We start from the raw sequence: 72089 nt of genomic DNA on the forward strand, positions 1-72089 counted from the left end.
TTTCCTGGAGTATATTAGGGATGGTTTTCCAGACCAATATGTCGAGGAACCACCGAGAGAGCTGGTCATCGTAGACTAGGCGACGTGTAATGAGATGGGACTAATTGGGAATCTTGTTGTGCGAGGCCCCTTGGTGAAGAGTGACCATAACATGGTATAATTCTTTAGAAGATGGAGAGTGACACAGTTAATTCAGAAACTAGGGACCTGAAATTTAGGAAAGGTAATTTCATGGATGAGGCGTGAATTGGCTAGAATAGACTCGCAAATGATACTTAAAAGGTTGACGGTGGATAGGCAATGGCAAACATTTAAAGACCACATGGATGAACTTCAACAATTGTACATCCCTGTCTGGAGTCAAAATACAACGGGGAAGATGGCTCAACCGTGGCTAACAAGGGAAATTAAGGATAGTATTAATCCAAAGTAGAGTTATATAAATTGGCCAGAAAAATCAGGAAACCTGAGGACTGGGAGAAATTTAGAATTCAGCCAAGGAGGACTAAGGGTTTCGTTTAGAGGGGGAAAAAAGAGTACGAGACGAAGCGTACCCGAAGCATAAAAAATGACTGCAAAAGCTTTTATAGATATGTGAAGAGAAAAAGATGAGTGAAGACAAACGTAGGTCCCTTACAGTCGGATTCAGGTGAATTTATAATGGGGAACAAAGGAAAGGCAGACTAATTGAACAAATAGTTTGGTTCTGTCTTCACGACGGAAGACACACATAACCTTATGGATGTACTAGGGGACCGAGGGTCGAGTGTGAAGTAGGAACTGAAGGATATGCTGATTAGGTGGGAAATTGTGTTGGGGAAATTGATGGGATTGAAGGGCGATAAATCCCCGGGGCCTGATAGTCTGCATTCCAGAGTACTAAAGGAAGTGTCCCGAGAAATAGTGGATGCATTCTTGATCATTTTCCAACAGTCAATCGACTCTGGATCAGTTCCCATGGACTGGAGGGTAGGTAATAAAACACCACTTTTTAAAAACGGAGGGAGAGAGAAAATGGGTAATTATAGATCGGTTAGCCTGACATCAGTCGTGGGGAAAATGTTGGAATCAATTATTAAAGATGAAATCACAGCGCATTTGGAAAGCAGTGACAGGGTCAGTCCAAGTCTGCATAGATTTATGAAGGGAAAATAAAGCTTGACGAATCTTCCAGAATTTTAAGAATATGTAACTTGCAGAGTGGACAAGGGAGAACAAATGGATGTGGTGTATTTGGACTTTCAAAAGGCTTTAGATAAGGTCCCACACAAGAGATTTGTGTGCATAATAAAAGCACCTGGTATTGGGGGTAATCTACTTCCGTGGATAGAAACATAGAAACAAAGAAAATAGGTGCAGGAGCAGGCCATTCGGCCGTTCGAGCCTACACCGGCATTCGATCAGATCATGGCTGACCATTCCTTCAGTACCGTTGTCCTGCTGTCTCTCCATACCCCTTGATCCCCTTAACCGTAAGGGCCATATCTAACTCCCTCTTTAATATATCCAATGAACTGGCATCAACAACTCTCTGCGGCAGGGAATTCCACAGATGAACAACTCTCTGAGTGAAGAAGTTTCTCCTCACATCAGTCGTAAATGGCCTGCCCCTTATCCTAAGACTATCTCCCCTTGTTCTGGACTTCCCCAATATCGAGAACATTCTTCCCGCATCTAACCTGTCCAATCCCCTCAGAATCTTAAATGTTTCGATGAGATCCCCTCTCATCCTTATAAACACCAGTGAATAAAAGCCTAGTTGATCCAATCTCTCCTCATATGACAGCCCAGCCATCCCTGGAATCAGTCTGGTGAACCTTCGCTGCACTCCCTCAATAGCAAGAACATCCTTCCTCAGACTAGGAGAACAAAACTGAACACAATATTCCAGGTGAGGCCTCATTAAGGCCCTGTACAAATGCAGTAAGACTTCCCAGCTCCTATATTCAAATCCCCTAGCTACGAAGGCCAACATACCATTTGCCTTCTTTACCACCTGCTGTACCTGCGTAACCACTTTCAGTGACTGATGAACCATGACATCAGGTCTCGCTGCACCTCCCCTTTTTCTAGTCTGACAACATTCAGATAATATTCTGCCTTCGTGTTTTTGCCTCCAAAATGGATAACCTCACATTAATCCACATTATACTGCATCTGCCATGTATTTGCCCAATCACCTAATCTGTCCACGTCACCCTGTAACCTCTTAGCGTCCTCCACACAGCTCACACCTCCACCTAGTTTAGTGTCATCCACAAACTTGGAGATATTACACTCTATCCCTTTATCCAAATCGTTAATGTATATTGTAAAGAGCTGGGGTCCCAGCACTGAGCCCTGCGGCACTCCACTAATCACTGCCTGCCATTCTGAAAAGGAACCGTTTATCCCGACTCTCTACTTCCTGTCTGCCAACCAGATCTCTATCCACGTCAGGACATTACCACCAATACCATGCGCTTTGATTTTGTATAACAATCTCTTGTGCGGGACCTCGTCAAAAGCCTTTTGAAAGCTCAAGAACACCACATCCATTAGTTCTCCTTGTGCACTCCACTAATTATATCCTCAAAAAATTCCAGATGATTCGTCAAGCACGATTTCCCTTTCATAAATCGATGCTGACTCGTTCCGATCCTGTCACTGCTTTCCAAATGGGCGCCTTAATGATTGATTCCAACATTTTCCCCATTACGGATGTCAGGCTAACCGGTCTATAAACCCGCTTTATCTCTCTCTCCATTTTTAAAAAGTGGCGTTATATTAGCTACCCTCCAGTCCATAGGAACTGATCCAGAGTCGATAGATTGTTGGAAAATGATCACCAATGCATCCACTATTTCTCGGGCCACTTCCTTAAGTACTCTGACATGCAGACTATCAGGACCCGGGGATTATCGGCCTTTAATTCCATCAACATCCCGAACACAATTTCCCACCTAATAAAGATAACTTTCAGTTCTTCATTCTCACTAGACCCACTTTTCCCTAGTACATTCGGAAGGTGATCGGTATCTTCCTTTGTGAAGACAGAACCGAAGTGTCGAGAACTGGTTGGCAGACAGGAAGCAGAGAGTCGGGATAAACGGGTCCTTTTCAGAGTGGCCGGCAGTGACTAGTGGAGTACCTCAGGGCTCAGTGCTGGGACCCCAGCTCTTCACAGAATACATTAATGATTCAGATGAAGGAATTGAGTGTAATATCTCCAGGTTTGCAGGTAAAACTAAATTAGCTGGCGGTGTGAGCCGTGAGGAGGACGCTAAGTGGCTGCAGGTTGACTTGGAAAGGTTGGGTGAGTGGGCAAATACATGGCAGATGCAGTATAATGTTGATAAATGTGCGGTTATCCACTTTGATGGCAAAATAACGCAGGCAGAATATTATTTGCATGGCGGTAGATTAGGAAAAGGTGAGGTATAACGAGACCTGGGTGTCATGGTTCATCAGTCATTGAAAGTTGGCATGCATGTGCAGCAGGCTGCGAAGAAGGCAAATGGTATGTTGGCCTTCATAGCTAGGTGATTTGAGTATAGGAGCAGGGTCATCTTACTGCAGTTGTCAAGGGCATTGGTGAGACCTCACCTGGAATATTGTGTTCAGTTTTGGTCTCCTAATCTGAGGAAGGAAGTTCTTGCTATTGAGGGTGTGCAGCGAAGGTTCACCAGACTGATTCCCGGGATGGCTAGACTGACATATGAAAAGAGAGTGGATCAACTGGGCCTTTATACACTGGAGTTTAGAAGGATGAGAGGGGATCTCGTAGAAACATGTAAGATTCCGACGCGACTGGACAGGTTAGATGCGGGAAGAATGTTCAAAATGTTGGGAAAGTCCAGTAAAGGGGATCACAGTCTTAGGATAAGGGGTAGGCCATTTAGAACGATGATGAGGAGAAACTTCTTCCATCAGAGAGTTGTTAACCTGTGTAACTCCCTGCCGCAAAGAGTTGTTGATGCCAGGTCATTGGATATGTTCAACAGTTATTGTGGCCCTTATGGCTAAAAGGATCAAGAGGTAGGGAGGAAACAGGAAAGCGGTACTGAGGGAATGATCAGCCATGATCTTATTGAGTGGTGGTGCAGCCTCGAAGTGTCGAATGGCGTACTGCTGAATCTATTTTCGATGTTTCTATGTGGAGAAGCAACACGGAATACTTGCCTTCATTAGATGAGCCATAGAATATAAGATCGGGAAGTTATGATTCAAATGTCTAAAACTCTAGTTGGGCCACAGCTAGATTATTGCATGCTTCTCTGGGCACCGCATTACACGAATGATCAGACAGCACACGTGAGCATACAGGTTAGATTTAGGCGGATGGTGAATTTAGCTCTGAGTAAATATTGCATCGGCTGGGTTTGTTTTCTTTGTAACAGAGGATGCTAAGGGGGTCCGTATTGAAGTGAATAAAATTATGAGTGGTCTAGATCGAGTGCATAGAAAGGATCTATTTCCCTTAGCAGAGTGGCCAACAACCAGGCGTCATAGATTTAAAGTAATTGGTAGGAGGTTTTCGGAATTTGAGGTACACTGTTTTCACCCAGGGGTGGTGAGAGTCTGGAACCCACTCCTGAAAGTGATTTAGAGGCAGAAGTCCTCACCACTTTTAAAAGTCCTTGAATGTGCTCTTCAATTCCAGTAACCTAAAAGGCTATGGACTAAGAGCTGGAAAGTGGCAATAGTCTGGATAGGTCGGAATTTAGTCGGAATTTAGGTCATGATCTGGTGTTTCTTCGGCAGCGCAGTGCACTTTGCTGCAAATCAATACTACAGAGATGGGAAACTTCGTTCCCTGCAATTCCTCCTACACAGGTGGCTCCAATCCTATCCACTTTTCCATTGAGTTCTCTTAGAACCTGAGTCTATTGCACAGGAACAAGAGTAAGCCATCGAACCTGTTACAGAATGACAGCAGGATTCCATTAGCCCCTCGAGCCAGTTGCAAAGGACAAGAGGAAGTAATTCAGATCCTTGGGCTTTTTATACAAGAATAGTAGAACGCCTTCGGCCGCTCGTGCCTGCTGCATAGATGACGAGGAGGCACACTTTCCTGTTACACAGAATTAGTTGAGGACATTCAGCCGCACTGCAATGTTGCACAGGGAAAGGAGGAGGCCATTAACGCCTCAAATCTGAGCCTCAGGAGAGGCAGAAGCCGATCAGTTCCTTGAGCTTGCTCTACAAGAAGAGTATAAGTCCATTTAGATCCTAGAACATAGAAACATAGAAAACGGGAGCAGTAATAGTCCATTCGGGCCTTCGAGTCTGCACCGCCATTTAATGTGATCATTCCTTATCCTCTATCTCAACACCATATTCACGCTTTCCCGCCATATCACTTGATGTCTTTTTTGTCCAGAAATCTATCTCTCTCTTAAATATATTCAGTGACTCGCCATTCGCAGCCTTCTGTGGAAGGGAATTCCATAGCTGCACCACTCTCTGAATGAAAACAAATCTCACCTTCTCCTTCCAAAATTTCCTACCCCGTATCCTGAGACTGTGACCCCTTGTTATATCCTTCCCAATCAGGTGAATCATCTTCCCCGCATCCAGTCTATTCAAACCTTTCAGAATTGTATACGTTTCAATGAGATCCTCTCTCATTCTTCTAAACTCTACAGTATACAGGCCGAGTCGATCCAATCTGTGCTCATACGACAGTCCTGCCATCCCAATAATCCATCTGGTGAACTTTCGCTGCCCTCGCTCTATGGCAAGTATATCCTTTCTTGGGTAACGAAACCAAAACTGCACACAATACTCCAGGTGCTGTCTCACCAAGGCCCTGTAGAACTGTAGTAACACATCTTTACTCATTTACTCACATCCTGTTGGAATGATGGCCAACATACCATCTGCCTTCCTAAGTGCTTGCTGCACCTGCATGTATGCTTTCAATAGACTATTTTACAAGGACACAAGGTCCCTCTGCCCATCGATCCTGTTTCCTGTCCATTAACCAATTTTCAATCCATGCTAGAAAATTACCCCCAATCATATATGCTTTAATTTTGCACACTACATCTTACGTGGGACTTTATCAGAGGCCTTCTGAAAATCCAAATACGCTATATCCACTGGCTCTCCCTTAACTTTTCTATCAGTTACATCCTCAAAAACTCGAGCAGGTTTGTCAAACATGATTTTCTTTTCATGAATTCATGTTGACTTTGTCTAATCCATTTGGTATTATTTATGTGTTCTGTTATAATATCCTTTACTATAGATTCTCGCATTTTCCCTACAACTGGTGTTCGGCTAACCGGTCTGTCGTTCCTTGTTTTCTCTCTCCCTCCATTTTTAAACAGTGGGGTTACATTTGCCACCGTGCAAACTGCAGGAACTGTTCCATAATCTAAAGATGTTTGGAAGTTGTCAACCAATGCATGCACTATTTCCATTGCAACCTCTTTTAGTACTCAGAGATGCAGATTTTCAGGCCCTGGGGATTTATCGGCCTTCATACCCATTAGTTTCCTCAGCACTATTTTCTTACAAATAATCATGTCCGTTAATTCCTCTTGCTCACTAGACCTTTGGTTCACAAGCATTTTTGGGATGTTATTTATGTCCTCCCTGAAGACAGAACCGAAGGTTTATTTAATTGTCCTGCCATTTCCTTGTTCCACATTATAAATTCCCCCGTTTCTGTCTGTGAAGGGCCTACATTTGTCTTCACTAATCTTTTCCTTTTTACGAACTTGTAGAATCTACTGCAGCGGTTTTTATGTTCCTTGCAAGTTCACTCTCATACTCTATTTCTCGCCTCTCAATCAATCTCTTGGCACATTTTTGCTGAATTCTAAATTGTTCCCCATCCTCAGGCTTGTACTTTTTCTGGCAACTTTGTATAACTCTTCTTTGAATCTAATACTATCCTTAATTTATTTTGTTAACGATGGTTGGGCCAGCATCCTTTTTTTTTACACCAGAAAGGAAAGTATAACTGCCGCAATTGATACATTCGTTCCTGAAATGTTATTCCTTGCCCATCCACCAACATGACGTTTATTGACTCTTCCCAATCTATCATACCCCATGCAATTCATTCCCCATGCATTCGTAGTTTCCTTTGCTTCGATTTAGGACCATAGATTCGGATTGAGCTACTTCACTTTCCAACTTAATAACGAGTTTAATCGAGTTATTGCCACTCTTCGCTAAAGGACCCCAGACAACTTGACTTTTAATTAACCCCTTCTTATTACACAAGACCCAATCTAGGATATTCTGTTCCCTAGTAGGCTCCGCAAAATACTGGGCTAAAAAAACAACTGGTACAAACGCCAGGAATTCATCGGCCACGTTATTATTACTTTAATTTATACGTAGTTTAAAGTCACCTTCGATGATGGTAGTACCCTTGTTACATGCAGCTCTAATTTCCTGTTCATGTTATCCTCTACAGTACCACAACTGTTTGGAGGCCTATGGACAACTCACATCAATCTTTTCTGGTCCTTCGTTCTCCTGAGAGCCATCCAACTGAATCTACATCTTGTCTTTATGAGCCGAATATCTTTCTCATTATTGCGCTGATATCATCCTTTACCAACACAATCCACTCTTCCTTTTTGCGTGTCCTTTCTAAATACCGAATATCATTTGATATTCAGTTCCCAACCCTGGTCACCGTGCAACCATATATCTGTAATTGCACCGATATTGTATCTGTTTACATCTGTTTGCGCTGTTAATTCTTCTACCTTATTACAGATGCTTCATCCATTCAGATACAATGCTTTTGGATTTGTCTTTTTAACATTATTAGAGATCATAACATTTTTTTACACTATCGCTCGATTTAGCTTATCGCTTTTTTTGTTATCAGGATCCTATTTTTTAGTGCCCGCTTTTGTTTCTATGCTCTGTCCCTTCTTAACATAATGTGGTTACATTACAACAATTACTTTCCGGCATTGCTTCATTTTCATTTCTCTTTAGCATTCTAGATTTATCTGCACCACGACCTCCGCCCAGCCCCCCCCCCCCCCCGCGGCCCCACATCCGGAACCCCATCCCGCTCTCCCCTTAATAGTACACGTTGCATAGGATTAGGACGAAGCATTTCAGACCAACCGACCTGTTATACAGAAACAGGTTGAGATTAATCAACCCCTAAAACCTGTTATCTCGGACGCGGGGGATGATATTCCATCCCTCAAGCTATTGCACAGGAACAGCCTGAGTCATTCATCCCCTCTGGCACATTACACAGCCGGAGGCCTGTGGCTCTGGACTCGTAATCCAGTGAGAGAAAATCACAGTCCACCTAGAGAGTAGGACAATTTAAATTCAATGAAATACATCTAGAAATGTAAAAGTATTAATAATGTTGACCAATAACGCAACACACCCATCTCGTTCATTAATCTCCTTGAGTGAAGGAAATCTGCAGTCCTTAATGGTCTGGGCCCAAATGTGGCTCCAGATCCAGAGCAACGTGGTTGGCTCTTTACGGCCCTCTGAAAAGGCCCAGCGAGGAACTGATTTGCATAAGGTGGCTAACCATCACCTTCACAAGGGCAATTAGGGAAGTGCAACAAAGGCTGCCCTTGCTAGCATTGTCCACATGCTAGAATGAATAAAAGAAACAATAGGATCTCTAGATTGTTACACAGGAAAAAGAAGAACCGCAAGAGAGGTCAGAGAATCTGGAGTCTGGAGACAACTAGATAAATGCACAGCTAGCTGGCTTTAAGGCAGAAAGCAGCGAGTAGGGGTAAAAGTTAGCTTTTTAGAGAGGCAGAAGTTGGGTAGTGCTGTTCCACAAGGATCGGTGCTGGGACCACTGTTGTTTTCAATTTATATTAATGATTTCTACCTGGGTTCAAAAACACAATTTCTCAATTTGCAGATGATGCCAAATTAGTTGGATATTCAATACTGAGGATGACTGCAACAAATTCGGTCGCGCAAACCTGTTGCATAGATGACGAGAAGGCAATGCCAAACCAACGAACCTGTTGCACAGAAAAAGTAGGAGGCAATTGAGCCTCTCCAGTCTGTTACACAAGAACAGGAGAAGGCCATTAACCGCTTGCTAGCGATGTCAACATGCTTGAATGAATAAAATAAAAAAATAGATTGTTACATGGTTACAACAAGAGTTGGAAAGTGGGATTAGGATTGATCGCAATTTTCGGACGGTGCGGGGCCGAAGTAGCCTCCTTCCGTGCTGAAAGGTTCTACGAGTCCATGACAAAACATCCCTTTCAAACATAATGATTCGGGTCTGACAGGGCATCCGTTTTAGACGGCGGAGGTTGATCCAGTGGCTGGGCCGCACAGTTAAATTTGCATCAAGCAACACTTCATGAAGGCTCACTGTGGTCCCTGCACTTTCTGTTGCACAAGTGGCTCCAGTCCTTCCCAAGTATCATCTGAATATTTTGCACAGTAACAGATGCAAGCAATCGAGCCTGTTACACAGGGACAGGTGCAGGTCAATGAGTCACTTAACCCCTCAAACCAATTGCAAAGGGCAGGAGGAAGCCATTCAGCTGTGTGCGCCTGTTTTATAAGAAATGTCGAACTCCATTTGGTCGCTCGAACCTTTTGCATAGTTGACCAGAAGGCAATGCCAAACCAATGATACTGTTGAGCAGAAATAGGAGGACGTAATTGAGCATCTCCAGTCTGCTGCACAAGGACAGGGGAAGGCCATTAACCCCTCGAGCCTGCGGCATAGGACTGGCGGAAGCTATTCAGCTCCTTGAGACTTATCTATAATAAAAGTAGAAGTCAATGTAGCCATTCGAAAGGCTGAGGATGAGGCATTTGCGACTCAAGAACCTGTTATACAGGAACAGGAGGAGGCTAATCAATCTCCCGATACTGTTGCGTAGGAACAGGGCACACCATTCCTTCCCTCAACCTGTTGCAAAGGAATAGGAGGTGTCATTCAGACCCTTGAGCGCATTACGCAGATGGAGGTCAATCATAGTAGCATGATGGTTATGTCACTGGACTAATAATCCAGAGAGAAGAAATCATAGCCCACCACGAGAGTGGGGAAATTTTAATTCAATTAAGTAAATCTGGAGTTTTTAAAGTATCAATAATGATGACCATTCTAACAAACTCCTCATCTGGTTCACTTGTCTCTTTTCGGGAAATAATTCTGCCGTCCTTACCGGTCTGGGCCTTTGTGTGACTGCAAACCCACAGCAATGTCGTTGGCTCTTAACTGACCTCTGAAATGGCCTGGCGAGCCAGTCAGTTGCGTAAAGTGACTCACCAAAAATTTCACAAAGGCAGAAAGAGATGGGCAACAAATCCGGCCCTTGCTAGCGATGTTGACATGCTTGAATGAATAAAATAAAAAAATAGATTGTTACATTGGTACAACAAGAGTTGGAAAGTGGGATTAGGCGGGATCGCAATTTTCGGACGGTGCGGACACGCTGGGCCGAAGTAGCCTCCTTCCGTGCTGAAATGTTCTACGAGTCCATGACAAAACATCCCTTTCAAACATAATGATTCGGGTCAGACAGGGCATCCGTTTCAGATGGCGGCGGTTGATCCAGTAGCTATGCAAGTTCATCGACCTCAAACGTTCACTCTGTTTCTATCTCTGCAGATTCTGCCTGATCTGCTGAGTGTTTCCAGATGTTTTTTTAGCTCAGATTACGCATCAACACTATTTTACTTTTATATTGATGCACAATTTGGCGACACTGTGGTGCAATGGATAGCACGTTAGATTTTTAATTCTTGGCATATTAAACATTCAAGGTTTTTGGGCTCTACTCCCACCAGAGTCAGAATTTGAGCCTGAGCCGCACAGTTAACTTTGCATCAAAGCAACACTTCAGAGAAGGCTAACTGTGGTCCCTGCACTTTCTGTTGCACAATGATTCCAGTCCTTCCCAAATATCATCTGAATATTTTGCACAGTAACAGATGCAAGCAATCGAGCCTGTTACACAGCGACAGGTGGAGGGCAATGAGTCACTTAACCCCTCAAACCAATTGCAAAGGGCAGGAGGAAGCCAGTCAGCTGTGTGCGCCTGTTTAACAAGAAATGTCGAACTCCATTCGGTCGCTCGAACCTTTCGCATAGTTGACCAGAAGGCAATGCCAAACCAATGAAACTGTTGAGCAGAAATAGGAGAATGTAATTGAGCCTCTCCAGTCTGTGGCACAAGGACAGGGGAAGGCCATTAACCCCTCGAGCCTGCGGCATAGGACAGGCGGAAGCTATTCAGCTCCTTGAGATTTATCTATAAGAAGAGTAGAAGTCAATGTAGCCATTCGAAATGCTGAGGGTGAGGCATTTGCGACTCACGAACCTGTTTTACAGGAACAGGAGGAGGCTAATCAATCTCCCGATATTGTTGCGTAGGAACAGGGCACACCATTCCTTCCCTCAACCTGTTGCAAAGGAATAGGAGGTGTCATTCAGATCCTTGAGCGCATTACACAGATGGAAGTCAATCATAGTAGCATGATGGTTATTTCTCTCGACTAATGATCCAGAGAGAAGAAATCATTGCCCACCACGAGAGTGTGGAAATTTAAATTCAATTAAGTAAATCTGGAATTTTAAAAGTATCAATAATGATGACCATTCTAACAAACTCCTCATCTGGTTCACTTGTCTCCTTTCGGGAAAGAATTCTGCCATCCTTACCGTTCTGGGCCTATATGTGACTCCAAACCCACAGCAATGTCGTTGGCTCTTAACTGACCTCTGGAATGGCCTGGCGAGCCAGTCGGTTGCGTAAAGTGACTCACCAAAAATTTCACAAAGGCAGATGGAGATGGACAACAAATCCGGAGCTTGCTAGCGATGTCGACATGCTTGAATGAATAAAATGAAAAAAATAGATTGTTACATCGGAACAAGAAGAGCTTCAAGCCAGGTCAGAGAATGCGGAGTCAGGTGACAACTAGTAGAATGGATAGCTCGCTGGCTTCAAGACAGAATTCAAGAACATAATAAATAGGAGCAGGAGTAGGCTATTTGGCCCTGCTCAGCTATTCAATAAGATGATGGCTGATCTGATAATGGAATCAGATCCATAGAAACATAGAAACATAGAAAATAGGTGCAGGAGCAGGCCATTCAGCCCTTCTAGCCTGCACCGCCATTCAATGAGTTCATGGCTGAACATGAAACTTCAGTACCCACTTCCTGCTTTCACGCCATACCCCTTGATCCCCCGAGTAGTAAGGACTTCATCAAACTCCCTTTTGAATATATTTAGTGAATTGGCCTCAACCACTTTCTGTGGTAGAGAATTCCACAGGTTCACCACTCTCTGGATGAAGACGTTTCTCCTTATCTCGGTCCTAAATGGCTTACCCCTTATCCTTAGACTGTGACCCCTGGTTATGGACTTCCCCAACATTGGGAACATTCTTCCTGCATCCAACCTGTCCAAAACCGTCAGAATTTTAAACGTTTCTATGAGGTCCCCTCTCACTCTTCTGAACTCCAGTGAATACAAGCCCAGTTGATCCAGTCTTTCTTGATAGGTCAGTCCCACCATCCCGGGAATCAGTCTGGTGAATCTTCGCTGCACTCCCTCAATAGCAAGAATGTCCTTCCTCAAGTTAGGAGACCAAAACTGTACACAATATTCCAGGTGTGGCCTCACCAAGACCCTGTACAACTGTAGCAACACCTCCCTGCCCCTGTACTCAAATCCCCTCGCTATGAAGGCCAAAATGCCATTTGCTTTCTTAACCGCCTGCTGTACCTGCATGCCAACCTTCAATGACTGATGAACCATGACACCCTGGTCTCGTTGCATCTTCCCTTTTCCTAATCTGTCACCATTCAGATAATAGTCTGTCTCTCTGTTTTTACCACCAAAGTGGATAACCTCACATTTATCCACATTATACTTCATCTGCCACGCATTTGCCCACTCACCTAACCTATCCAAATCACTCTGTAGCCTCATAGCATCCTCCTCGCAGCTCACACTGCCACCCAACTTAGTGTCATCCGCAAATTTGGAGATACTACATTCAATCCCCTCGTCTAAATCATTAATGTACAATGTAAACAGCTGGGGCCCCAGCACAGAACCCTGCGGTACCCCACTAGTCACTGCCTGCCATTCAGAAAAGTACCCATTTACTCCTACTCTTTGCTTCCTGTCTGACAACCAGTTCTCAATCCACGTCAGCACACTACCCCCAATCCCATGTGCTTTAACTTTGCACATTAATCTCCTGTGTGGGACCTTGTCGAAAGCCTTCTGAAAGTCCAAATATACCACATCAACTGGTACTCCTTTGTCCACTTTATTGGAAACATCCTCAAAAAATTCCAGAAGATTTGTCAAGCATGATCTCCCTTTCACAAATCCATGCTGACTTGGACCTATCATGTCACCATTTTCCAAATGCGCTGCTATGACATCCTTAATAATTGATTCCATAATTTTACCCACTGCTGAGGTCAGGCTGACCGGTCTATAATTCCCTGCTTTCTCTCTCCCTACATTTTTAAAAAGTGGGGTTACATTGGCTACACTCCACTCGATAGGAACTGATCCAGATTCAATGGAATGTTGGAAAATGACTGTCAATGCATCCGCTATTTCCAAGGCCACCTCCTTAAGTACTCTGGGATGCAGTCCATCAGGCCCTGGGGATTTATCGGCCTTCAATCCCATCAATTTCCCCAACACAATTTCCCGACTAATAAAGATTTCCCTCAGTTCCTCCTCCATAATAGACCCTCTGACCACATTTATATCCGGAAGGTTGTTTGTGTCCTCCTTAGTGAATACTGAACCAAAGTACTTGTTCAATTGGTCTGCCATTTCTTTGTTCCCCGTTATGACTTCCCCTGATTCTGACTGCAGGCGACCTACGTTTGTCTTTATTAACCTTTTTCTCTTTACATACCTATAGAAACTTTTGCAATCTGCCTTAATGTTCCCTGCAAGCTTCTTCTCGTACTCCATTTTCCCTGCCCTAATCAAACCCTTTGTCCTCCTCTGCTGAGTTCTGAATTTCTCCCAGTCCCCAGATTCGCTGTTATTTCTGGCCAATTTGTATGCCATTTCCTTGGCTTTAATACTATCCCTGATTTCCCGAGATAGCCACGGTTGAGCCACCTTCCCTTTTTTATTTTTACGCCAGACAGGAATGTACAATTGTTGTAATTCATCCATGCGGTCTCTAAATGTCTGCCATTGCCCAGCCACAGTAAACCCCTTAAGTATCATTAGCCAATCTATCTTAACCAATTCATGCCTCATACCTTCAAAGTTACCCTTTTTTAAGTTCTGGACCATAGTCTCTGAATTAACTGTTTCATTCTCCATCCTAATGCAGAATTCCACCATATTATGGTCACTCTTCCCCAAGGGGCCTCGCACAATGAGATTGCTAATTAATCCTCTCTCATTACACAACACCCAGTCTAAGATGGCCTCCCCCCTAGTTGGTTCCTCGACATATTGGTCGAGAAAACCATCCCTTATGCATTCCAGGAAATCCTCCTCCACCGTATTGCTTCCAGTTTGGCTAGCCCAATCTATGTGCATATTAAAGTCACCCATTATAACTGCTGCACCTTTATTGCATGCACTCCTAATTTCCTGTTTGATGCCCTCCCCAACATCACTACTACTGTTTGGAGGTCTGTACACAACTCCCACTAACGATTTTTGCCCTTTAGTGTTCTGCAGCTCTACCCATATAGATTCCACATCATCCAAGCTAATGTCTTTCATAACTATTGCATTAATCTCCTCTTTAACCAGCAATGCTACCCAACCTCCTTTTCCTTTTATTCTATCCTTCCTGAATGTTGAATACCCCTGGATGTTGAGTTCCCAGCCCTGATCATCCTGGAGCCACGTCTCCGTAATCCCAATCACATCATATTTGTTAACATCTATTTGCACAGTTAATTCATCCACCTTATTGCGGATACTCCTTGCATTAAGACACAAAGCCCTCAGACTTGCTTTTTTAAAACCCTTTGTCCTTCTAGAATTTTGCTGTACAGTTGCCCTTTTTGTTCTTTGCATGGGTTTCTTTGCCACCACTTTTCCTCATCTCCTTTCTGTCTTTTGCTTTTGCCTCATTTTTGTCTCCCTCTGTCTCCCTGTATAGGTTCCCATCCCCCTGCAATATTAGTTTAACTCCTCCCCAACAGCACTAGCAAACACTCCCCCTAGGACAATGGTTCCGGACCTGCCCAGGTGCAGACCGTCCGGTTTGTACTGGTTCCACCTCCCCCAGAACCGGTTCCAATGCCCCAAGAATTTGAATCCCTCCCTGCTTCACCACTGCTCAAGCCATGTATTCATCTGCGCTATCCTGCGATTCCTACTCTGACTAGCACGTGGCACTGGTAGCAATCCCGAGATTACTACTTTTGAGGTCCTACTTTTTAATTTAGCTCTTAGCTCCTTAAATTCTTTTCGTAGGACCTCATCCCTTTTTTTACCTATGAGGTTGGTACCAATGTGCACCACGACAACTGGCTGTTCTCCCTCCCATTTCAGAATGTCCTGCACCCGCTCCGAGACATCCTTGACCCTTGCACCAGGGAGGCAACATACCATCCTGGAGTCTCGGTTGCGTCCGCAGAAACGCCTATCTATTCCCCTCACCATCGAATCCCCTATCACTATCGCGCTCCCACACTTTTTCCTGCCCTCCTTTGCAGCAGAGCCACCTACGGTGCCATGAACTTGGTTGCTGCTGCCCTCCCCTGATGAGTCATCCTCCCCAACAGTACTCAAAGCAGTGTATCTGTTTTGCAGGGGGATGACCACAGGGGACCACTGCACTATCTTTCTTGCACTGCTTTTCCTGCTGGTCTTCCATTCCCTATCTGGCTGTGGACCCTTCTCCTGCGGTAAGACCAACTCACTACACGTGATACTCACGTCATTCTAAGCATCGTGGATGCTCCAGAGTGAATCCACCCTCAGCTCCAATTCCGCAACGCGGATCGTGAAGAGCTTTGGCGGATACACTTCCCACACACGTAGCGCCCAGGGACACAGGAAGTGTTCCCGAGCTCCCACATGGTACCGGAGGAGCATATCACATGGCCGAGCTCTCCTGCCATGTCTTAACCTTAGATACCCTTAAATTGGTAATAACAATAAAAAGAAAAGAAAAGCTACTCACCAATCACCAGCCAATCACTTACCACATTGGCTGTGACGTTACTTTTTGATTACTTTCTACTTCTATTTTGCTTTCTCTCCGGCTGTAGCTGCACCGGTACGCTGGCTCTCGATCTCCCGCTGGGCTTTTGACAGGTCGCTCCCCTCTCACCAACTGCCGCTGGCTCTCGATCTCTCGCTGGGCTTTTGACAGGTCGCTCCCCTCTCACCAACTGCCGCTGGCTCTCGATCTCCCGCTGGGCTTTTGACAGGTCGCTCCCCTCTCACCAACTGCCGCTGGCTCTCGATCTCCCGCTGGGCTTTTGACAGGTCGCTCCCCTCTCACCAACTGCTGCTGGCTCTCGATCTCCCGCTGGGCTTTTGACAGGTCGCTCCCCTCTCACCAACTGCCGCTGGCTGTCGATCTCCCGCTGGGCTTTTGATAGGTCGCTCCCCTCTCACCAACTGCCGCTGGCTCTCGATCTCCCGCTGGGCTTTTGACAGGTCGCTCCCCTCTCACCAACTGCCGCTGGCTCTCGATCTCCCGCTGGGCTTTTGACAGGTCGCTCCCCTCTCACCAACTGCCGCTGGCTCTCGATCTCCCGCTGGGCTTTTGACAGGTCGCTCCCCTCTCACCAACTGCCGCTGGCTCTCGATCTCCCGCTGGGCTTTTGACAGGTCGCTCCCCTCTCACCAACTCCCTGTCCGCACTCCATAACCCTTTACGCAATTATTGCTCAAAAAGCTTTCTATCTCCGCTTTAAATATATTCAGACCAAGCCTCCACAGCGCTCTGTGGCATTGTTTAACAAAACTCTGAGAGAGGAAATGTTTCCTCATCTCAGTTTTAAATAGGCGGCACATTATTTTAAGACTATATCCAAATGCACCACATCCACTTGTTCCCCCGTATCCATTCTGCTCGATATCTCGTCAAAGATTTGCAGGATATTTGTCAAACATGACTTCCCTTTCATAAAACCATGTTGACTCTGCTTGATTCAATCATGTTTTATCAAATGTCCTGCTACTGCTTCCTTAATAATGGACGCCAGCTTTTTCCCAACGACAGATGATAGTCTAACTGGTTTATAGTTTCCTGCTTTGCGTCTGCCTCTTTATTTAAATAAGGACTTTATGTGTGTGGTATTCCAATCCGCTGGGACGAAACCAGAATCGAGGGAATTTTGGGAGATTACAACCAAACCATCCAGTATCTCTGCTGCCTTTTCTCTTAAGACCTTGGGGTTTCAGCCATCAGATTTAGGGGACTTGTCCGCCTTCAGTCCCATTATTTTACCTCTGATTACTTCATTAGTGATAATGATAGTATTAAGTGTCTCCCTCCCTACAGCCCATGGATAATCCACTATTGGGATGTTTTTAGTGAATTCTACCGTGAGAACTGATACAAAATATTTGTTCAAAGTCTCTGCCATTTCCCTGTTCTCCATTATTAATTCCACATTCTCATCCTCCAGGAGACCAACATTCACTTTAGCCATTCTTTTCCTTTTTATACACCTGTAGAAACTCTTACTATCTAACTTTATATTTCGTGTAAGTTAACATTCATAATCTATCCAGTTTTAATCATATTTTTAGTAGTTCTTGGCTGGAATTTAAAAATGTCCCAATAATCTGGACACACACGAGTGGATGATTGGGGGAGTGTGACGTAACAGGTGGCCAGAAAATTACTGCAAAATAATTCAGCAGAATTTCAGCTGAAGTGAACTTCAATCAGAGCGGATTATGAGCAAATGCCTCCACCTACTGATTCACTATGAGTAGGGCTCGAACCTACTCGGAAACAATTCCATTAAATTCCGAAACTAACGATTTAAGCACATTACCACTGCAGATAGCACGTTACATTTTTAAACACACACCGAGTGAAGCAGCACTGACAGCACAACCATTTTAAACAGACAAAGACTAATCCGAGACTGACAGTACAACTTGATGTCGCTGTATTACGCAGTAGAAAGCGGGATAGAATGAATCACTTTTGGCGGAAAATAAACTGCACTCCCTGCTTGTCTCAGCTAATCAGCTCGGTGGTCAAGGGTATAATTGTCTCTTAGATAGGAAAATAATGAAACCCTTACTAATGGATGTTGGAGCGGATTTTTGGACATATACTTGACCAGTATACGGGACAAAAACATTTGTTTTATTTTTCCCCTTTAATTAATTTTGTAAGGGACAATACTGATGTAATATGCTTTATATAAAAAATACAGTTAGACTTCTAGGTATGCTGGCTTTGAGTTATGGAGATAGGAAAGTGAGATAATGAACGACTGGAGAGATAATTAAGTGGGATGTTTTTCTATACCGGTGCCAAAGAGTCTGCCCTTGTTTATAATGCTCTGTCACAATGCAGGCTAGTTTATATCAAAAAACCTCAGCCTTGGAGGAAAAGCTTTGTAAACCTTGTAATGCGATGATAGAGCATGTGATGTAAAGTGACGTAATTTGTAAGATAAAAGAACCTCACTGGAAATACCAAATTGAGAAGCTGGTTCAAAGACAGGGGTCTTTAACACTTCTCCCAAAGCTTTGTCTCCGATTTAATAAACCTCTCTTTATATATTATACAGTCTCGGAAATATTTTTCCACAAAAAATGGCATCACGACAGGATACTGTCCGATCAGACGTGATCACTTAAGACAGTATCAGGAATCTGGTGTTAGAGACTGAAAAGAGAGGTGTACGGGCACGACGGGATAGTGTGTAAGATACGAGTAAGTAGATAGCGGGAAGAGGCTGACTAACAGTTTGATTTTTCCCTTTGGTAAATAAGGTCGGTGCGGAAGGGAACTGATCAATCCAACCTGGAGCCGAAAAACTCCGGTGGTAAGGAAACACGGTAGCTTTGTTGCGAAGACAAAGAGTCTCCACAGAGTAGTCGTGGTCGTGAGTATTACAGGAACAAAGGGAAACTGGCGAAGATGGAAGGTAAGGAAGGAAATGTAAAACGCGGGCCGCCCGGGTCGTTAATTAATTCCTATATGACCGATCGACAGGTCTTATCAAGAAAATGTAAAAGGACGGTTCGGATGTATCCCAGACGTTAGACCAACAGCGAAGTTGGATAGTTAAACAAAAGAAAGATAAATCTAAAAAAGCCTGAGTATTATTGGTGCATCAGTTAGCTGGACTATTTGAACAGGTTAAGGAGGTTAAAGAGAAAATGGAAGAAAAAAGTAAGCAATTAAACCAGGCACAAAGGAAAAATTTAGAGTGGGAAAAGAAATGCGTGGCGCTGGAACAACAAATCCAGGATCGATCTCAATGGGGGGGATCGCTGCCCCCTTATGAGAATTATCAATGCGAAGCAACCGCCCCGGGTCAGAAAGAATTAGAATCCCTCCCGGTGGCGCCGGTAACAAGAGGGGGCACGGCCGTACATCCCACTGCGACCTATAAGCTCTTTACCCCCGGCGAAAGACAGCAGATAATGGCATCCCTGGGTAAATTACAGCCCCGATGTGCGAATATAAACAATTTTGGGCAGAGATGGATACAGTTTGGGTGGGCCACCAACTACACCTCAGAGATATCCACCAACTAGTCCGAGCGGCTTGCCCAGCAGATCGGTGGAGAGTAGTGGCGGGAGGAGCCGCGGTAGCAGCCAATGTCAACTTTTCAGGGGGACGTTGGACACACGCGGTACCTTTAACCACCGAAGTAGATGGTCAACTGGCGGCCTTTGTCCCTTTTAAAACCGAGATCCAACGCGTTTTAGGTAACGCCCCTACTAATTGGGGTAAAATTACTACAACCAAACAGCAAAAAGTCGAAGGAGCCTCAGAGTATGAGGAACGATTGTTCCAGATAAATCAAGAATGCTCTGGACAGGGAAAGCCACGCTGCGGTGACCGAGTATTTATCCAGGCATATTAATAGCCTCAGAAACCAAGGAAGGACATCAGGCAACCCTATACTTCGTATTAAGGGCTCTGGAAACGGAGGACCTTAAGGTTAACCCCAAAAAGGCCCAGGTAGGAAAATCCCAGGTCCTGTACCGAGGGTACTGCCTCTCAAAGGGGCTGAAAGAAATGCCCTCGGATAGGAAAAAGGTTGGCAAGGACATGCCTAGACTAGTAACGGTAAGGGGGGTGAGGAACTTACTGGGCCTCTTTAATTACAGCCGGAACTTTATCCCTGATTTTGCAAAAATTGCTGAGCCAATACAAAGTTTAGTGAAAGGGGGGAAACCGGCCCTAGACCTCATAGAGTGGGGCTCTGAACAAGGACAGGCGTATAGTAAACTCAAGTCAGAACTAGTCTTCGCACCTGGATTGGGACTGCCTGACATGGGTAAGGATTTCCACATCCACTGTAACAATGAAGGTGGGTTCTATATGGCCGTGGTCACCCAAGATCAAGGGGATAAAAGGAGACCTATAGCCTATTACTCTACCACCGAAAGCTCGGTGGTGATTGGCTTATCCAGATATATAGCCGCGCTAGATTGCGCAGCTTGGGCGGAAGAATTAAGCGAGCCTGTGGTGATGACTGGAAACATCATTCTCCACACTAAACACACATTGGTAGAAATGTTAAACACAGGAAAACTGAAAAGCGTATCTAATATGAGACGGGCAAAGTGGGAAGCAGTCCTCTTAACACCCAACAAAGCGGTATCCATAATTAGGGATGTTGGAAACAATCCCGCAGACGGTATGATGGGTGAAGGGGAACCCCACTTTTGCGAAGAGGTATGTGAGGATATGGAAGAGGATAGAATAAAAGACGCCCCCCTTCAAACCGCAGAACAAACCTTGTTTGTGGACGGCTCACGAAAATACGTAGAGGGATTACCTCGTACCGGATGTGCCGTAGTTAACCAGGATCCAGAGAGAGTTGAATCAGGGCGAATTAATGGGGGGTCGTCCGCTCAAGTGGCAGAACTGGTAACCCTTACCCGGGCACTGGAATTATCGGAAAATAAGATTGTAATATCTATACGGACAGTAGATATGCATTCGGGGTAGTACACGATTATATGACAGCATGATGGAGAAGGGGTTTTATCACAACTAGCGGAAATCCCATAAAGCATCAGCTGAGAATAGAAGCTCTTTTAGCAGCCAGTAATAAACCAAAACAGGTAGCGGTTATTAAAATTAAAGCCCACAGGAGGGAGTCAGACCGAACCAGTCCAGATTGGCTGAGTCACCAGGAAAATAAAGCTGCAGTCGTAGCTGCACAGAAGGCATTAAAACAGGAAGAGTGTGAGGAAGCCTCAGTCAGTGCCGCTGGGGCCCTAGACGAACAGATACGTATTGAGAAACTACACCAGGACACTTCTGAGGAGGAAATAGGTATGTGGACAAAGCAGGGCGTAACAAAAGGGAAGATAAACGTTTGGAGACGAAACGACGAGATAATGGCGCCTGAATGCATACAGAATACCTTATTGGAGTTGCAACATGGCCTGTCTCATTCAGGACGAGAGACCATGACCGGGAGTCTTGGAAGAGATTGGTGGTGGAAAGGGATCGGGAGAGATATCGCCAAATATTGCCATCGATGCGTTACGTGCGCACAATATAATCCAGGCAGGCCCATTAAAATTAAAATGGGACACCAGCCCCGTCCACGGGGGCCAAGGGAACACGTACAAATTGATTTCACATGTCCTTTGCCCCCATCCCATGGAAAAATATATTGCCGAGTGATTATAGATCAATTTACCCGGTGGGTGGAAGCTTTCCCCACACGTGATTGCACTGCCTCAACAGCGGCAAGGATATTGACCGAGAAGGTGATTCCCCGATGGGGAGTGCCTCAACAGTGGCAAAGATATTCTGACCAAGGTACCCACTTCATCGGGAAAATTGTAAAAACAATATACCAGCTGATGGGCATAAAACAAAAATTCCACATCCCCGACCACCCGCAGAGTTCTGGAATGGTAGGGCGCATGAACCATAACCTTAAGAACGCCCTGGCAAAGGCTATGAAAACGTCAGGAAAAACGTGGACAGAAGTATTACCCATTATATTGATGAAGTTAAGAGCCACGACAAACCGGACAACCGGATTAACCCCTTATGAACTAATGACAGGAAGGGCGATGCAATTACCAGATAACATCATAACAGGGGGGGCCGATGTAGGCCCAGTAAAAGACAAAATAAATCGGTATGTTTTGGAATTAAGTACTCAATTAAAACGGATGTGTAAATTAGTTCGGGACAATGAGGAAAAAAGAGATGCGGAAGCAGAGCTTACAAAGCTCCCTGAAGTCCCGTTGGCGGGAAGTCACGTTATGGTAAGGGTCCTCCCGGGAAAATCGGGGTTTGACCCAAAAATGAAATAGACCATATGAGGTTATAATCAGCAGGGATACTTGTGGCTGCATCGATGTTAAAGGGAACGGACAATGGAAGCATCGGACCCAGTTTAAGGTTTTTGAACCAGCCGTTTAGCACACGTATTAGTTGTTCTTGTTTGTCTATTTACAGATTGACAGCGAGAGATTCTTCAAGCAAGCCACACGGCCATTTTGCCTTTGACTATTTGTTAAATATCGAGTAATAAGATGAAACTATATATTGCGATCGGTGAGATTATCATAGTTCGTGTTAGGTCCGGCCTGCTAGCTGGACCAAAACGAGAGTTACATGTGAATACCTTTTTGTACATGTCTTATGTTTATGCGCAAAATGAGAACTTTTCCAGTGGCTGGGTATGTTCGCACATCCCCATACATAGCAAAGGAGGCATCCCTTTGAGGTCAATCTCCCTTAACATCTCGGAAGTAGCGGAGTGGGTAATGCGACAAAACGGTACAGGGGAAGCAAATGATACTTGGAACTAGAGTAGGGATAAAGAAACGTGGAGATCGGGGGGGTTACCTTTTGGATGAATTGAAGGATGGCACCAGCCGGAATACAATAGTCGGTACGACCCCCGTTCCTGGTTTTGACCAACACCTCAGGAGTTGGAAGGCCCACTGCTGACATTTGTTTCACTAGAACCCTGACTGGTGAGGAAACAGGTTTTGTAGCAGGATTCTTTAACCTCACCAGGTGGAACATAATAGCCAACGAAATAACAAACCAGGGGTTCTTTGAAATAGAGGGTTTGAAGAATCAGATAAGTAGCCAGGACTGGGACCCTAAGATTAGGTGGCGATAGGGGCTGAGAGAGAGATTGGGATCGAATCTAACAGCATACAATGGCACTTATTTTGTGTGCGGGCATAAGGCCTTCCCCTGGTTACCACAGGACTGGAGGGGGTCCTGTTATTTGGGATATGTGGTTCCTTTTTTCAGACGGATACATACTTTAGCAGAAGTACAGACACCAGGTCGACTAAGACGAGATTTTACCCCGGTAGAGAGGCTATTTGGGGTCATGATGCTCACATTCGGGATAGGACGCACCATAGATGAATTACATAACCTAGAGAGGGTACTGGAACAGTTAGTTAACGGCACTGCTGAAGCAATGGAGGGCATAACGGCTGAAATGGTAGCCATACGCACAATGGTAGTCCAGAACCGAATGGCCCTAGATTATGTACTAGCACAAAGTGGGGGCACATGTGCCTTAATTGGAGCTGAATGTTGCACTTACATTCCCGATAATTCAGAAAACATAACCAACCTCGCTGATCACATAAGAAGGGAGGTAAAGAAGTTATCCACGACAGCAGGAGGATCTGGCTGGTTTGACTGGCTGTTAGGGGAATCCTGTGGGTCTTATCTTATGCATGGAGTAATTAATCTGGTTGAAATAATAATTACTTGCTGCCTGATTATCGGGTGTTTTAATATCTGCTCTGAAGTTATGATGGCCCGACTGATGCCAGTAACCAGTGTAATCGCCGAAGCAGATGCACACCTGATGGAAATACCTGAAGACACAAGGATGAAGAAACAGACGATGTTGACACTGACCACTATCTTTGAAGGGTAGCCTAGAGCTACAGGCAAGGTGGACATACGGAACATCAGCGAAGTAACATACACCAAAGCACGAATATATGACACCATGCTACTATCATTGTGGTTATCTGGATTTCGTGAACATCCTCCAGGACCAAAAGGGGAAATATTGTTGGAGCAGATATTTGGACATGTACTTGACGAGTATACGGGACCAAATATTTGTTTTTATTTTCCCCTTTAATGAATTTTGTAAGGAACAATACTGATGCATTATGCTTTATAAAAAAAAACACAGTTAGACTTCAAGGTATGCTGGCCTTGAGTTATGGAGATAGGAAAGTGAGATAATGAACGACTGGAGAGATAAGTGGGGGTATGTTTGTCCATACCGGTGCCAAAAAGCCTGCACTTGTTTATAATGCCCTTTCACAATGCGAGGATGGTTTATATCAAGAGTTCAGCCTTGGATAGTAATTGTATGAACTGCTTTGTAAACCTTGTAATGCGATGATTAGACTGAAGGACTAGTGCTAAAGCATGTGATGTAAAGTGACGTAATTTGTAAGATAAAAGAACCTCACTGGAGATACCAAATTGAGAAGCTGGTTCAGAGACAGGGGTCTCTAACACTTCTCCCAAAGCTTTGTCTCCGATTTAATAAACCTCTCTTTATATATTATACAGTCTCAGAAATATTTTTCCACAACATGTCTGTTGGAAAATATTTCAGACATCAATGTGACTGGAAAAGCACACACACATCCGAGTGAGAGTGTTCCAGTGCACTGACTGTGGAAAGAGCTTCAATCAGTTACACAGCTGAAAAAATATTGCAATATTCACAGCGGGGAGAAACTACACGTGTTCCGTGTGTGGGCAAAACTTCAACTGATTAGCCAACGTGGGAGACATAAGGACACCTGCATCATGGAGAAACCGTGGGAATGTGGAGACTGTGAGAAGGGATTCAGTTCCCCGTCTGACCTAGAACTTCATGTCACATTCACACCGACGAGAGGCTGTTCACCTGCTCTGTGTGTGGGCAGGGGTTCACTCAGTCATCCAACCTGATGAAACGCCAGCGAGTTCACACTGGGGAAGTGTGGGAAGGGATTCACTCAGTCATCTGAATTGCGTGTTCACAAGTGACTGCAGGGGTTATGTTCTACTATTATTACTGCTGTTAATCGCATCCTGACTGAATCGTGTTCGTTCTGTCAGTTGGGGTTTGTTTCTGCTGATATTACTAACCCCGAAAACTGGGATGGAGCTTAATATTTTGATATTTCAAATAATACAATGTTTCGATATTTGAAATATCCATGATAAGATGAGACTAATTGATGTCATGTTATATTTTGGTCCTTTTCTCCTTTCTATCTCTAGATTCATTCAGTTTTCATGCCTTTGGTTACTCTCAGGGAGAAGTCCCAGTTCCTTATACCTTCCAGAGTGCCGCTACTTGCCTTGTTGTCCAGAGTAGGGATAGCTATCACGCCTGGGATCACTAAACACAAAACACAGTCTGTTAATCCCTTTCAGCTACAGGACTTAGCTCGTTCCTGGCAGCATCTCTCTCACCTTCGATGTGTGAATAGAGAATCGTGCAAATCTGCTTTCAATTTAAATTTGAATCCACTCAGTAAATGTATTTAAATAAAAATGTACAACTAAACCATCACATCAAGTAATTGACAAAGGTTTACAGTCAACAAGATGAAGAAGTAAAAACATCACGGCCCAATAACCCAGCTCTATATTCACAGGAGAAAGTCTGTCATCTAAGTCCTCGAATGTCAGTTGGTGAGATGAGAGACTGAATCATTTTCCACACTCAGCTGGCAAACGGTCTCTCCCTGATGTCTTTCCACCCAACGTGCATCTGCATCCATTCACACTGTCCCCACATTTACAGTGTTGAGTCAGCTGGCCACACGAGTCTCACATGCTAGACGATTGGTTGAAGGTGCATCCACACACAGAACATGTGTCCTGTTTCTCACCGCTGTGATTGGTGTTTTTCCAAAGGCTGATGATAGGGTGATCCTGATCAATCCGGTGAATCTCTCAAATCTTGCCGTGATGTTTGGTTTCAGTTTCCCAGCTGTCGACCATCACCTTCTAATACCCTGCAAATGGAGGTTACAAACGTTGTTACTTTAAGGACAGGATACACATTTCCACTGTGGTAGGCATCAGAGTCGAGTCCAGTCCTGCCCTCAAATTACAACCACACACTTCCCAGTTGAGGTAATTTCCCAGTTGAGGTCATTGGATCGGTATCAAGAGCAGAGGCACTGGCTCATTTTTAATCATATTTAGCCCACTCGTACCGAGGACAATTATAACGCCTGAACTGCTGCCTTGGCTGAGATCAACTAACAGCACAGATCAAGGAACAAACTTGGGAACTACCCAGTCAATATTGCAGAGTGTTCTAAAATTTGGGGGATGGGGGGAGGGTTAGAAATAATATTTTGAAACACATTTTACTTTTGCTTTAAACGAGACTTTCGTCACACTGCACAATTCTGAAGTCTTTCCAAATTCAAGTCAAATGGATCATCAAAAAGAGTGTGACATTTTAGAAAGGCGCAAGTCACTGAAATCGACAGCTTTTCAATCACTGCACAGTACAGAAGGGAGCGACTGTTAATGGGAGGTCGGTTCGTGAAGTCCCCCGACACTCCGAGATAAACTGCACTGTTCCTTTAAGTATAAATAGGCAGTGAAAAGGGAGTCCGAGTCCCTTTAAATATCTGCTCCATTCCCCAGGTGTGGGAGGAGCAAACGCGCGCGGTCTCCTTATATCCTCACACAGCAAGCACCGCCGGTGGGCTCCTGCAAGGTCCTAAAGGAAAAAGTAAATTACACTTCTGGTTCAGCACAACAACTGAAAAGTGCACACACAAAGTCTTTACTATATATGCGTGTGTGTGTGCGTGTGTGTAAAGAAAACACATCATTCTTAATGTTTGACAGTGAATTCCGCAGAGATAAGCTATTGACTTCGCCAGTTATTTTCCAGCATTTTATTTGCTCTTATTTACGATGTAATTGCAGAGTATTTAATCCCTTTACCATTTATTGATGACCCATTGTCTTGTGTGCTCTTGATTCGAAAGTGATGTCACACTGACCATTCCGTTACCAAGGTGACCACTTGTCCGCAGTATACTGTGGGAGAGGGGATTAAATCTAACCGAGGGTAATAAGCAGCCTCCCACCAGTCACTGCATTTTATTGCACAGTGATCACCTCACCATTACACAGAAGGTCATGAGATTTATCTCCATTGTGGATGACTTCTGTAAGTGATGTTAAAAATTAAATTATAGGTTAAAAGAGGATTTGGGTGAGGAGGGTTTGGAGAGTATGCGTAAAAGAGGAGTTGGGTTGAGGGTTTGAGAGAAATGCGGTAATAGAGGAGTTGGGGTGACGGGTTGGGGAGTTGGGTTGAAAGAGTAGTTGGGGAGGGGGAGGTGGAGAATGGGGAGGGGGAGGTGGAGAGTAGGGATGAAGAAGGTGTATGAGTGAATGGGATTTACAGCCCTTTAATTGCCTTTGTTGAACTATGATGGGTTTTATTTTTCCTTTAAAATGTTTTGTATTGTGTGTTTCACTGAATTTAGACGTGGGGTTGCAATTCCTTGCAGGCACTGGACTGTTTCTGGTGAATTTACGTGGGCAGTGATAATTGGGAATAGATTTGAGTGGGATCATTCTGTGCTGATTGCGTGGCTGAGCGGCGGGTTTGCCCTCAGTCCCAGTGACGAGGTGTTGTTGACTCCAAATCCAGGGACCACATACATTGTGACTCCAAATCCAGGGACAACTTACATTGAGGCATCAAATCCAGGGACCCCTTACACTGAGGCAACAAATACAGGGACCAGTTACAATGAGACATCAAATCCATGATGAATTACATCGTGACACCAAATTGAGGAATTACTCATACCGTTACAACAAATCAAGAGACCAATAACACTGAGGCACCAAATCCTTGGACCACTTACACTGAGACTTTAGAATTTCATCAGATATATGGGACAGAAAAGGGCCATTCGCACTAACCAGTCTGTTCCGGTGTTCATGCTCTGCTCGGTAATTAGAGAGCCTCAGTATGGGGAATGGCCATGCCGCTGAAAGCAGCTCTAGTTAGGGGGAAAGGTGGGGAATCAATGAAGATATGATGGTGGAGTCAGCCGGTGACTGGTGAGGCCTGATTACAGATTATTGTCAGAAGCCCTTTTCAAGCACGCTGATGATTAAATGTAACCAGCACAACAACTGTATCCGTCTCATATTGTCCCAAAATCCCCAAATTAATGTCACGAATTGATTTTTCTGAGAAATGTAGAGATGTAAAAGAAGGGAGGAAATGAGGCTTGCGCAGAAACGAAGGTTCCTTGAATTAACACATTGTGAGGCTGTTTTCTGACTCGTCTGTGAGAGGTTAAAAACATAAAATGGAAAAGGGCAAGTCCAGGGACACTTATATTGCTAATAGTGCTTTCTTCGTTAATCACTATATCCTAAGCCGAATATCATACTGACTATCCCAATCACTAATCCCAATCCTAACACATAGCCACAAAACACACCCACGAACCACTAAATCTACATCTAAACCCAGCCCCTAATCAATGCTAAGAACATCAGAAATAGGAGCAGAAGTAGGCCATCTGGTCCCTTGAGCCCGCTCTGCCATTCAATAATATCATGGCTGATCTGATCTTGGCCTCAATTCCACTTCTCTGCCCTCTCCGCATAATGCTTGACTTCCCTATCTTTCAAAAACCAGTCCATCTGCAACTTAAATATATTCAATGACCCAGCGTCCGTTGCTCTCTGGGGTAGAGAATTTCAAAGATTAACGACTCTTTGAGAGAAGAAATTCATCCTCATTTGCGTTTTAAATGGGCGACCCCTGATGCTCAGACTTTGCCACCTAGTTCTCGATTCCCCCCACAAGAGGAAACAGAGATCAGTGGGGAAGCTAAAGATCCGATAACGGAAGTGTTTAAACAATTATTTTGATGCAAACAATTTCTGCAAGGTATGTTCGTAACAAGTAATTATAATCAACTAACCCATCAAAATTAGCAAAGACAATTACAAAGACCAGAACATTTCAAAGGCGATCACATGCAGTATGTGTGGAGATCTATTAACGGCATTCAAAAATCGTTGAATAATATAGAAAATAAGAGAGTTCCAATCTTAAGCAAGATAGTTCTTTCAAGGAACCTCAAATGAGTGTAAAGTGAGACACGCCGGTTCAGTGTATGACATCCACAAGCCGTATGCTCAAACGAAACAAGCTTGGGATTTGATGTGGCAAAAGATGAACTGCGTGAGAAGTGAAATAATCTAGAGTAAGAAAAGGCCCAAAATGGAAGGGAAGGGAACATGAATTAATCTTCCGTGCAGCGGCATGGTCCCGGCCTGCATGACCATCAGTAGGTCGGGGCCATCAGAGGGAGCAGTGTGCGGCGGTGGCATTCCATTGTAGGATGGTGACGGCTGCAAAGTCACGTCGCTAATTGCAGTGCGGGCAGGCACAGCAGGAGGGGCGAAGGAGCAGCAAGAGATTATAGAAGGACGTGACCGGGGCCCAGGAGAGGCATGAGTCTGGGGCCCAGAAGGGGCAAGGGTCTAGGGGCTGCATGGGCCAGACCAGACTGCTATATGTGTGCTCAGTCCGTGCAGCAGAGCTGGTGTCCAGTCGTCTGGGGTAATCCTTGCCACTGGAACAAGACCGAGCTCTGTCAAGCCAGTGTGGTGGCTGGTGTGCAACGGCCACCACACGTTAAAAAAATCCAAACACAGACAGCTTCCACCCTTCAAGATGTAGCTCGGGATCTGCAATATTAGGCCCTTCATTAAAACACCTGTGAACTCACTCCTTTTTGGCGTGGAAGCAAGTCATCCTCGCTTCCAGGGACTGCCTGTGATGATGATGATGGTTATGGAGAAATGAAATATTGGACACACGGTGTTTGAAACAAGCTGATTTATTCAGTCTTGAGACAGAACATTAAACTCCAGCTCAGGTTCAGGGTTATCCAGAGCAGCAGAAACAAAGTCGAAGTGCCAGAATGAACATTGTTCAGTGCCCAATGGGGGCCCAGTAATTCCTGTCCCGTTCACTAAAGTGGTCTTGGGTATTTACCCAGCATTCACCGCGATGTAGAATGTGCCGAGCCCAGACGACAGGGGCCCAGTGCACAGGCGCGGGACCTGGCTGTATTTGGAGCATGCGAGGTGCGTGTCATAGCGGAGCGGCTGTGGTGAAATATGCTCCGCAAAACAGCTCATTCGCTGCGGGGCGGAGGTGAGTAATGGACCAGCGGGTAGCCGGGGAGACTTCATAAACAACTGGTGCCCGCCGGAAGCCCGGAATAACAACCGGAATATCGGCGACTGCAGGCTCGAGGCTTTCTCCCGGTCACAGGCCCACAGTAACGGTGTCCATCTTTGCACAGGAAGGCAGGGTCAGTCCTCCGCCACCTTTGTTCAGTAAGCAGCAGAGCGCATGCGCGGCCATCTTGGTAAAGTCTCAGCTGAGTTATTTTATTCTCAACACCTCGGATTTCTCTCATTGTTCTGAACTCCAAAGTGTATCATCCCAACCTTCTCAACCTGTCCTCATCAGAGAACCCCCTACTCGCCGGAATCAACCTCTGAACAGCCTCCAATGTAAGTATATCCTTCCTTAAATACACAGTATTCCAGGTGTGGTCCCACCAATACCCTGTACACTTGTAGCAGGACTTCTCTGCTTTTTATTCTATCCCCCTTACAATAAAGGCCAACATTACATTTGCCTTCCTGATTACTTCCTGAACCTGCATACTAACCATTTTGTGTTTTATGCACAAACACCCTCAGTTCTCTCTGTCCTGTAGCACTTTGCAATTTTTCTCCATTTAAATTATAATTTGCTTTTCTATTATTTATGCCAAAGTGGATAACCTCACGTTTTCCCATATTATACTCCATCTGACAAATTCTTGCCTACTCATTTACCCTGTCTATATCCCTTTGCAGATTTTTTGTGTCCTCAATTTGCTTTCTCACCCATCTTTGTATCATCAGCAAACTGGGCTACATTACACTCGGTCCCTTCTAACAAGTCATTAATATAGATTGTAAATAGTTGAGGACCCAGCACCGATACCTGCGGCACCCCACTGGTTGCCATTTGCCAAACGGAAAAAGACCCATTTATCCCGACTCTCTGTTTTCTGTTCGTTAACCAATCCTCTATCCACGCTAATATACTGCACCCAACCCGATGAGATTTTATCTTGTGCAATAATCTCTTATGTGGCACCTTATCAAATGCCTTCTGGAAATCCAAATACGCCACATCCACTGGTTCTGCCTTATCCATCCTACTCATTTCATCCTCAAAGAACTCCAGCAAATTTGTCAAACATGATTTCCCTTTCAGAAAGCCATACTGACTCTGCTTGATTGAATCATGCTTTTCCAAATGTCCCGCTACTGCTTCCTTAATAATGGACTCCAGCATTTTCCCAATAACAGATGTTTAGCTAACTCGTCTATAGTTTCCTGCTTTTTGTCTGCCTCCTTTTTTAGAGAGATGCGTTACATTTGCAGTTTTCCAATCTTTTGGGACTGCCCCAGAATCCAGGGAATTTTGGTAGATTACAACTTATGTGTCCAATATATCTGCAGCCCCTTCTCTTAAGACCCTACGAGGTAAACCATCAGGACAAGGTGACTTGTCTGCCTTTAGTCCCATTATTTTACCGAGTACGACTTCATTATGAATAGTTATTGTATAAAGATCTTCCCTCACTATAGCCCCTTGATTATCCACTTCAGTATTAATCTCAGTGACCGAGTGTTTTACTCTAATTAAACTGATCTCGGACTGTTTCTGTCAGATATTAACTCCTGCACGGTCCCAGCAAACACTCCCACTCCCTCGTCTCTCTGATGTTACTGCGGGATTGCTTTGTGAAGACGGGCTCATGGAGAGAAACACCCTGCACGGAATGATCCCAAATTGATCATCTCCAAGGGACAAGGCTTACAGCTTTAATCATTCTCTGTCCTTCCCCCCCAGGCACAGTTCCTTTGCCCAGATTCTGATAAAAGTAAATTGGGAAAAGTGCGCTTTGATTTTTACAGATTGAATTAATACAGAGAGCTGCGCATGCACGGTTCAGCCCCGCCCCCTGTGTCGATTCCCAGTGAGCAGAAGAGCACATGCGCCCTCCCCTCCCCCAGCCCTGCCTGTGATCACCATTCACTCAGTGAGTGGAAGAAGATTGTTTAAAAAAGCCAGTAATGGAGACACCACGGCCCCGGGGTAAGGCAGCGAGCAGCAGCCTCCTTACAGCAGCGCAGCGGTTTGGGAGTGTGTCCACAGATGGGCTCAGAGATAGGCATTGAGTCCGGGGGGAGTTCAGGGGGAGTCTGGGGCTGTGTGTAAGAGGCAGAGTGGACCAAGAATCAGTGTCAGTGCGTGGTGTGAGTGGGGGAAGGGAGAGGCCATTCTCGGGCTGTGTGTGGATAGCGTGTATCCAGGGTAAGGGAGACAGAATGGGCAGAATCTGCTGTTTACAATCTGCTGCTTTCTCCCTCCAAACCAGGAGTGAAAGTTCCTGGTTTAGTTCCCTCGGGGGCTGTGTTTAAGGGGCAGAGTGGATCAGGAACTAGTTCCGGAACATGGTGTGAGTGGGGGAAGGGAAAGGCCATTCTCGGGCTGTGTGTGGACAGTGTAAGGTAACAGAGAAAGTAAACCACCTCGCTCTTTCAAATCATTGCTGCTTTCTTTCCCTAAATCAGTCGTGAATGTTCCTGATTCAGTTCCAATCTCACCGTGTCTGTTGTTCTTGGATAGTGAGCAGTGGAAACACACCTGACAGTGAGGATGTGGGGAGTTTCACAAAGTGCATCCATTGCAGGCACCAGAAGAGGAGTGTGGGAGAAGATATTTTAAAGACCAGTTATATTGTTTCGTTGAGCTGAGTTCTCCAGAACCATGTTGCTGGTGGTCGAGAGATACATTGTCGCTCCCTCATATTCTCCCCCGCATCCATCTCTTAGAACTAATAATGTTCTTGTATTATTATTCTCAGAGCAAAATTCTTCAGCCAGAACAAATGTGAGCTTTCCTCCACCCGGAATACAAATAATAGTGCAGGCAGCTCCTTCTCACACACAGTAAGTAGATTATCACTCACAGAGCGCAGAGACAGAACTGGTCTCAATCCTATTGTCACAGACAGCAGAAGCTGTCAGTCCCACAGTGATCCAAAGTGACAGAGTTACATTGTGAATCTTCCAGCCACATGGAGCAGTATAATCACATGCTGTTTCACCATTGAAACAGATCACACTGACGGTACATTAAACACCCACACTCACTTGCCAGAAACTGGCAGGTCGAGAATAAAAGACAATCATCTATCAGAAAAAATGTCCAATGGAATGTATAAACCATACTCGCATATCAGAAGCTGATGGGTACAGAGCAAAAGCCATATTCATGCTTCAGAATCTGACGGATTCAATAGTTAACCCTCCTGAACATACCAGAAGATGAGAGGTGCAGAATAAATCCACATTCCCGTACCATAGACTGACAGATACTGTATGCAACAAACACCCACATATATGAAAGTGACAGTAACAGAATAAAATCCCCACTTGCATACCAGAGAGTGACAGGTAAAGTGTAAATCCCATGTGCACATATCGGAAAACTGAAAGGCAGTAAGTAACAATTTTACTTGCATCGCAGAAACTGATCGGGACAGAGTAAAACCCACACCTACTCAGAAAAATGACACATAGAAGGCAAAATCTTCACTCACATATCAGAGAAATACAGGTTAAAAGTAACATTGATTGCCACTTTCGCATACCAGAGTCTGACAGATAGAGTAAGTTCCACACTCACATAGCAGGAACTGACAGGTACTGTCTGAAGCATACAATCAAGTAGCAGGAACAAATAGGTACAGGTTAAACCCTGACTAACAGACCAGAAACTGAGATGCACAGATTAAACCTCAACACACAGACCAAAACAGATAGCAAGAGTTTCTGTAGGTATATGAAAAGGAAAAGAGTGGCTGAAGTAAATGTTGGTCCCTTAGAGGATGAGTCTGAGGAGTTAGTAATGGGGAACATGGAGATGGCAGAAACTCTGAACAAATATTTTGTATCAGTCTTTATGGTAGAGGACACTAACTATGTTCCAACAGTGGATAGTCAAGAAGCTTTGTCGGGGGAGGAACTTAGCACAATCGCAATCATTAAAGAGGTGGTACTCAGTAAGATAATGGGACTAAAGACAGATAAATCCCCTGGACCTGATGACTTGCATCCTCGGGTCTTAAGAGAAGTAACAGCGGGGATTGTGGATGCATTGGTTGTAAGTTACCAAAATTCCCTGGATTCTGGTGAGGTCCCAGCAGATTGAAAAACTGCAAATGTGATGCCCCTATTTAAAAAATGAGGCAGACAAAAAGCAGGACACTATAGACCAGTTTGTCTAACATCTGTGGTTGAGAAAACTTTGGAGTCCATTATTAAAGAAGCAGCAGCAGGATATTTGGAAAAGCAAAATTAAGTCAGGTTGAGTCAATATGGATCCATGAAGGGGAAATCATGTTTGAATTCTTTGAGGATGTAACGAACAGGGTGGATAAAAGGAAACCAGTGGATGTGGTGTATTTGGACTTCCAGAAGGCATTTCACAAGGTACCACATAAAAGGTTACCGCATAAGTTAAAAGTTCACAGGGTTGGGGGTAATATATTGGAATGGATAGATGATTGGCTAACTAACAGAAAACAGAGAGTTGGGATAAATGGTTAATTCTCTGGTTGGCAATCAGTAATGAGTGGGGTGCTGCAGGTATCATTGCTGGGACCCCAACTATTTACAATCCATCTTAACGACTTCGAAGAAGGGAATGAGTGTAACGTAGCCATGTTTGCTGATGATACAAAAATGGGAGGAAAAGCAATGTGTGAGGAGGACACAAAAAATCTGCAAAAGGACATAGACAGGCTAAGTGAGTGGGCAAAAATTTGGCAGATGGAGTATAAAGTTGGAAAGTGTGAGGTCATGTTCTTTGGCAGAAAAAATAAAAGAGTAAGTTATTATTTAAGTGGAGAAAGATTGCAAAGTGCTTCAGTACAGGAGGACCTGGGTGTACTTGTGCATGAAACACCAATTGGATAGTATGTAAGTACAGCAATTGATCAGGAAGGCCAATGGAATCTTGTTCTTTATTGCAAAGGGGATGGAGTATAAAAGCAGGGAAGTCTTGCTAGAGCTATACAGGGTATTGGTGAGGCCACACCTGGAATACTGTGTGCAGTTTTGGTTTCCATATTTATGAAAGGATATACTTGCTTTGGAGGCAGTTCAGAGAAGGTTCAATCAGCTGATTCCGCAGATTAGTGGGTTGACTAATGAGGAAAAGTTGAGAGGGTTGAGGCTGTACTCATTGGAATTCAGAAGAATGAGAGATGATTTTATCGAAATGTATAACATTGTGAGGGGGCTTGACAAGGTGGATGCAGAAGGATGTTTCCACTGATGGGGGAGATTAGAACTAGAGGGCATGATCTTAGAATAAGGGGGAAATTCAGGAGGATTCAGGGGCTCTGTGTAAGAGGCAGCATGGAGCAGGAACCAGTCTCGGTGTATGGTGTGAGTGGGGGAAGGGAAAGGGTATTCTCGGGCTGTGTGTAGACAGCGTGCGTCCAGGTTAAGGGAGACAGAATGGGCAGAATCTGCTATTTACAATCATTGCTGCTTTCTGTCTTCAAACCAGTAGTGAACGTTCCTAGTTTAGTTCAGTCAGTAGCTGTGTGTAAGAGGCAGAGTGGAGCAGGAACTAGTTCCGGAACATGGGGTGAGTAGGGGAAGGGAGAGGCCATTCTCGGGCTGTGTGTGGACAGTGTAAGTTAACAGAAAAAGTAAACCACCTCATTGCTGCTTTCTTTCCCCAAATTAGTAGTGAATGTTCCTGATTCAGTTCCAATCTCACCGTGTCTGTTGTTCTTGGATAGTGAACAGTGGAAAAACAGCCTGACAGTGAGGATGTGAGGAGTTTCACAAAGTGCATCTATTGCAGGCACCAGGAGAGGAGTGTGGGAGAAGATATTTTTAAGACCAGTTATATTGTGTCGGTGAGCTGAGTTCTCCAGAACCATGTTTCTGGTGATTGAGAGATACATTGTCGCACCCTCAGATATATCATATTCTCCCACACAACCATACCTTAGAACTAATAATGTTCTCGTATTATCATTCTCAGAGCAAAATTCTTTAACCAGCCAGAACAAATGTGATCTTTCCTCCATCTGGAACACAACGAACAGTGCAGGCAGCTTTTTCTCACACACAGTAAGTAGATTATCACTCACAGAGCGCAGAGACACAGAACTGGTCTCAATCCTATTGTCACAGACAGCAGAAGCTGTCAGTCCCACAGTGATCCGAAGTGACAGAGTTACATTGTGAATCTTCCAGCCACATGGAGCAGTATAATCACATGCTGTTTCACCATTGAAACAGATCACACTGACAGGTACATTAAACACCCACACTCACTTACCAGAAACTGGCAGGTCGAGATTAAATCACAAAATTATCTATCAGAGTAAATGTGAAACAGAACGGATAAACCACACTCGCATATCAGAAGCTGACGGTTGCAGGGCAAACACCATATTCATGTTTCAGAATCTGACAAGTTCAGTATTTAACCACCGAGCATACCAGAAACATACAAACATAGAAAGATAGAAAATAGGAGCAGGAGTAGGCCATTCGGCCCTTCCAGCCTGCACCGCCATTCAATGAGTTCATAGCTGAACATGCAACTTCAGTACCCCATTCCTGCTTTCTCACCATACCCCTTGATCCCCTGAGTAGTAAGGACTTCATCGAACTCCTTTTTGAATATATTTAGTGAATTGGCCTCAACAACTTTCTGTGGGAGAGAATTCCACAGGTTCACCACTCTCTGGGTGAAGAAGTTTCTCCTCATCTCGGTCCGAAATGGCTTACCCCTTATTCTTAGACTGTGATCGCTGCTTCTGGTCTTCCCCAACATTGGGAACATTCTTCCTACATCTAACCTGTCTAAACCCGTCAGAATTTTAATCGTTTCTATGAGGTCCCCTCTCATTCTTCTCAACTCAATTGAATACAAGCCCAGTTGATCCAGTCTTTCTTGATATGTCAGTCCCACCATCCCGGGAATCAGTCTGGTGAACCTTCGCTGCACTCCCTCAATAGCAAGAATGTCCTTCCTCAAGTTAGGAGATCAAAACTGTACACAATACTCCAGTTGTGGCCTCCCCAAGGCCCTGTACAACTGTAGCAACACCTACCTGCCCTTTTACTTAAATCCCCTCGCTATGAAGGCCAACATGCCATTTGTTTCTTAACCACCTGCTGTACCTGCATGCCAACCTTCAATGACTGATGTACCATGACACCCAGGTCTCGTTGTACCTCCCCTTTTCCTAATCTGTCATCATTCAGATAATAGTCTGTCTCTCTGTTTTTACCACCAAAGTGGATATCCTCACATTTATCCACATTATACTTCATCTGCCATGCATTTGCCAACTCACCTAACCTATCCAAGTCACTCTGCAGCCTCATAGCATCCTCCTCGCAGCTCACACTGCCACCCAACTTAGTGGCATCCGCAAATTTGGAGATACTACATTTAATCCCCTCGTCAAAATCATTAATGTACAGTGTAAACAGCGGGGGCCCCAGCACAGAACCTTGAGGTACCCCACTAATCACTGCCTACCATTCTGAAAAGTCCCCATTTACTCCTACTTTTTGCTTTCTGTCTGACAACCAGTTCTCAATCCATGTCAGCACACTACCCCCAATCCCATGTGCTTTAACTTTGCACGTTAATCTCTTGTGTGGGACCTTGTCGAAAGCCTTCTGCAAATCCAAATATACCACATCAGCTGGTTCTCCCTTGTCCACTCTACTAGAAACATCCTCAAAAAATTCCAGAAGATTTGTCAAGCATGATTTTCCTTTCACAAATCCATGCTGACTTGGACCTATCATGTCACCTCTTTCCAAATGCGCTGCTATAACATCCTGAATAATTGATTCCATCATTTTACCCACTACTGAGGTCAGGCTAACTGGTCTATAATTCCCTGTTTTCTCTCTCCCTCCTTTTTTAAAAAGTGGGGTTACGTTGGCTACCCTCCACTCGATAGGAACTGATCCAGAGTCAATGGAATGTTGGAAAATGACTGTCAATGCATCCGCTATTTCCAAGGCCACCTCCTCAAGTACTCTGGGATGCAGTCCATCGGGCCCTGGGGATTTATCGGCCTTCAATCCCATCAATTTCTCCAACACAACATCCCGACTAATAAGGAATTCCCTCAAGTCCTCCTTCTTACTTGACCCGCTGACCCCTTTTAGATCCGGAAGATTGTTTGTGTCCTCCTTAGTTAATACCGAACCAAAGTACTTTTTCAATTGGTCTGCCATTTCTTTGTTCCCTGTTATGAATTCCCCTGATTCTGACTGCAGGGGACCTACTTTTGTCTTTACTAACCTTTTTCTCTTTACATATCTTTCGAAACTTTTGCAATTCGTCTTAATGTTCCCTGCAAGCTTCTTCTCGTACTCCATTTTCCCTGCCCTTTGTCCTCCTCTGCTGATTTCTAAATTTCTCCCAGTCCCTGGGTTCGCTGCTATGTCTGGCCAATTTGTATGCCACTTCCTTGGCTTTAATACTATCCCTGATTTCCCTTGATAGCCACGGTTGAGCAACATTCCCTTTTTTATTTTTACGCCAGACAGGAATGTACAATTGTTGCAGTTCATCCATGCTGTCTCTAAATGTCTGCCATTGCCCACCCCTTAAGTATCAGTCGCCAATCTATCCTAGCCAATTCACGCCTCATACCTTCACAGTTACCCTTCTTTAAGTTCTGGACCATGGTCTCTGAATTAAATGTTTCATTCTCCATCCTAATGCAGAATTCCACCATATTATGGTCACTCTTCCCCAAGGCGCCTCGCACAACGAGATTGCTAATTAATCCTCTCTCATTACACAACACCCAGTCTACAATGGCCTGCCCCCGAGTTGCTTCCTCGACATATTGGTCTAGAAAATCATCCCTTATGCACTCCATGAAATCCTCCGCCACCGTATTTCTTCCAGTTTGATTCGCCCAATCTATGTGCATATTAAAGCCATCCATTATAACTGCTGCACCTTTATTGCATGCACCCATAATTTCCTGTTTGATGCCCTCCCCAACATCACCACTACTGTTTGGAGGTCTGTACACAACTCCCACTAACGGTTCTTGTCCTTTGGTGTTCTGCAGCTCTACCCATATAGATTTCACCTCAACCAAGCTAATGTCCTTCCTAACTATTGCATTAATCTCCTCTTTAACCAGCAATGCTACCCCACCTCCTTTTCCTTTTATTCTATCCTTCCTGAATGTTGAAAACCCCTGGAGCGCCGGTGCCGGCGCTAACAGTTATTGCCGGGAGTTTCACCGCCAGGTGGATCGTGACGCCAGTGTGTGCAAAATTTATCCAATCTGCAAAATTGATTGTTGCAACCAATCGTAGCCCCTGAAGAATACAAAAACAGGGAGAGCTAGCATGACGTAAGAGGAAGCCGGCGCCAGAACGTTATTGAAAGGAATCATCAGTAATGAGTCCCAGCTCTTGGTTACTGGATTTTCAGTGCTTTCCTGTCATTTTCTCATGGTGCAACAGTCTTATTCTGTAATTTCAACTGTATTTAGTATCAGGAGTGTTGTGGCAACTAAAAAGTAGCTACATTTATTCTTTAAAAAACTGTAACGACTACACTTGGTTACATTAATAGGGGCTGCACTGGCAGTCGACCTCACCCTCCAGGATCTGTGGGATCTACGGCGGAAAGAGCGGATGCTGCGAGAATGAGTGGAACATGTGGCCAGAGGGGGGAGGAAGAGGACCATCAGGGTTCTGAACAGGAAGCCCTACCCTCTGAGGGTATTTCCAGAGCACTTCTCCTACCTGCATTTAAGCGAGGAACAGTGTATTAGAAGCCTCCACTTCACCAAGAAGGCGGTAACAGAACTCAGCCACCACCTGTAACCAGACCTCTAGCCTCGGAACAGGCTGTCCACGGCTCTCTGAGGCAGTCAAGGTCACTGTCGCCCTCAATTTCTTCACCAGCGGATCCTTCCAGGAGACATAGCTAACATCTCATGGTTCGCCATCACAGAGGCTCTCCAGAGAAGGTGAAGAGACTTAATTTCCTTCCCCATGAACAGAGAGAAGCAGGATGAGTGTGGAGCATAACCGCTGACATGGACTGGTTGGGCCGAATAGCCTGCTTCTGTGCCATACATCCCATGTAATCCGATGTAACCGTGAAAGCCCAGGTCGAAGGTGGTAGACACAGCCACAATGGCAGCAGTCAGATCTTGAATGGCAGCAAGCTGAGGCAGCATGAGAGCAGTCTGAGATCGGATGCTACCAAGCATCGACGTCTTTACATCACCAAGATGTTGCGTTGCTTTCATCAGTGCTGCACTGGAAGCTGGCAGATCATCCATCACATGCAGCATTAGGTCTGGGTTGTCACGGTTTCTGGGAGTCCACGATCTTTTGCAGACTGGAAATAATGGGCCCTATGCTGTGCGCAGAATCTTGTGCAATGTTGGAGGTGGACTCCACCATGCTCCTTATCATTGCCGAGAGGCTCTCGGGCACAACTTGCAATTGTGCCTAGCATCTCTTTGTGCATGGCCTTTCACCCTTTTTCTAAACGCCTCCTCATTGAGGTCCTCATCGAAGTCCTGTGCAGCAGAACTCTCGTGCAAACTCAACCTACGGGCAAATGACTCCCAAGCTACCCTTTCCCCGTGGCCTTACTGGTAACCACTTGGTCTCCTTGTCGCACACTGTGCAGATCCCGCTTCTATACTCGCCTCTAAAAAACGTGTAGTGCCAGTATCTGAGCTGATGCCTGTGGGTGAGACATGCAATGAAATGGTGTGTTCTTCCTCCGCCTCGCTCTCTACGTAGCTCTCAGGGATAGGTTGCTCATGTGCTTGCTCATTATCTGAAAGCATAAAGGCACAAGAGTCGGGTTAAGGTGAGATGAGGGGGCAGGAAGGGAGAAATGCATGCATATAGCATGATTAGCTGGTAAGTGCGAAAGGCTTGAGGGGGAAGTGGGATGTGAGAAGGAACAGGGATGAGCATACCGTTGTTGTCCCTAAGGGGGTCAACATCAATGGTGGCCACGACACCCACCACCCGGTGCCCAATAATGTGAAGCACTCGATTTTCCAGCTCAAAGAGTGGTTTAGCGCCGGCTTGCCTCCGGCCTGTGCGCTCCTACTCCCTCCTGTTGTGAGCCACCTTGGCCTACAAGGGAAAGGAAAATGTGTGAGTGAGTGCGGAGCAATATGTCTAGGTGATGTACCTGCCATAGTTGAAAAGCTGACATTGTGTGTAAGATGTGATATGTGGGTGTGAGTGGTGGTGGGTAGGGATTGTTGGTGGGTGAGTGCTGGGGGTGTGGTGCTTTGGGCAGTGTGTGAATACTGTGGTTCAGTTGGTGGTATGTAGCATTTGTTGAGGCCTTCACTCACCCTGAAAACCCAAGTGAGGTGGTTAAATCTTCCTGCACTGTATGTGGGTCCTGGGGACCACAGTGCTGCCTGACATGTGCTCTGCAACCACCCTACACATAGTGCAGAAGATTTCTCCCTCCCCCCCTCTTTCTCCCTCACCCCCTCTTTCTCCCCCTCCCCCCCCACATGCTCCCCCACCTCTCTCTCTCTCTCTCTTCCCCCATCTCCCCCCCTCCCCCCAAATCTCTCCTTCCCCCTCCTCCCTCCCCTCTCTTTCCCCCCATCTCCATCCTCTCGCTCCTGCCCCCCCTCTCTCTCTCCTCCCCCCTCTCTCTCTCTCCTCCCCCCTCTCTCTCTCTCCTCCACCCTCCCTCTCTCTCTCCGCCCCCGCCCCACCTTCCCCCTCTCTGGCACTGCTCGCTGAGGAGGCTGCACAGCCAGCAATGCTGAGAATGCGGTTCTGCAGCATTAATGAACCTCCCCTTTGTAAGTGGTTTTGCGTTTGGTGGTTTCGAATCATCCCCCCTTGCAACAGTTCTCGACCCGGAATTATAGTGATGGACTATAGTGAATTATAATCACTTGACCTTCGGTGAGACCCGGTGCCAGAACATGGGTGAACGTGCGCATGACCTCGTGGTCCTGAGCTCATGCGGGGAATAACCTGTGCTCCCGGAGAGGCTGGCTCGCACCACCTTTAAAACTAACGACAGGACCTCATCCCACTTTTTCGAGGACGGCCCTGTTTCTTTCTGTAGCCTTTCTTTAGTGCTACGGTTAAGTTGCTCCAACTCCCCCGATGACTGTGAGTTGTAAGCCACATGCCATTTAATCTCTATCCCCAGAACCTTCAAGGTGGCCTGCATGACTTGCCCTGTGAAGTGGTTCCCTTGGTTGGACTCCACGGTCTGTAGCAGTCCCCACCTGGAGAACTCTTCCTTTACCAAAATCCTTTCCGTCGCCAACGCCGTGGCTGATCGGCAAGGAAAGGCTTCCACCCATTTGGAGAACACGTCTACTTGGACCTAACAGTACTTATAACACCCCTTTTTGTTGGGCAATTTCCCGATGTAATCGACCTGTACCGACTGCCATGGTCCCTCTACCCATCTCATGTGCCCCAGGGGAAGATGACAGGTGCAGAATAAAACCCACTTTCCCGTACCATAGACTGACAGATACAGTATACAGCACACACCCACATATATGAAAGTGACGAACGGAATAAAATTTGCACTTGCATACCAGAGAGTGACAGGTAAAGTGTAAATCCCATGTGCACATATCGGAAATCTGAAAGGGAGTAAGTAAAATTGTTACTTGCACCGCAGAAACTGATAGGGACAGAGTAAAACCCACACATCAGAAAAATCACACGCAGAAGGCAAAATCTTCACTCACATATCAGAAATACAGGTAAAAAATAAAATTGATTCTCACGTTCACATACCAGAGACTGGCAGATACAGAGTAAATTCCACACTCACGTAGCAGGAACTGACAGGTACAGTCTAAATCTCACAATCAAATAGGAACAAATAGGTACAGATTAAACCCAGACGAACATAGCAGAAACTGAGAAGCGCAGATTAAACCTCAATACACATACCAAAACCTGACATTTACAGAAAAATATACACACTTGCATATTAGAGTCTGAGAAATACAGTATAAAACCCACACTCACACATCAGAGGCTGAGCGATATAGTATAAAACCAACACTGATATATCAGAGGCTGAGCGATACAGTATAAAACCAACACTCATATCAGAGGCTGAGCGATACAGTATAAATCCCACACTCACACATCAGAGGCTGACATGTTAAAATCCATATTCCCATAACATAAATTGACATACATTGAAATGCCAATACTCACTTACCAGTAATTGACAGGTACAGGGTAAAGACCTCTCTTCCATACCAGAAACTGACAGGTACAAAGGAAAGCCCACTGCAATTAAGCAGAAACTGTCAGGTATAGAGTAAGGCCCACAATCACATTGCAGAACTTGACAGGTACATAATAAAACCCAGTCTCCCAGAACAGAAATGGAGATACAGAGACAGGCCCACACTCATAGCAGAGATAGATAGATACAGAGTGAAACTCAGACTCAATTACCAGAAACCGACAGATTCAACATAAATACTCACCTTCATAACAAAAATTGACAAAACAATACTAACATACGTACGATGTAGTATATCTGGACTTTAGCAAATATTTTGATGTGGTCCCATATGGTAGACTGGTCATGAAGGTTAAAGGTTGTGGGATCCAGGACAAAGTGGCAAGTTGGATCCAAAATTGGCTTGGAGGTAGGCAGCAAAAAGTAATGATTGATGGATGTTTTTGTGACTGAAAGGATGTTTCCAGTGGGGTTCCGCAGGGCTCAGTACTGGGTCCCTTGCTTTTTGTGGTTTATATCAATGATTTAAATTTGAATATAGGGAGTATGATTAAGAAGTTTGCAGATGACAATAAAATTGTCTGTGTGGTTGATAATGAAGAGGAAAGTCATGAGCTTCAGGAGGATATCAATCTATTGGTCAGGTGGTCAGAGCAGTGGCAAATGGAATTTGATTCAGAGAAGTGTGAGTTCATGCACTATGGAAGGGCCAATAAGGAAAGTGTGTACACGTTAAGCGGTAGGCCGCTTAATAGTGTAGATGAACAAAGGGACCTTGGAGTGTTTGTCCACAGATCCCTGAAAGTAGCAGGACAGGTGGATCAGGTGATTAAGAAAGCATACGGAAAACTTGACTTTATTGGTCGAGGCATTGAACATATGAGCAGGGAGGTTATGTTTAAATTGTATTATACTTTAGTTAGGCCACAGCTGGAGTACTGCATGCAGTTCTTGTCGCCATATTATAGGAAGGACGTGATTGCACTCGGGAGGGTGCAGAGGAGATTTACTAGGATGCTGCCTAGAATGAAGAATCTTAGTTATGAGGACAGATTGGATATGCTGGGTTTGTTCTCATTGGAACAGAGGAGGTTGAGAGGAGACCTGATTGAGGTGTACAAAATATTGAGGGGTCTGGATTTAGTGGACAGCAAGGGTCTATTTCCATTGGTGGAGGGATTTGTTATGAGGGGGCATAACGTTATGGTAGTTAGTGGAAGGTTTAGAGGGGATTTAAGGGGGCACTTCTTTACACAGAGTTGTGGGGACCTGGAACTTGGTGGTGGATGCAGAAACCCTCACCACTTTTAAGAGATGTCTGGATGGGTACTTAAAGTGCTGTAACCTGCAGAGTTACAGAGCGAGAGCTGGTAATTGGGATTAGACTGAATGACCCCTTGTTGGACGGCGCAGATATAATGGTATGTACTGCAGGGAATCGAACTCGACCAGAGTGATCTCCAGGAATTGTTTCGATCGCCTGGTTGTGTCGGAGAGGAATTTTCCCAGATTTTTTCTCCCTCAATTGGCCTGTGTTTTCATCTGGTTTTTCTTCTCCCAGGAGATTACATAGCTTCGTTTGGTGTGTAAAATGTTTCAGTATAAGTTGTGTGAGTCGGACTAGTTGGGCTGGGTGCTCTCTGCCTTTCCATCATTTGTTCATAGTTTTATGTAATCTTTTGGGCCGCTGTCCAAGGGCCGTGCGGCTCTTTTTCGGCCCCCTTGAATATGATGGACCGAAATGGCCTCGTTCTGTGCTGTCAGTTTCTATGTTTCTATATTGGAGAATGACGGGTATGGAGCAAAGCTCACATTCACATAAGTGATGGAAAGATACAGCACAAAACACACATTCACACATCAGGAATGGAAAGAAGCAGAATGAAACCCACAGGAAATTACCAGAAATTGACAGGCGCAGGATAAAACCCACAGTCTCGTATCAGAAACTGACTCCGATTAAAACCCTCATTCACATACCAGAGATGGACAGATACAAAGTAAAATCCACGTTCCCATAGCAGACACCCACAATTTAAGAACATAAGAAATAGGACCAGGAACAGGCCATACGGCCCCTTGAGCCTGCTCTGCCATTTCATCATAGGCAGCCCCTCGGAATTGAGGAAGATTTGCTTCCACTCCTGAATGAGTTCATTGGTGGCTGAACAGTCCAATGTGGGAGCCACAGAACCTGTCACAGATGAGACAGACATTCGCTGAGGGAAGGAGTGGTTGGTACTGGTTTGCCGCACGCTCCTTCCACTGACTGCGCTTGACCACTTCATGCTCTCGGCTCTCGGCGTTGAGATTCGAAGAAGTCCCAGATGCACTTTCTCCACCTAGGGCAGTCTTCGGCCAGGCACCCCCAGCTGTCAGTGGTGATGTTGCACTTTACCAGGGAGGCTTTGAGGGTGTTCTTGTAACGTTTCCACGACGCACCTTTGGCTCGTTTGCCATGAAGGAGCTCCGCATAGAGCATTTGCTTGGGGAGTCTCGCGGCTGGCATGCGAACTATGTGGCCTGGCCAGCGAACCTGATCGATTGTGGTCAGTGGTTCACTGCTGGCAATGTGATAGATCTCTTAATTTCCAATGAAATACGAACTCCGATTGTAGTTTTAACGTAACTTTATTCTGCCAGCAGCAACAAGCTTAAAGGCTTTAAGCCAGGCCTTTGCCCTTCTGAGACCACATGGTCAAAATGCCTGTACTTATACCTGGTTCAATTTACAGAAAAGAAAAGAACTCGCCTATTTTGACCTTATTAGCTCAATTGATATATTCTTAACCCCGAATTGGTTCACTGTCAAAGGTCCTGAAATGTCAAGTTGATTGATGACTTAATGCAATGTGCTCAGTCGCATGTAGACATTAGAGTCAGTGTTTTCTCAACCTGTCTAAATGCAGCCTGTTTGAATTCTCTATCAATCGCCCTTTGATTTTTTCACAAACGGAATCATAAAACATCAGGTATCACTGGTTAAACATTCTTCAAAATAATTTCATACATGTTAATAGAGTTTCCTTCTAAAATTTGTTGATGTGTTTCACCACATATCCGGATTAGTAGCTTCCACACAAATTTACACCAACCCAAGTTCCATCGTGGCCACTATGGAAGTCTGTTTTTAGTAGGTTAATTAACATTATTCCAATTTAATCCTAATCAATATCTTAATTCAACTAGAAAAGAACCTTCCCTTCAGCATAACATATCCCTGTGCTACGTACAGGCGGTCTGCTGGGACCTGCAAGGTGTCTCACCTGCTGAACAGCAGCTATAGCCGCCTGGTTGCAATAACATTTAATCAATATAAACGAACAATATAAAAGTAAAATAATTACAATTAAAATTGTAATTAAACCTTCCACCAATGAAGTTCCTATTGAACCTAGCCATTCAGTGGCTCCGCTCCACAAAGTGAATGATGGGTGTTGCTTAAGTTTTTCCACCTCCTTTTGGATATGCTCCGCTAAGTGGGTCATTTCTTCGGAGCTATCTGGGATATATGTACAACACTCAGTTCCGAGTAGGGTGCAAGTACCTCTCTTTTCAGCCAGGATGTAATCAAGGGCCAGTCTATTCTGTAGGGCTATGGTGTGGATTGCTACCATTTCTGCATTGATTTTAACGAGGGCCTCTGAGGTATCATTGGCTACCCGTTCCATAACGGATGCTATGTTAATGGATTCCCTTGCCAGTCTGGCGGCCCCATACCTGGGGATCAGAATGGCAAAGAACCTCTCTGTTTCTGTGATAGCTCTCTTCGGACGGTGTAAATGATCCGACAGTGACTTTATATGATACATATTTGGCACAATGTAGGATAAATAGCAGGATCCCGTCCAATTCTGGGGCAGCCAAGCAACACAACCAATAGGTGCCATTATATGCAATGAATGTTAGCTGTTTCTTTGTCAGCAACACTCCAGGTCCTGTCCAGGCTTTTCCATCTTTTTTATTCAGAATCCCCGTTACGTTAAAAATTCCCACATTGGCCCAGTTTGGACGGTTCCGTGGCTTGATTATATTATAATTCCGGGAGCAGTTACTATACCCCATATTTAGGCCTGCTTTGATATTTCTAATCAGACAGACCGATTACCCCGATCTTCCTATTCCCGTTGTATTAACGATAACAAATAATGGGGACCGTTTGGAATTATTGTATCACGGTTGGTATCCCCCTTCAAAGGTAGTCAGGTTGTAACTTGCTGACTTCCATTTACGTGCCCAGTTTTCTGTATCCTGAAATGCCTTGCCTGTTTTGTTTTCATTAATTATCCACTCAGCCATTTCCGAGATATTCAAGGAATCTGGCCTCAGAGGAATCATTCGCTTTGAGTGAATAGGAATATGCGCACCTACTCAACAACTTGAAATATTACCTTGTTTGGCATAAATGTATGACATATATAAAAAGGTATTTACATGTAATTCCCTTGGTACTCTACTATTTCCCTTTGGTGCAGAGGGTCGGCTAGTAAGATGTAGGCCTAGGCTTAGAATATCTACAATCAGTAATACAGTAAATTTATACATTTTGGCAAAAAGTAATGGCCCTTATTAAATTTCAGCTTCAGTTACGTGTGCTCGTTTAACGTGTGAAGTGTGGATCCAAGCTTTCTTTCCTTGGACTTTAACAGCTGCCTGGGTGGTCAATAACACTTGATAAGGTCCCTCCCACTTGGCACCCAAAGCTTCTTTATGCAACTTTTTCACATACACCCAGACTCCCGGGATGATGTTGTGTCCTCCTTCGGGTGGATTACCCCAAGCTGCCGATACCTGTCGGGAAACAGAACTAATAGCATTGTTTAGGTTCTGACAGTATGATACAAAGTGTCACTCATTAAGTGAACATCAGCTTTCCTTAAATCAATAGTTCCTGGCAGCGACATGGGTCTTCCTGTTATAATTTCAAATGGGCTTAGACCTGTAGTGATGTTTGGAGTTGCCCTAATGCTACATAGCACTATTGGTAGTGCCTCGAGCCATGGTGTTCCTTCTTGGTGATATTTGGCAAGCCTTTGTTTCAAAGTTGGATTCATTCGTTCTACTTGTCCTGATGATTGTGGATGATAAGGACAGTTTAAATCACACGTAATGTTCAGTAACCTACAGACTTCTTGGCAGACAGCACCTGTGAAGTGTGTTACCTGATCTGAGTCAATGCTACTCGGGACTCCCCATCTGGGAATGTAATCCTTACACAAGACCTTTGCAGTGTGATTGGCTGTGGCTCTTTTAGTTGGGACAGCTTCTACCCATCTGGAGAATCTGTCGACCATGACAAGAATGCTAGTGTATCCTTGGCATGAAGGAAGAGATATATAATCAACCTGCAGATGCTGGAATGGTCCGACAGGGGCAGGAGGCCTCAGTTCGAGCATTACCGTGATCGGTCCAGAATTATTTTTCTGGCAGACCACACAGCTTCCAGCTCGGCATGTTTTTTAAATCCCCGATCCCACCAGCTTTTCTGGAACCGTTCCGGCATCTGTTGTGAGGCCAAGTGTCCCCACGAGTGGATCTGTTGGGCTAAAAAAGGCATAAGCACTTGTGGTGCGACTGGCTTGATGGTAACTCTTTGTCTCCGGAAACCATCTTCACATAGCTTAATTCCTGCCTCAATCCATGTCCATTTTTCCTCTCGGGAGCACTCGCTTGCATTGTTTAACGTCTCATGTCAGAGTCCTGAGTGCTTTCAATCTGCACCTCTGTGTTGGTTCTAATGGGGGAAGGCCCTGTGAGGTGGCATCTTTAGCTGCCTCGTCGGCTAGGGCATTTCCCTATGCTTCCGCAGTATTTTCCTTGGTATGGGCCTCATACTTCAGGATGGACACTTCCTGAGGTAATTGTATGGCCTCTAGTAATTCTCAGACTTCTTTTCCATTTCGGATAGGTATACCAGCAGCAGTGAGGAATCCTATTTTCCGCCATAACAGACCAAAGTCGTGAGCGACTCCAAAAGCATAACGCGAATCTGTGTAGACATTAGCTGTCTGTCCTTCTGCTATTCAACATGCTTCTGACAGGGCCCATAACTCGGCCTGTTGTGCTGACATTCCTGAGGGTAAACATCCTTTTTCCACTACCTTATATAAGTTTGTAACTGCCCATCCTGCTTTTCTGGTACCATTGTCAACAAAAGATAAACCATCTGTAAACAGGATAAGGTCTGGGTTGTGCAGCGTCTCCTCTGCTGCTAAGGCTGCTTCTTCTGTTCCTTTTAAAATCTCCACGCAGTCATGCTCTTCACATTCTCCCCTCTCTTGCTCCCTCGATTCTGACATCGGGAGCATAGTTGCGGGATTAACCGGGCTGACCCGGACGATATGGAGATTAAGAGCTTCCAAAACTGCTGATTAACGGGTCCATCTAGCTGCCGTCGCCTGAGACATTCTTTTCAAAGACAGCAAAGCATGTACGGTGTGGGGACACTTGACAATCAGCTTTTGGTCGAGGACTAGACCCGCAGTGATCATTACCGCTCGACATGTAGCTTCCATGGCCCTTAGGCAACTTCGCCATCCGAGGGCATACAGTTTTGCCGAATAATAGCCAATAGGTCTTTGCCGATCCACATGTTCTTGTGTCAGTATGGCTGTCATGTATCCAACTTTCTAATGGACAAACGGGAAATGGCTTACCACTGTTGGGGATTCCCAGAGCCGGTGCTGAACACAAAACCTTTTTCAAACTGAGGAAGGCCTCTTGCTGTTCCTTAGTGAGGGTGATGGCTTCTTTAGAGGCACGTTTCCCCATTAAAATATCAGTGGCTGAGCAAGCTGCGTGAAGGAGTCAATCCAATTTCTGTTAAAGTTACACAATCCCAAATATACCTTAGTTCCTGAATAGTGGTGGGTTTTTTAGCAGCCCGAATGGCTGCAGTTCTATCCTGGGTAAGTTCTCTCTTTCCTTCTGAAATCTTTTGTCCCAGGTATACAACCTCTTCTTGGGATATTTGTGCTTTGTCGATGCTGGCTTTATGTCCTTTCAGCCAAAGGTGGTCCAGCAAAGTTCGTAAATCTTGTTCATGCTGTTCTTCCGTGTTTGACGCGGGCAGGATATCGTCTACATATTGGATGACTGTGGATGACAGGGGAGGTAATTCTCGCAAATGGCTTTGTAAAGCCATGTCGCATACCGCAGGGCTGTTGTGGAATCCCTGCGGTAACCGGGTCCAAGTACATTGTTGTACTTGGACCATGAAAGCAAACCACTGTTGAACCTCCGGTGCCAGAGGCACCGACCAAATTCCGTTGGCCATATCTATAACCGAGAAATATTTATGTTCTGGTTTGAGAGCATTACAAATGGTGGAGTGATCCGCGACCAAAAGAGCTTTTTGATCAATACACTGGTTAGCTTTCCTATAATCGACAGTCAAACGCCAAGTTTCATTAGATTTCTGTACCGGCCACACGGGGCTATTGGAGGAGCTATGCGCTATAATAAGCATCCCTTGTTTCTCCAATTGCTGAATAACCGGTAAGACTCCCGCGATGGCAGTTGGACTGATGGGAAACTATTCAGTGCATGAAGGCTTGGTCCCGGTAAATGACGTAGGCTCCATCTGGAGTAGGCCACAATCGTTCTTATCTTTCGTCCATATCGGGTGTTCCTTCAAATCTTCTTTCTTCAAAGTTCTAAGTGACAACGTTACCCGACCATCCTCGAGATGCAATGATGAATCTACTTGGATTAGAACGTCCATTCCCAAAAGGGGTTGATCTACTGGGCCTATCCAGAACGGAGTCATTGGTTCATGTGGATCCAGCATTATAAGTACCCGTTTTGTCCTTTTAATTTCCATTTTATGGCCCACAACTCCAGAGGCTGTGCGTGCCCTACCATCCAACGACAAAACGTCTCCATATTGTAGGGGTAAGCATGTTAATTCCACCCCTGTGTCTAAAAGACAGTACACATCCTTATCGCCCATCATCACAGTTATATATAGCCCATCTCCCCTTTGTTGTATTAGTGTGAGGAAGTGGATCAGGGTGGGCTCTAATTGTTTCTTGCTATCCCAAGTAACTCCTTCTGTTGTTGTATTGTCAGTTGCTTAAATGCTTCGATGAGGTTGTTATCTTGTGACAAGCCTGGTTTGTTGGCTGAATTGTATCCCTGGCTGCGTCCTCTTCCCCGGCCACGACCTTGCTGTTTTGCCTTGCACGTCTTGGCCCAGTGACCTTCTTTCCCACAATTATGAAATTTTCCAGGTAATTTTCCTAATAACTGTTTATCGGAATCCTGGGATTTCCATCCCATAGCCCTTACAGCTCGGACTTTAGCTTCCATATCCCGCTGTAATTGGTTACATCGATTCACCAATGCTGCAAAGGTAGTTTCTCTCGCTTCCCAGTCCGCAAACACTACCTCAAGCATTTTGGACAGTTCTGGCTTTAGACCTGTCAAGAAAGCTGCTTTCAGGAGTCCAAACACTTGTTCATACATTTCCCCATCCGGATTATTCATACACGAATGTTCTAGCCACGTGCATCTAAACCGCACGTCATACTCCCGGACCTCCTCTGTTCCTTTATGTTGCCAGGCTGCAATTTTTCCCCAGTCTGTCTTAGCTGGACTGAAGGTTTGCAGCCAGTTTAATCGCCTCCTATCCTGCGTTTAATTCTTGTTCATCCTGCCTCAAAGCTTCTTCTACCTTGTCGTGCAATTTCTTCCCTGTGTTTTTGGCACCATTATGGTCAACATTTGCACTCAGTCCCAGGGATGAAGTTGATATATATTTCTTAAGCGGTGCAATTGGTCCCACGTTTTTACTCCCCCTTTCTTTGGATTGCGCAATTCCTTGGACCATTTACCAATTTTCTCTGGCTCAACCGGATCATGAACTAAATATTCTGCATACACCCTTTTCCTCGTTTTTTTTTGTTCCACACTCATCCGCAGTCTCTTCCGATTTGACTACAACTCGTCTTTTTTTAAATGGGGCAAAGCGCACACCTAATTCTTCATCCTCCGACACTGTATCGTCGGAGGATTCAGAATCCGTATCTATTCCTCGGTCGTGTCTTCGGGTTTGTGCTTTTAATTGATCCAAACATGGGTACCCTGGGAATTGATCGATACATTTTCCTTTTCCTATTACTGTCTCCTTGACTTAATGATTTTTTCCATTCTTTAATTTCACCTTAAGATCTTTAACTTCCGCTTCCGCCTTTTCAAGTTGAAGTTTTTTCTGTTGGACCTGTGCACAAACAGCTTGCAATTGGTCCGTTGTACTGGTCAGTTCTCGATCATGTTGGGAACGCATTATAATTTCATTCCGCTTTCGTATCTTTTCCATCACGACTAGGGACCATCTAGTTCGCTCTTTATTTTTCATACAGGTCGTTTATCCCCAGACCCTTTTAATCTCGTCCAAGGACCATTATCCTTTGGAGGTTCCGTACTTTTGTTCGATCTTAATACAGGTTTTAGATAAGTCGAGTTGTTGCTTTATGTCTTCTTTCAACTGTTGGAGAATTTCATCTATCAAACCTCAGGTAGCGCCTGCCCAGCTTTAACAGTTGTAGGCAATTCTTTGCTCTTATCTCCTGCTGTCATACTATTGATTTCTTTACTGGGGTCCCGAGTCGTAGGCTTTTCAGCTGATCAGTGGGTTGGTGATTAATTCACTAACGCACCGCCGAAGTTAGACATCTATGGGACCTCGAGCCGACTACCAACTGGAGGGTTAGCAAACCGGAGGCTTTCGGAATCGCGTAGAAGGAGAGGCGAATTTAGACTTTTGACCGAGGACTTTTATAAAGAGGAGTCCTTACCTCAGTATGTAGGTCCGATGTCCAAAATTCAGTATCTTCCTTCAGCGATCCTGTTCATGACGCCAAAATTGTTAGATCTCCTAATTTCCAATGAAATACGAACTCCGATTGTCGTTTTAATGTAACTTTATTCTGGCAGCAACATCAAGCTTCTGGCTTTAAGCCAGGCCTTTGTCCTTCTGAGACCACATGGTCAAAATGTCTGTACTTATACCTGGTGCAATTCACAGAAAAGAACTTGCCTCCTTTGACCTTATTGGCTCAATTGATATATTCTTAACCCCGAATTGGCTCACTGTCAAAGATCCTGAAATGTCAAGTTGATTGATGACTTAATGCAATGTGCTCAGTCGCATGCAGACATGGGAGTCTTTGTCTTCTCAACCTGTCAAAATGCAGCCTGTTTGAATTCTCTATCAGGTTCTGGACTTCCCCAACATTGGGAACATTCTTCCTGCATCTAAACTGTCTAAAACCCGTCAGAATTTTAAACGTTTCCATGAGGTCACCTCTCATTCTTCTGAACTCCAGTGAATACAAGCCCAGTTGATCCAGTCTTTCTTGATAGGTCAGTCCCGCCATCCCGGGAATCAGTCTGGTGCTTCCCTGTCTGTTGCTCAAGGCCAGGGCAGAACTGTGGTTCGATTCCCGGGACCCCAACCTCACCGAAGAAGCAGTGGTCAGGCAACTGCCACTGGTCCAACGGAATGGAGGAGGGGAGGAGGAGAAAACCTCCAAAGGTCGGGTAAATGAAGTAAAACCCAACCCGATTCCCAAAAGGGAATGGCACCAGGAGGGTGGCCGCTCACCTGATAAGGAGGGAGTGTGCTACGGGTGCGGGAAAGCTGGGCATTTTAAAAGGGATTGCTGGAGCTCTGTAAAGAGATATGGGGGGAGAAGTCCGTCAGGAGCCACCCAGAGTGGGGGAAGTGGAGCGAGCTCCTCACCATCCCTTGACGAGATAGTAGCTGCAGTGAGGACAGCACTGGAGGGGACTGGGAAGGTATCCATAGCAACAGGCAGGGAAGCACCAGACTGATTCCCGGGATGGCGGGACTGATCTATCAAGAAAGACTGGATCAACTGGGCTTGTATTCACTGGAGTTCAGAAGAATGAGAGGGGACCTCATGGAAACGTTCAAAATTCTGACGGGTTTTAGACAGGTTAGATGCAGGAAGAATGTTCCCAATGTTGGGGATGTCCAGAACCAGGGGACAGAATCTGAGGATAAGGGGTAAGCCATTTAGGACCGAGATGAGTAGAAACTTCTTCACCCAGAGAGTGGTGAACCTGTGGAATTCTCTACCACAGAAAGTAGTTGAGGCCAATTCACTAAATATATTCAAAAGGGAGTTAAATGAAGTCCTTACTACTTGGAGGATCAAGGGTTATGGCGAGAAAGCAGTAAGGGGGTACTGACGTTTCATGTTCAGCCATGAACTCATTGAATGGCGGTGCAGGCTAGAAGGGCTGAATGGACTGCTCCTGCACCTATTTTCTATGTTTCTCTTTTTCTATTATGTTAGCCTGGACGAGGACACTGATGTTGGTACGCCTGTCCTCCCAGGGCAGTTGCAGGACCTTGCAGAGACATCTACATTTAATACGATCATGGCTGATCCGATCATGGACTCGGTTCCATTTCCCTGCCCATTCCCCATAACCGCTTATTCCCTTATCGGTTCAGAAACTGTCTATCTGTGGCTTAAATTTATTCAATGTCCCAGGTTCCTCAGCTCTCTGAGGAAGCGAATTCCCCAGATTTACAACCTTGTGAGAAGAAATTCCTCCTCATCCCCGTTTTAATTGGGCGATACCTTAATCTAAGATTATGCCCCCTAGTTCTAGTCTCCCCTATCAGTGGACACATCCTCTGTTTATCCATCTTGTCAAACCCCGTTATAATCTTATACGGTTTGATAAATCACCGCTCTTTATTCTGAATTCCAATGTGTAGAGTCCCAACCTCCTCAACCTTTTCTCATTAGTCAACCCCCTCATCTCCGGAATCAACCTATTCAACCTTCTCTGAACTGCCTCCAAAGTACGTATATCCTTTTTAAATAGGGAAACCAAAACTGCATGCAGTGTACCAGGTGTGGCCTCACCAATAACCTGTGTAACTGTAGCAAAACTTCCTTGGTTTTATCACCTTTGCAATAAAGGCCAAGATTCCATTGGCCTTCCTGATCACTTGCTGTACCTACATAATAACCTTTTGAGTTTCATGCATAAGTACCTCCAGGTCCCGCTGTAAAGCAGCACTTTGCAATCTTTCTTCATTTAAGTAATAACTTGCTTTTTGATTTTTTTGTGCAAAAGTGCATGACCTCACACTTTCCAATATTATATTCCATCAGCCAATTTTTTCCCACTCACTTAGTCATTCTGTGCCGTCTTGCAGATTCTGTGTCCTCCTCACACATTGCTTTTCCTCCCATCTTTGTAACGTCAGCAAACTTGGCGAGATTACACTCTGTCCCTTCTTCCAAATCGTTAACATAGATTGCAAATAGTTGGGGTCCCAGCACCGATCCCTGCGGCAGAGACAGCATGGATTAATGAAGAGGAAGTCATATTTGACAAATGTGCTGGAATTCTTTGAGGTGTAATGAACAGGGTGGATAAAGTGGATGTGGTGTATTTGGAATTCCAGTCGGCATTTGACACTAATTAATGATTGCCAAACAGTGAATGAACCATTTATCCCGACTCTCTGTTTTCTATTAGTTAGCCAATCCTCTATCCATGCTAATATATTACCCCCAACCCCGTGAACTTTTATCTTGTGCAGTAACCTTTTATGTGGCACCTTGTCAAATGCCTTGAGACAGAGCTGCCGGTCAAGCCTGCACCCCCCCCTCAAACCAGGGCAACACAGCCCGCGGCTCTCGGGCAACGCAGCTCTCGGGCCCCGAGTCAGGTTCCACTCCCGGCACCAGCAAACCCCAGGGGCAGCGTCTCCCCCACACCAGGAAAACAACAACTTACATTTACACAGCAGGCCCAGCAATTCCCAGCCGCTCTATCAGAGTGGGCGCTGGATGTGGAAGTCACTCCCTGGCCTCCTGTGTGGGTCTGTTTGTTGCATCAGTTTGAGCTGGATGGAGAGGGGGGAGAAGCTGCTCTTTATTCACCCCCAGTACTTCTCGGCCCAGTGGGACCCACAATTTCCCATGTGGGCCTGTCGAGGGAGGTGGGTTCCCATCCGTGAAGGACAGTAATGGCCCAGATGATTTTCTACGACAATCTGGCAGCTTTCATGGTCACTTTTTTCTAGTGCTGGCCCCACAAATGATCAGATTCATGAAGCTCAATTTCACAATCTGCCTTTGTGTTTTTGTGGGTTCTCTCTCACACTCCCTTTTTGCTGTTTGAAATTCACTTCACAGGGTGTTAAAAAAGGAGGATTTCTAGACTGGATGCTTAAACCAAACATCACCAAGATCTGACAGTCACTCAATCCATTGGGACTGGAATATCATCAGCTTTTGACCATGGAAGCAGAAACCACTGTTCACAGTGGGGAGAAACGGTACACGTGCTGTGTGTGTGGACAACGCTTCAGTCAATCGTCTAACCTGGAGAGACACAAGCGCAGTCACATTGGGGAGAAACCATTTAAATGTGGGGATTGTGACAAAAGATTCAACTACCTGTCCCAGCTGGAAACGCATCATCGAATTCACACCGAGGAGAGGCCGTTCATCTGCTCCGACTGTGGGAAGGAATTCACTCGGTTATCCAACCTGCTGATACACCAGCGAGTTCACACTGAGGAGAGGCCGTTCACCTGCTCTGGGTGTGGGAAGGGATTCACTGCATTATCCTACCTGCTGGCACATCAGCGAGTTCACACTGGGGAGAAATCTTTTAAATGTTCTCACTGTGAGAAGAGTTTTAAAAGCAAACAGTATCTCCTGACACACCAGTGAGTTCAGACTGGGGAGAGACCTTTTAAATATTCTGACTGTGAGAAGAGTTTTAAAAGCAAACAGTATCTCCTGACACACCAGTGAGTTCAGACTGGGGAGAGACCTTTTAAATATTCTGACTGTGAGAAGAGTTTTAAAAGCAAACAATACCTGCTGAGACACCAGCGAGTTCACAAGTGACTGCAGGGTTTGGACTCTGCTATTATTGCTGTTGTTAATCACATCCCGGACTGAATCGTGTTCATTCTGATAGTTGGGGTTTATAACTCCTATAACGCTGGTGTTAATAACTCTATATAGACACACACATTAGTCTTGCTTTCAGCACATTGCTGTGGATTTTTGTCTTTGCCACCTGAGTGTTTAGCATCACCTGGCTGGAGCTGAGAAAGGACAATCTGGGGGGAGGATCTTACAGGGTGAACAGAACTTCAGCCTGGACACAGTCCTTCAGGGCCACACTGAGAGGGGCAAGCAGCACTTTAGTCTTTCTCATCTCTCTTCACTGACAGCAAAGTTGACATGCGGGTTAATCCTGACATGTGTCCGGTCCAGATGATACCACACAAGGGTGATTAAAGAGATGGGATGGGCGCTCTGTCAGCCCCTTGCCCATATCTCCAACAGCTCAGTAGTGTCATGGGTTGTTCCCCGAGATTAGAAGGGAGCACATGTAGTTCCCATTTTCCAAATTGGGGACAAACCTGAGCCAGGGAATAAACGCCCATCAACGTGACCTCGATCACCAGGAAGATGCTCGAATATATCCTGAGATGCTGTTTTCATGGGGAAAGTGAAGGGGCCATTAAAAGTACTGAACATGGCTTCCTCAAAATAAGGTCACATCTTACAAACTTGCTTGAGTTAGTGAAGAAATAGTTAGGTTGGTGGATGGGGGAATCTGGTTGACATTGTCTACCTTCGGGCTGTCAAACTAATTTTCTATGGTGAGCCTGATCCGATATTCTGGCACTTGGCGTGGGCCACATTCAGCAAAAGCTATTAAAATAGGAATAAATGAAGATAACTATATCAGAATTTCCATTTCGATTTTATTTACTGGTGCTGCTCCCGATTCCTGCCGCCTCTTAGCTTGAACATTGTTGAACTGACCCTGCTCAAACAATAACCACAAGGATACCGGTGCATTGTTCTGCTTGTAACACAAGGCTGTGTCACTGTCAGACACAGGTCGTGTTTCCTTGATTCACTTCCCCATACAAATACCATCTCTTTACACATACCTTTTCTACACAATTGCAGTAGGCATGAGCAATGACCTGAAGCTTATAAAAGACACACATTTCAATTACACAAACGTTACACTGGGCGAAATGTTCAGTTAGAACATATGAAATAGGAGCAGGAGTAGGATATTTGGACCCTCGAGCCTGCTCTGCCATTTAAGAAGATCATCGCTGATCTGATCATGGACTCAGTTCCACTTCCCTGCCCGCTCCCCATAACCCTTTACTCCCTTATCACTCAAAAATATGTCTATTTCTGCATTAATTATATTCAAAGACCCAGCCTCGACAGCTTTCTGAGGCAAAGGATTCCATAGATTTACAACCCTCAGAAGAAATTCCTCACCTCCGTTTCAAATGGGTGGCCACTTATTCTAAGATATGTCCCCTAGTTTTAGTTTCCCCTGAGTTGAAATATCCTTCCTTCATGCACCTTGTCGAGCCCCCTCATTATCTTATAAGTTTCATTAAGATCACCTCTCATTCTTCTGAGCTCCAATGTGTATAGGCCCAACCTACTCAACTTATCTTCATAAATCAACCCCGTCATCTCTGGAATCAACGTAGTGAACTTTCTTTGAACAGCCTCCAATGCAAGTATATCCACCCTTAAATATGGACAACTAAATACGAAGTCCATTACAGGCAAAATGCCAAGCAAACCAGCAGCACACTGGCACCTTAACAGTGTCTCATCGGCCTACAGACTTTTCCTAAATCGATTTGCTGAGTGGATATAAACTTAAACCAGGTTTGCAGGCGTGTTGCTCTATTCACATATTGAAGGTAGAAGAGATGCTGTGGGGCACACGCTAAGTCCAGTAGCTGAAAGTGATTAACAGACTGGGCTTAGTTTTTAGTGATCCCGGGCGTGTTACCAATACCAGCAAAATCGAAGCCCAAGGAATAACGGGGACAGTGGCAGCATGGATATGAAAGTGGCTAAGTGACACAAACAGAGTAGTGGTGAACGGTTGTTTTTCAGACTGGAGGAAGTGGTGTTCCCCAGGGGTCGTTACTGGGGCTACTGCTTTTCTTGATCTATATTAATTACTTAGACTTGGGTGTACTGGGCACAATTTCCAAATTTGCAGATGAAACAAAACTTGGAAGGATTGTGAACACTGAGGAGGATAGCGATAGACTTCAGAAAGACATACAGGCTGGTGGAATGGGCAGACATGTGGCAGATTAAATTTAACGAGGAAGAGTTAAAAGTGATACATTTTGTTCGGAAGAGGAGAGGCAATATAAACTAAATGGTACAATTTTAAAGGGGTGAGTGAACAGAGACCCAGGAGTATGTGTGCACCAATCACTGAAGGTGGCAGCGCAGGTTGAGAAAGTGGTTACAAAGACTTACGGGACCCTCGGCTTCGTGAATAGAGGTATAGAATACAGAAGTGTGGATATTATGATCAACCTGCATAAAATATTGGTTTGGTCTCAATTGGAGTATTGTGTCCAATTCTGGGCACCGCATTTTAGTAAGGATGTGAAGGCTTTGGCGAGGGTGCAGAAAAGATTTACGAGAATGATTTCAGGGATGAGAGACTTCAGTTACGTGGATAATCTGGAGAAGCTGGGGTTGTTCTCCTCAGAACAGAGAATATTGCGAGGAGATTTGACAGAGGTGTTCAAAATCATGAGGGGTCTGGACAGTGTAGATAGAAACTGTGCCCATTGGCAGTAGGGCCGAGAACCAGAGGACATACATTTAAGGGGATTAGCAAAAGAACCAAAGGCAACATAAGAAAAATATTTTTTACGTAGCTAGTTGTTAGGATCTGGAATGCACTGCCTGAAAGGATGGTGGAGGCAGAATTAATCACGGCTTTCGAAAGGGAATTAGATAAGTACCAGAGAGAGAGAAATCTGCAGGGTTATGGGGAAAGGGAGGGGGAGTGGGATTAGCTGAATCTTTTGCAGATAGCCAGCATGGGCTCACCGGGCCAAATGGCCTCCTTCCGCGCTATAACCAGTCTCTGATTCTAAGATGATGAAAAATCTGTTGCCCAGGATGTTGCATAAGCCGGGCACTGGGACCTAGTTGGGAACAGAGAACCTGAAGCCCCACCCACTCTCTGTTCCTGAACCAAGATGGCCGCGCATGCACCCTGACCCCGCCCTGTGCAAGATGGCGGCCAGTGACCCAGCTCACCTGGGACTGTCGGCTCCAATTCGGGGCCTGAGGCCGGCACCGGGTGTTGATAGAGCTTCCCAGCCCACCAGTGTGTCCTAGTCCTGCCCTGCGGCCAAAATCCCCTCCTGTCTCCCGGAACTGCCTGTCCAACCGAAGTCCGTCTCCACTGCCTGCACAGACAGTGAGGGGAGATCCAGACTCGGCCCTGCCCACTGGGGGCCGCAAGCCCCGCCCGCTGAGCCAACCCCGCCCCTCGCACACTCCGATTGGTTGATGGACCAGCCGGCTGGTCCGTCCTCCAGCCGTGCACTGCGCTCTTCGCTCTTCCTATTGGTCGGGAGGCACGTCAATCTGTCGGGCAGTGTGAGCTGAGCATGCGCGGTGGGTGAGAGATGGGCGGGAGGGAAGGAGCGGGTTAAGAAACCCCGGGGGTGGGGCAGGGGGTGACGCGGGTTAATAAACCCCGGTGGTGGGGCGCGGGGGCCGCGGTTTAATAAACCCCGGGGGTGGTGCGGGGGGGGGGACGCGGGGTAATAAACCCCGGGTGTGGGGCGCGGGGGACGCGGGTTAATAAACCCCGGGGGTGGGGCGGGGGGGACGCGGGCCTCACACAGTCCGAGTGGTGGCCCAGAGAAAACGCTCCGCATCATCCGCTTTACACAACCGCTGTGGGCCTCAGGCCCGTACAAGAACCGCGGGCAGATGCCTCCGACCTGAAACATATCCATGTAAGTCCCTGTTCCCGGAGGAGAGTGAGATTCCGGTGGGGAGACCTTCTCTTCCCGCAATGCAAAGCGCGCTCCCCTCCTCCAGGTTATCACGCAGGTGATACAGTGACGTGTGACTGCTCAACCAATCAGGTAAAGTATTCTCAATTAACAGTAAGCGGATCTCCCTATCTCCGAGTTCTCATTGCTGTTCATTGAGAAAAACAGCAAACACAATAACACCAAATAACACGTTAGAAACACACCCTAATTGAAATTAAAGTTCATAAATATATTAGAGAAAAAAAACATTTGCGAGTTTTTACAAAGGTTTTTTAAATTATGGTTTAAAATAATCTAGTGGGCAGAGTTTCTAAAAAAATAACGTTTTTTTTTAATGTTATTTTCTATGTTTTAAGTGTGTTTTAAAACGCTTACACCAGTAAAAGTAGGCTACGCTCCTGTTTTTATCTGGTGCAAGAGGTTTGAGGACATTTGCTGGGCAAGATATGGGTAAATCACGGAATCTTGCCCATGCAAATGTGCTCGCTCCCGTTATGCGTTGGATCTGTCAAGCTCATTGTGTGCTGGAAACCTGGTTTTGTGATGCCTTCCAGCGTCCTTGCACACTCCGTACGGATCCGGGGAGGCCGGGATTCCCAGGCCAATGTTGTGAGTTTCTATCCTGGACTTTTGATGGCTTTTGTAAACTCCTGTTACAGGCTGTGAGAAGGGTAGCATTTACAGACTGCATACTCAAACCCAACATCACATTAAGGTCTGACAGTGTCACCCCATTCACCAGGGCCCCAATATCATCGGCCTTTGAATGTGGAAGGTTAAACGTTTGTTGTGTTTGTGGGAAAAGATTTCAAACTTCAGTGTGACGGGAAAAGCACTGAAACTCTCTCTCACTCACACACACAAACACGAGCGAGAGTGTTCCAGTGTACTGGCTGTGGAAAGAGCTTTAATCAGTTACACAGCCTGAAAAAACATCGCATCATTGACAGCGGGGAGAAACCGTACACGTGTAATGTGTGTGGACCAGGCTTCAACCGCGTGTCCAACCTGAAGAGACACAAAGACACCCGCACCACGGAGAAACCGTGGAAATATGGGGACTGTAGGAAGAGATTCAATTACCCGTCCCAGCTGGAAATTCATCGACGCAGTCACACTCGGGAGAGGCTGTTCAGTTGCTCTTACTGTCTGAAGACTTCCAAAAAATCATCGTACCTGCGAAACTCCAGCAAATTTAGACTCGGGAGAACTGTTCACCTGCTCAGTGTGGGAAGGGATTTTCTCAATACAACCACACCCTGGCACACCAGCGAGTTCACACTGGCGAGTGATCGTTTAGGTGCTCTAACTCTGCAAAGTTATTTGCTCACTCACCCAACCGACTGTAACAACAGCGAGTTCACACCAGGGAAAGGTCATTCACCTGCTCCGTATGTGTGAAGGGATTCACTCGTTCATCTAACCTGCTGACCCACAAGCGAGTTCACACTGGGAAAAAGCCGTCTCCTGCTCGGTTTGTGGGATTAGATTCGCTCAGTCATCCAACCTCAGGACACACCAGCTTGTTCACACTGATAAAATACCTTTTAAATGTTCTGACTGTGGGAAGAGCTTTCAAAGCACAAAGGATCTGCTGACACACCACTGAATTCACACTGGGGATAGACCGTTCACCTGCCCTGACTGTCCAAAGGGATTCACTAATTTTTCCAACGTGCTGAAACACCAGTGAGTTCACAAGTGTTTCAGGGGTTGTATTCTGCTGTTACTGTTAATCATATCCAGGCTTGAACCATGTTCATTCGGGCAGTTGGGGTTTGGTAAAGCTGATGTGAGTAATCCCTATAACTGTGTTGGAATTTAATCTGCATCAATGTCAAATAAATCAGGTTTGTTTCACTGACACTCAGTGTGTCGAGTCCTTGATGTCTCGACAATAAGACGAGCTGAATGAGTACTTGTTACAAACTGTGTGGAATCCATTTCAAAACTGATTTCCCACAACTTTTTAAAAGATGGATCTGCAATATGTCCAAGTCTGACAGGAAATAAATGATTCTTATATCAAAGGATCCAGTCCAACCATCCAAGGCAGTGAGTTCCTGTAATATTGGAATTTACCTATGGGAAATATTCTGATAATCTGTTATTGTCACAGGGCAAAGCAGCATTGTTGGTTTAACATCAATTTAGTCAAACTCAATGGGCAATCCAATCTTCAAAGGGGATTATCTCCTTAAAGCTGATGGTGTCGGCAGTTCTGAAGCTCATTTCTCACTGTGAGGGTGTCAGAATGAGAAGCTTTAACAACAACCGATGTTTCACAGAAGGATGTCTCACCAGACGAAAGGACATTGGTGGAGTTTAATGGGCTGTTTGTGTCACTGGGCTACAGGAGGTTATTTTTAACAGAAGGAAAGCTTGTGACAGCAAACAGACAGTTTAGCAGCCTATCCATGGTCCACTCTAAACCACACCTTCTCTCTCTGACTATTTATGGACATTGCTGCAGTAATTGCTCCTCTGACCTATTCTCCCTATCACTGCTACACCCCTAATACACGGCCTACACAACCTCTCTCCCCGACATCCTCACTGTGCTGGAATCCACAACAGTCTCCCCATCTGCTCCTGTTTCTCTACCTGGATCCTAAAACTACTAAACTCAGTCTGCCCTTCCTGAAGTCTACAAGCTCTAAAGCTGAGGCTTGGTGTCCCTCAGACCTGTCTCTTTGATTTTTCTGCCCTTCACTCCTCCTCTTTCCCCCTTGGTTATGTTCCACAATCTGGGCCCTGGCCCTTCCCCGGGGATTCAAAAGAGAGAAAACTTCCCTCTGCACTGTTCCAACAAACACTCCCAGGGCAGGTACGGGGGGGCGTAGATACAGAGTAAAGCTCCCTCTACACTGTCCAACAAACAATCCCAGGGCAGGTACAGCACGGGGTTAGATAGAGAGTAAAGCTCCCTCTACACTGCCCACCAAACACTCCCAGGACAGATACAGGGTGTTAGATAAAGAGTAAAGCTCCCTCTACACTGTCCCATCAAACACTCCCAGGGGAAGTACAGGGGGTTAGATACAGTGTAAAGCTCCCTCTGCACTGTCCCATCAAACATTCACAGGGCAGATACAGCACGGATTAAATAGAGTAAAGTTCCCTCTAACTGCCCCATCAAACATTCTCAAGAAAATTACAGATACAGAGTAAAGCTTCCTCATCACTGTTCAATCAAACACGCCCAGAGCAGGTATAGCCCAGGTTAGATACAAAGTAAAGCTCCCTCTGCACTGTCCCATCAAACAGTCACAGGGCAGATACAGCATGGGATGGATGCTGATGTGAGCATTGAGGTTGGGTGTCACTGATGCTGACCTCACTGCCTGTTGTGTTTACAAAATCACAAATTAGGGCATACCTGTTTGAAGTAATACGAGAATCCAAAGAAATTCCATTTCAATGGGCACAGAGACTCTTTCCCTTTAAAAAGCAACAGAGACTGTGTGAAACTAAGAAAGAAGCATTAATGGACGATTAAAATTAAACTGGATTTTGGCGCCTGTAAATAGCGCTCCACAAGCCGACATCCGACTGATCGGCGACTGCTGAGGCTGTTGGGTCAGAACCAGGGGGCGAGAGCCAATGTTTGAGCCGGGGCGCTATACACGGCGATAACATCAGCATGACGGAGCGCAGCAAAGTGAGGCGCAACGTGTTGCCGCCACCTCAAAACTCCCGACAGATTTAGCAGGAGGTGCTGTTCTCACCGCGTCTGGTCACAAACTCATTTAAAGCCCGTTATCGCCAGCCGGGGGCACTGACAAGAGACTCAAAGGAGCAAAATATCACCCTTCCCCCGTAAACATTGACAGAGAAACTGCAAATTTAATCCGGCTCAGAGACACCCCAAATCGCTGGAAAAATACCACCAACACTGTCGCCGCAAGATCCTACACATCCCCTGGGAGGACAGACACACCAACGTCAGTGTTCTCGATCAGACCAACATCCCCAGCATCAACGCACTGATCACACTGGACCAGCTCCGCTGGCAGGCCACATTGTCAACATGTCCCACACCAGATTCCCAAAGCAAGTGCTGTACTCGGAACTTCGACACGGCCAGCGAGCCCCAGGTGGGCAGAGGGAACGTTACAAGGACAACCTCAAAGCCTCCCTGATAAAATGTAACATTCCCACCGACACCTGGGAGTCCCTGCTCACAGACGGCCCAAAGTGGAGGCAGTGTATCCGGGAGGGCACTGACCATCGCCGAGAGTGAGCAGAAACCAAGCTCAGGCAGCGGACAGAGCGAGTGGTCAACCTGTGCCACCCTTCCTTTCCCTCAACCACTGTCTGTCCCACCTGTGACACACTATCATTCCCCTGGGCTGCTCACTCACCTGACAACTCACCTTTACACTGGATCAAGTCTTCCTTCATCCCTCGTGACTGCCCACCATGGTGACGGTGATGATGATGACAGAGGCCCAGTGACACTGCCCCTATAAACAGACACAGCCTGCCCTTAAAGGAGCGCGCCCTGGATTGTTCGGCGATGGATTGCTGCCGGAGCCCCGCCCCCCCGCCGCTGATTGGCGCCGTGCAGCGCGCGCTGGGAGGAGGGTGGGGATGCTGCCCCGCGCGGCCTCGCCATTGGCTGCGGGCCGAGTGACGGTTGGCGGTTGGTGACGCGCTGCGCTCGCGGCCCGGGATGTTGGCAGAGCCGCAGCGGGTGAGGCGGGGATTTGTGCGCAGGCGCGGGGCCAGCTATTGTGGACTCACTGACACCGCGGGGGCGGGACGTGAGGTTTGGGCCGCCGCATCGTCGGCGGGAGGGCGGCGGCTGCAGGGGAGCTTCGGGCGGGGCCGGGCCTCGGTTACTGGCGGGGGGCGGGGGGGAGAGTGAAGGTGGTTGGTGCGGAGTTCGGCCGCCATCTGTGCGCTGTACGGGGCCGCCCACCCGCGTGGAGCAGGGAGCGAGAGAGGGCGGGGCTTGCTCTGACGTCACAGTTCTCTTTATTGTCTCGCTGCAGGGCAGGGAGCATGCCCGGCGCCCATCTTAGTGCAGGGAGACCATCAGGCCCAGGACGGTGATCAATGACATGTGCGGCGTCCATCTTGGTGCAGGGAAGCCATCAGGGACAGGATGGTGAGCAGTGACATGCGCGGCGGCCATCTTGGTGCAGGGAGGCCATCAGGTACAGGATGGTGAGCAGTGACATGCACGGCGGCCACCTTGGTGCAGGGAGACCATCAGGTACAGGATGGTGAGCAGTGACATGAGTCAAGCTGCAGCAGCTGGGGTGGTTCTCCGTGGGGCAGTGAAGGTGCAGGGCAGCTTTAAATCAGGAAGCTTCAGATTGAGTCAGGGAACAGAGTGGTTCTGCTCACAGAATCGGAGAATCGTTACAGCACGGAAGGCCATTCGGCCCATCGAACCCGTGCCGGCTCCAAGCGAGTCCCCCGCCCTTTCCCCCTCCCCCCTCCCCCGCCGTTTCCCCCCTCGCCAATCGCCTTAAATCTGTGTTCTCTGGTTCTTGACCCTTTGGTCAATGGGAACAGATTCTCTCTACTCTGTCCCGACCCCTCATGATTTTGATCATTGCTATCAAATCTCCTCTTAATCTTCTTTGCTCCAAGGAGAACAACCCCAGTCTATCCAAGTAACTGTAGTCCCTCATCTCGTGAATCATTCTTGTAAATCTTTACTGCACCCTCTCTAAGGCCTTTGCATCCTAAAGTGCGGTGCCCAGAATTGGACACAATGCTCCAGTTAAGGCCAAACTAGTGTTTTCTAAAGGTTCATCATAACATTCTTTGCTGCTTTTGTACTCAAGGCATCTGTGAGGCCCAGGATTCCGTCAGCTTTTTTAATCACTTTCTCAACATGTCCTGCCACCTTCAGAGATTTGTGCACATATACCCACAGGTCTCACTGTTCATGCACCCCATTTAGGTTTGTACCCTTTAGTTTATATGGCCTTGCCTCATTCATTTAATCATGCTTCTCTCATTTTCTTTCCTCATTCAGATTCACGGCTTCATTTTATTTCTTCCTCTGAGCCCCTCAACTTAGTCTGGCAGCGTAATTTTGGCCAGTGGTGATTGATTGCCCTGGGAACCAACAGGAAGAAAGCTCAGAGTCTGGTGAGCTCGGGGATCAGCATGTTCTGAAACCAATCGTGGTGCTCGAGGGTTGGATCCTGAGTCGGCCTGTCCAGTGAGTCCGTGTGAAACCCTGTGAAACAATTTCTCTTTTAAAAGTTAATTCCAGATTTCTTTTGTCAAATAAACAGTTTAAAATTTGTCAGAATTTTGTTTCCCTGGAGCTTCTATTGTGAGTTTCAGACACTTAAGTGCCAAATGGATTATGTGTTTAACGATCATTCAAATTCCTCTTTCCATGTCGCTGTTAGTTAAATGTACAGAGATCGATTTCCGCTCATTATGCATTTGTTGTAGTTTAAAATAACATCCTTCCTGTTGGTAGTGAGTCACATTCTGTGCTGGGCGAGATGGCTGATGGCATCGGCCTTTAAAATACTCATTGTCTTGTTCAAATCTCTCCACCGACTCGGCCCTCCCTATCTCTGTAACCTCCTCCAGCCCACCAACCCTCTTAATAAGATGGGCTTGTTTTCTTTGGAACAGAGGAGGTTGAGCTTAATGAGGTTTATAAAATCATGAGCAGCCGAGATGGAGTGGATAGGAAGGACCGATTTCCCTTCGCAGAGGGGTCAACAACCAGTGGGAATAGATTCAAAGTAACTGGTAGGAGGGTTAGAGGTGATTTGGGTTGAAATTTCTTCACCCAAAGGATGGTGGGGATCTGGAACTCACTTCCTGAAAGGGTGGTGGAGCAGAAACCCTCACCACCTCAAAAACATTACTTGGATGTGCACTTGTAGTGCAAAAACCTACAGGGCTATGACCAAGAGCTGGAAAGTGGGAATAGGATGGATGACGGTTGGGCAGGTGGAAAGGAAAGAGCATTTTCAGTGCTGGTGATCATAAGAAGATAAGAAATAGGAGCAGAAGTCGGCCATTTGACCCCTCGAGCCTGCTGCTCCATTCAATCAGATCATGGCTGATCTGATCCTTGACTCAACACGACATCCCCACCTGCTCCTCATAATCCTTGACACCCTTATTCAAAAATCTGTCTATCTCCAGCTTAAATATATTCAATGACCCAGCCTCCACAGCTCCCTGGATTCGAGAATTCCAAAGAGTCACGAGCCTCAGAGAAGGAATTCCTCCTAATTTCTGACTTAAATGGGCGATTCCTTATTCTAAAAATATGCCCCCTAGTTCTCGATTCCCCCATGAGTAGAAATATCCTCTCTGCATCTACCCTGTCCAGCCCCCTCAGAATCTTAACTGTTAGAAGAAGATCACCTCTCATTCTTCTAAACTCAATGAGTGTAGGTCAACCTCTCTTCACATGACAACCCCTTCATCTCAGGAATCAACCTCGTGAACTTTCTCTGAACTGCCTCTAATGCAAGTATATCCTTCCTTCAATAAGGAGACCAAACTGTACGCAGTACTCCTGGTGTGGTCTTGCCAATACCCAGTACAGTTGTAGCAGGACTTCCCCGTTATACTCCATCACCCTTGCAATAAAGGCCAACATTCCATTTGCCTTCCTGGTTACTTGCTGTACCTGCATCCGAACCTTTTGGATTTCATGTACAAGATCCCCCAGATCCCTCTTCAGTCTCCCAGATCACAATTCAGTTAGATTTAGGGTAGTTATAGAAAAGGACAAAGATAGACCTGGGATAAAAAGTTCTTAACTGCGGAAAAGCAAATTTTACTGAGCTAAGGTCTGATTTATCCAGTGGACTGGAAACAGCTACTTAAAGGTAAATCAGTGTCGCAGCAGTGGCAGGGATTCAAGGAGGAGATCGTGAAGTTTCAGAGCAAGTATATTCCCTTGAAGAAAACGTGTGCGTCTAATAAATCTAGAGCCCAATGGATGTCAACATAAGAAATAGGAGAAGGAGTAGGCCATACGGCCCTTGGAGCCTGCTCATGTCTGATCATCGACCTCAACCTTACTTTCCCATCTGATCTCCATATCCTTTGATTCCACTAGAGTCCAAAAATCTATCACTCAGCCTTGAATATTCTCAGAGACTCAGCATCCGCAGCCCTCTGGGGCAGAGAATTTTAAAGATTCACACCTCTGAGTGAAGAAATTCCTCCTCATCTGTCTTACATGGTCTGCCCCTTATCCTGAAACTGTGCACCCTGGTCTTAGACTTCCAGCCAGGGGAATCAACCTCTAAGCAACTACCCTGTCAATCCTCTTCAGAATCTTACATGTTTCAACGAGATCATCTCTCATTCTTCTAAACTCCAGAGTGTATAGGCCCATTCTACACAATCTCTCATCATAAAACAGCCCCCTCATCCCAGGAATCAATCTTGTAAACCTATGTTACACTGTCTCCAAGGCAAGTATATTCTTCCTTAGATAAGGAGACCAAAACTGTGCACAGTACTGCAGGTCTGGTCTCATTTAAGGCCCTGCACAATTGTAGCAAGACAACCTTACTTTTATACTCCAACACCCTTGCAATAAAGGACAACAACCCATCTGCCTGCCTTATTGCTTGCTGTACCTGAATGCTCGCTTTCTGTGTTTCTTGCACAAGGACACGCATATCTCTCTGAACACCAACATTTAAAAGTTTCTCACCATTTAAAAGATATCCTGTTTTTCTGTTCTTCCTACCAAGTGAAGAACCTCAGATTTCCCTACATTATACTCCATCTGCCACTTTACTGCCCACTCACATAATCTATCTATATGTCTTTGCAGACTCTTGTGTTCTCATCCCACCTAGTTTTGTATCATCAGAAAACTTAGATACATTACACTCGGTCTCTTTGATGGGGAGAATCGCCCTTCTCCTCTCAACAAGCCCGTATTCAACAGACAGATACCTTGGATAAGTGTCAACGATCTTTTATTCCAACACGTGCAGTGAGAGAATCTCACTTCTCAGCTTCTGAGAGAGGATCTCCCCCGAGCTGTTCAAATTACACCTTCATTATATAGGTTTTGGCACAAGTGTCCTCGTAGATGGACCTTAACAGTGATGTGATTGGGTGTACCAACGCATGATCGAATATTCATTTGTTCCCTTCTTCCAGGTGTCACTCACCTTATATTGTTTCATGGTTATATTAGTTCCCGTTGGATTTTTTTACTGCTCCCTTGAGCCCGAGGTCAACGAGTGGTCATCTCGTGGCTCTATTGTGTTTTATCTGTATGTGTGGTTTTAAGCATTCCTCTTGTTTAGCCAGCTCAGGGCCTTCACAATAGCCAGATAACATCTTTGATAATCAATCTTGCCCTTACAATCCCCGCCCCCCCAATTTGCCCCTTGGCTATATACCCCAAGATAGGCCAATGTGCCGTCCCCTCATTATTTCAGGGGAAGTGATATTGACAGCTTAATCCATCCGTCTGGGTGGCCAAGCTCTTACATCCGGATGGTTTCTCGTATCTCTTTCCCTTTACACACCATTTACACATTTTACAGATTTTTCCTGAGATACTCAAGGTTGGTTTTTTCAAAGTCTGTTATGTTGGCCTGAGCTATGGCTTTCCTCGCCTGTCGTTTACATTTCCAACATAATTCAATCAACAATACCATTAAAATCACAAATTGCAAAATCACCAATACATGGGATACGATTCTTATCCAGGGGTGCACCTGCACGTTTAGTCCAAAGTTCCAAACCCTTGTATACCAGGATTGGTTTGACAACATTTCTTTAGTGTCCTTCTGGAGTTTGTCCAACATCTTCATCAGGATGATGTACTTTTGCCGTTGTTCATGGATGTCCTGTTCCAACTTAGTTTGTTCTTCACTAAATTTGGGTATATGTCGTCCTTGTGGTTCCTCAAAACCTTTATACCCTGCTTTGATAGTGTCCACCGTGGTTCCACTGATGGACTCTCCTTTCAATTCCAGATATGTAACATATCCCAAAATATCGCACCGACTTGTGGCACAAAACAGAAGTCGGTGATCGTGATCGGGCAGTGGGTAAATCGCCCCACCGTCATGTTGACCGCCGTGGTGCTCACACACCATTCTCCCTTTCCTTGTGAGGCTGCGGTCGTTTCAGAGTCCAGTGACAGCGTTGTAACACTCGACACACATTCTTCCGTTCAGCCAGATCCACAGTCGTTGTTATCGAGGTCTGGGTGCTCTCGGCATAAAACAATTTGATTATTCTTATAACAATCTTTAATATGGACACCTTTGGTTTTGTTTCCCTTGTTAATTACGTACTGGTGCAATTTGTGATACCGCAAACGGGTCTGATTCCTTATTTCTCCTACATTGCTTAGTTGGTGCAATGTGTTTCCCTTTGTCACGCCGTATTGTGGTATTGATAACAAACCCTATTATATTCTGAGGTCCTGTTCTTAGGGACCCAGGCCTGGCTATTCCTCCGGACCGCACAGGCTTGGGTGTCATTCTTGCCCAATGTCCATTCAGCAAATACATCATTGGTTATCCATTCCCATTCTGGAGTTGTTCTAGGTTATGTTCCAGCGTATTGAGCATCCAACCCCCATATCCCGCACAAGCTATCTCGGCCGCCATTCTTTTA

This window comes from Pristiophorus japonicus, unplaced genomic scaffold, assembly GCF_044704955.1.
Source record: "Pristiophorus japonicus isolate sPriJap1 unplaced genomic scaffold, sPriJap1.hap1 HAP1_SCAFFOLD_81, whole genome shotgun sequence".
Classification (NCBI taxonomy): Eukaryota; Metazoa; Chordata; class Chondrichthyes; family Pristiophoridae; genus Pristiophorus; species Pristiophorus japonicus.